Here is a 72,089-nt window from a genome sequence, read left to right as displayed (position 1 = left end):
CTAGCCCAAATCAATGATAGATAACGTGAGGACGACCACATACAAATAATTAAGGTAGAGTTTGAAAATCTATGTGCTAAGCTGAACGTACTGCTGTATAGGTTTTGTTAGGCAACATAAATTAACATATTCATTTGTGAAAGAAGAAACGGGAAGTTCTCCATTACCTGTGAAAAATGCCCATCTGCATTCATGTAATGACAACACTCAGTAGCCTATAACTCCTTCTCCTACTTTTTGGTCTTTTTACTGTCTTAATTGTAGGCCTATATTGATTTAAATTGTAAAATATATGCAACATGGCCTGCAGACAGTGGAGGGTAAACAGAAGTTAACTGAAGGACATGACTGTATATAGTTAATATTGGATATGAATTATATCAGTTGGCTGTGTGACTTTTGTCCATTGAAAACTCACGTTTAGAGAATGTTACAAATAAAAGTCAAATTTCATTCAACATGTGCTTGTAGTTTTTTTTATTTGCGCTAAAAAGTGCCCTTCAAATCCCCCCCCCGAGCACTTGCCCCCCCAAAATGTCTGTGCACGCCACTGGCTGGGGAAATGGACACTGTGGGATTAAGAGACTTGGTTCAAAAGGAAGAAGGAGCCGGTGAGCTAGAAATTGTTTTAAAAGCCTTTTGATTAATTTTGATAAGTGCTGTTTCAATCAGATTAAATGTCTACGACTAAAATCATGATATTTAAAATAATGTATGGTGTAATTGAGATATTTATTGATTGATTAAGATGAGTACTGTGTGTTTTAAAAATTGCTGATGAATAAACTTGCTAAATGGGAATTTATAAAATGCTAGAAATGTAAGGTTAAAAAATAACGTTGGACAGCATTTTAAATATATTTGATTTGGGTATTTAATTTTGGTCATAGTTAATTTCGGGTTATTGTGTTATGTTTAAATTTCGGTTTGTGCTTTCTTGTTTGTGCTTAAGGTTTTTCACCTGCTACTATTGTGATCTTGACAACCTTCAAATAAAAGAGGAAAGGAAAGAGTTAATTCTTGGTCATTGAGTGAAGTCCAGTTCAAATTCTTCTGAAGCAAGTCGCCCTTTCAAGTGGGGGAAACCTGCAGTTTAAACCTAAAAAATAGGAAGCACTTGGCAGGTAAAGAAGCCCCCACCCTATGAGAAAGAAGTGAGGTTTAAGGAAATCTATCCTCAGCTCCCAGTGATCAGTCAAGAAGGCGTCTATCATGTCAGAGATGAAGATGATAATATAATAGAAACTGGACAAGCGGAGACAACAACTATCAAGATCAAGTTCTAAAAGTAAGAAGAAAATGGTAAGTCTGGAAACTAAGGGTAAACTGAAGATTAAGAAGATGGAATCTGAAAATGATGAAAGTGACCTGGAGGAAATCAGGGGTGGATATGACCTTGAGGTCAGAAGAATGCTGGAAAGAGTGGAAAGGAAGAGAAACAGAACGTGGAGGAAAGAAGATTCAGAAGATGAAAGTTCAAGTGAAAGTGAGAATGGAGACCGTGGCAGTGGAGATCTTGAGTGCAAGAATTCTTCATCTTCAAGAAGATCTTGTCCGGGCAGCATTTAGTTCTGGGACGAAAGAAGACAAGAGGAGAGCCTCAAGGGAGGTTGAGAGACAAGGCTCCCTAAAATCACAAGTGAGATATGCATTACGCTCAAGAAAAGTGAAGCGACCTGACGAGATGTGTCCAGTCATCATTAAAGGGCAGGGTATGGAGTACAAGCCTTGGCAGAATACTGATATGTCAGATATATTTGAGAAGTTGCCTACTCTAAGATGGAGCACATCCATGGATTTCAAAGTTGGAAGAGATCATGGTGGGGATGCAGCCTGCCATAGCAGACATTAAGAGACTTTTGGCTAATCTCCTAGGGGTTCCCGAGTTGTTTTCTGCAAATAAAGGACGAGTGTGGGGAGTGCTGAGAGATACATACCCGACAAATATACATCCTGATAATATTCTCATTGAGCCACTGGGACAGGAAGAGAACCCAAGGGCCTATGTGTCAAGAGCACATCAGGGGTGGAGGAATGCCACAGGACATGATCCAGATTTGAATCAAATGGGGCAGTCAATCGTGAGACCAAAAATACAGAAGGGGCTGCCATTACCAGTAAGAAGCAAACTAGTAGAAGTAGTTGGTCTTGGAAGCATGACTAATGCTGTTTATACAGATCATATAGCCCATCAAGTGGAGCTATACAAGAAGAAAGACCATGACCAGAAAGAACAAGATCAACTTTATCAAATACAACTGGTGGATAACAACAAGAAGGAGAAGAAGCAGGCTCTGGTTATACAAAGTCAGCCTCCAATTAATCAACCACAGTCACAGCAGCAACCAAACCAGGTTCAAACTCAAGTGCTCCAGCCATCACCAGGGGGGTTTCTGTTGTTTCATACCCTCAGCCAGGGTACAGTCAAGTGCAGGCCTGGAGAGGAAGAGGTCAAGGAAACTTTGGAAGAGGAGGAAGGTTTAATCTGAATTCTCAACAGTCTTCAGACGTATGCTATAATTGTGGGCAGTTTGGCCACTTTGCCCGTGAGTGCAACAGACCAGGAGGAAACTTCAGAGGAAATTTTAGAGGAGGATTCAGGGGCGAGTCAAGGCCATTTAGGGGACCAGTGAACCCTTATAGGGGTCCAGAATTAGGATTCTAGAGGTGCCCAGAGAATCTGAAAGGGGGGGTGCCAGCTGGTAGCATCAGGGCTGGAGAGAGATCCAACAAAAGAAGTGAAAGTAAATAATTGACCATTGGAAATGATGGTGGATATCGGAGGTGCTTTCACCTGTATTCAACCTGAAGATGCTATACATCTCCCCATGTCTGGTCAATGGATTAGGACAATCGGGTTTGAGGGAATGAAACAGCTGATTCCTCTCACGGAACTAATTGAGCTTTGCTATAAAAATTTGAAGACAAAAATACCTATACTGGTTTCGGATCATATGCCTATTGCACTCCTGGGAAGAGATGCTTTGTGTAGATTGAACTGCACAATAAAGTGTACTCCAGACTTCTTCAGTATTTTGGATTACAAACCTTAGTGCAGATTTTTTAGAGCCTGCTAATCTGTGGGAAAAGTTTATTGTAGCCAACATGCCTGATGCAAAGCTTCAAGAATATCCATTTCACTGTACGCTCAAGTATTTCAAGAATGCTGCTCAATCAAACTCAGAAGAATGGTTGAGTCGTTTGTGCTGCATCATTTAGGGACCACAAGGAGCAGCGATGAAAATAGATAAAGATGAATATTTGCAGGAAGAATTTGAAGTAGAGAAGAGTGTGCCACATGTAACACTGTTGGTGTCTGAAGAATATGAGCAGAAGCATGTAGGAGAAATGATGGCAGAAGCAGAGAAAGCTGTCTTTGTACCCCTCAAGAAAATCCTGTTATCTGGAGGAGTGAGGATCAGTGATTTATTAAGATTATCATCACTGCTCAAGGACACGGACAGCCACAAGCTGGACAGATGACACATGAGTCAATTTGTAGTGCTCAATTGGACTCAAACTCCAAAAGAGAGGAAATGCTGCAACAGGTTCCATAGTGTCTGTGGTCTCAGCATAGTACTGATATTGGATTTGTGAAGTCAGCCCAACCAGTGAAAGTTGAGCTCTGATCAGGAGCGAGACCTCCTTGGAAGAATCAGTATCCACTGAAAGAAGAGGCAATTCTAGGAATTGGACCACAAATTGAAGAACTTTTGAAAGCAGGAGTTTTGAAGATAACACAGAACCCTCAGAATAATACGCCTTTGCTGCCTGTGAAGAAGCCGGATGGTTCTAACCCTAGCTGATTATCCAGCAGAAGTGCCAGATCCACATACTTTGTTAGCTCCCTCCAGATGCTAGGTGTTTTACAGTTTTAGATCTATGTGGTGCATTTTTTAGTGTTCCACTTAGTGGAGAGAGTCTAGGTTTGTTTGGGTTCACATATAATGGGCAGTTCTATGAGTATAAGAGATTACCACAGGGTTTTAAACATAGTCCTCTATTAAAAATATAAGTGTTAAAGCAGTGGTTCCCAAAGTGGGGGGCGCGCCCCCTAGGTGGGGCGCGGAGCTTGAAAGTAAAACGTGCACATGTGTCAATTTAGGGATGCACCGATTCCGATATTAATATCTGAAAAAATTCTAGATCGGGTATCGGGGACAATGTGACCGATCCATAAAAACAGATCTATTCAGTCTAATTCTATGCTTGTATTGCTTGCTTTTTGGTGTTAGTTCAACCTTAATACTCGCGCTGGTGGTATTCCACTTAGTCCGTTTATTTGCTGGTTTACCAAAATAAACCTGGGCTCCAGCCAGGGGCGATTTTAGGATCTGGTCTTTAGGGGTGCTCAGCCCCCAGTGCTCACAGAGGCACAATACCAAAGTATTGCGCAGGTGCAGAGCAAGTTTTTTGCATAATATAATATTTAAAAAATGTGTTGAGCCAGGGGGTGCTAAGCAACTTCACGGTGGTGCTCTAGCACCACTAAAAATACCCTAGCCTCGCCCCTGGCTCCAGCAATACTTCATTGTTCATACATGAACTGGTGAGTTGTCCAAAGCTCATTTAATGCATTACTTACAGAAATAAAATAAAGAGCAGTGGTCTGACTCGGTCTACGGCAGAAAGCTAAATAAAACAACAATATTCCATACGCGCGCTCAACTCGCTCCCTTAAAGAGACAGTACACATATTTCTGGCCGTTACATGCTTTGTGCTCTGCGTGATGTCTGCGCTTGCAAACTAGCTGCATATGCACGGACGTAATTTGGGGGGGGGGGGGGGGGGGGGACGGGGGGCACATGTCCCCCCCACTTTTTCAAAAGCCGGCTTTGGTCCCCCCCAGTTTTTACAGTTAAAACCAAATATTTAAATAGCGACGAATCTATGTCCCCCCACTTTTGAAATCAAAATTACGTCCATGTGCATATGTATTGCTGTTTCTCTTATTTCATCTCCTTATTTATTTTAAATTATATTTAGAATTTAGAATATTTTTTTCATGTTTGACCGAAGTTGTGAACCTATTGTTTTTGTAAGTTTTCAACACATCCCTAGGGGCGCAAAAATATTCTCATCTACTAAAGGGGGGCACGGCAGAAAAAGTTTGGGAACCACTGTGTTAACACTAGAAGTCCCTGAAATTTCAACCACCCCCCTGAAGTCCCAAAAGAGGGTCCAAAGAACCTTAGTCCAAACTGACACCTCTGGTGGCTCCAATTAACATCCATTCATTTGCAAAAGTGCCCATTGCCTGAGGAATCAGCAGGGGGGAGAAGAGCTGAACTTGCCTCCAGTGTTATGTAAATGAGGCGTGTGTCAGGTATGGGTGGTTGCTGCTGAAAGCTTGCACCTCCTTGGCTGCCATATGAGACTGTGCAAGATCTCTTGCAAGAAGTCTCCTCATCTACAGAACCATATGTTTGAGATTTGATTTGTGAAAGGTTGAAATAATGTGAAATTGACACAAACATAATATTTGAATTATAATGGCATATAAGTGGCATATTGATTAGTCAAAATGGCTCTGATATTTTTAACCTTATTTTAAGTAGTTTTGTCTTTTGAAAAACTGCTAATAGGTAAAAACGTTTTTACATAAATGTATACAAAAAACCCTCAGCTACTTGAAATAGAATAATATTATTGAGCAATTTTAACTTCAAGATCAAGATTTCGCATGTGTGTCTCTTCCAAATACAGCCATAACCTGCAAACAAAAATAGGAAATTTAGGAAATCTTACCAAAAGAGATATCACTACTACAGATTTTCACTACTCTCTGAAAACTAACAATGTGTTGTGTGTGACGTTTGTGACCCTAGGCTTGAAAATTGCTTCATATGGGCTTTTCAAACTTTTTTTTTGGCCCACCTCCACCCTTTCACCTTTGGAGGACAACTTTGTTTTCATGTAAGGATCAAAAGAAAACAATTCTGTATAATACAGTACAATAGTGATAAAAACAATTGGGGTTAGGTGAACCATACAGGACAGGAGAGAAAAGAGGGGGAGAGAAACTAAAAAGGGAAAAGACAGAAGAGCAGAAAAAACAGCTCAAATGATTCACCAACTGCTGCTAATAAATGAAGAGCAGAAAGTAAGACATACAGCACAAATGACTGATGTATGTGTGTGTGAGTGTGTGTGTTTATGTAAGTGCAACATAGGATAAATGTACAGAATGTACTTATTAGCAAGGCCCCAGAGGCCAGAGGCAGGCAGAGAAAGACCAGGGAACCCCACCCGCCCACGGCCCCTCCAGGATCATGTCCAAAGCCTGCTGTGTACTGGAAACCTTTGCTATCCTTGCTTCTCAGTCAACAGAGTAAGTGAAATGTGTGGTGACATGAATTTTCATCCACATGTAGGTGGCTACAGTCATCTTTCTCTTTATTATAAAACTGACAGACATTATTTGAACTATAATTCCAAAACATCTCAAGTCTGCCTCCTTTGTACTAATTTTGGATTTTTTTCTCACTGCAAAAGGTGACATGATTATTGGTCAAAATAGCTAAAGTTCAGATTTCTCTGAAAGGGTCTTTTCTTCTCCGTCTGAGTCAATGGATCAACATAGCTCACACTATCACCCATCCCCCCGTCTACCTAGAAGTGGCTGCATGACAAAGGATGGCCTCATGGCCTCATGATCCAAAATACCTCAGCACTGGCTTTTGGCAGGCTCAGGTAGAAATGTAGTAATGTTAGTAATGTTTTTCTTCTAAAAAAGATAAGTGGGTTCAAAATAACAATTTTGAAAAAAATTACCAAATTAATTGTGTTGATCCACCTCAAAAAAGGTCATGCAAAAGTCTGTAAGCTAGTCCTGAGTGTGTCTGCCCATCCCCCAGCTGCATTGTTGTGCAGGGGACATGCATAAGGTGAGAGAGGCAGTCAGAGGGCCTGGCTGAGAGCAGAAGCTACAGAGGACATGATGTAAGTTTAGAAATATATACAATAAAGTTGAAATGTTCTCAACAGAGCACTCACATACAATTATCCACTCAGTCTGCCACTCCCTCATTTGGGGAGAAACCTACACTATTGTGGCTATTCCCAACTTTAGACAATTTAGACAATTTTTAATCATGGAGGGGTCTGAAATTTTAGTCTTAGGTGCATGTCCTCACTGTATTGGAATATTTTATTGTCTGAGTGAAAGAGAAACAAAATGGGGTCACTAAAGTGGGAATAGCCACAATACTGTAGCTTTCTCCCCAAATGAGGGACTGGCAGACTGGGTAGATAGTTGTATGTGAATGCTCTGATGAGAACACTCATGAACAATTGTGCAAATGTGAGATGTGTGGACTGCTACAGATACACGTGTGGCAAATGTACCAGGGAGATACCCTGGCAGTGCCAGACATGTTCTGACAGACTGCTGAGTGACTGCTAAAGTGCTAGTCACACAAGAAGGACATGCCACTCACACACACACACACACACACACACACACACAGCCCTGCACTGCAGCCTATTGTAAATATGTGTGGAATTGTTTTATTCCTTGTATTTTTTGTATAATTTTATGGCAATAATAAAAAGCATGGAACATAAAAAAGCATGGAAACATAACAGTTGTTCTTTTGTATGTTTCTCATGCTGAAATTTCAGTCCTCCTGACTTAGACACAAATGCTTCTGGTCATTACTCACATGTACCTGGCTATAAAATTTCTAATTTTCTATTTAAAATATAAAAAAATAATTTATTGTTTGTGCTTTGTTGCTCAGATAAAACTAAACTAAATACAATATATATAACCTTTATATTATAAAATACAATATACTGAATAGAACTAACTAAATGGCCAAACTCAATGAAAAACAACAATTAGTTGTGAGCTGAAGCATGTCCCCTCCTGTGGTGCGCCAGTAATGGCCTTATTTACAGAACAAAAGTGCCTGCTTACAGCTGATAATAGGGTGTTAGCTAAAATCCTTCAGTTCTCTCGACCCTTCTCTGGGTTCCGATAGTAGAAGTGTTGAAAGACCCTTCTCTGGGACTTCTAGTGTTAAAGGATGATTTGACTGGGATAGATAGTTATATAGTGTCGCGGTGGGGAGGCCGGGTCGCTGCCAGAGGGCGCGTGTAGCCTCTCACACTACTTCTTTTGTTTGCTTTATTATAGAGAATAAAGATCATTCGTTGCAACCCTCGCCTTCAGCTGGCTCTGCCCCCGCGTCACAGATAGTTATTCAGTATATGGACGACATTGTCATTTGTTCACCAGATGAGGAGACGTCATAAGGACTCAATTAGTTTGTTACAGATATTGGCAGAAAAAGGCCACAAGGCTTCTCAGAAGAAGCTGCAGTATTGTCAGGAGCAAGTAGTCTATTTGGGACAGACAATAACACAGGGACATAGAAGTATTTCAGATAATCAGTTAGAAGCTATTCGTAAGGCTCCTAAGCCCAGAATAGTCAGAAAGATGATGACTTTTCTTGGTATTGCTGGCTATTCCTCAGCATGGTTGGAGGATTATGCTAGTCTAACAGGGCCTTTGAGAGCTATTATTAAAGATACTGGGAATGCTCAACTTCATTGTAACCTTACCTGGACACAGGATGGCCTTTTGGCTTTTGAGACAATTAAACGGAGGTTACAAGAGGCTCCAGTGCTAGCGCTTCCAAATTACTCTAAGAACTTTTTGTTGTGTGTGTCCACTTCTACTGGGGGCAAGTTTGCCTGTGCAGTTCTTTGTCAGCCAACAGGTATAGGAACAAACCCGCAGCCTATTGCTTACTATTCCACTGGTTTTTCAGAAGTAGAGTTGGGGCTACCACTATGGCATCATCTGTCACATAGGGGTATCTAGTGACTATTCTTACCCACCATAGCATTAGAAATCTTTTGAATTATGGCAAATATACATTGACTATGACTAGACTTAGAGACTATCTTAGGCTTTTAGAGCAAGAAGATATCACACTAGCAAGGTGTGTCATGGTTAATCCAGCAGAAAACTTGCCGACTCCTGAAGATGGTGAGCCACATGATTGTGTTCATGAAGCAGAGAAATACTCAAAACTTAGATCAGATCTGCAAGCCCTCCCATTGCATGAGGCAGATCTAGAGTATTGGAGATAAATTGAGGGACTGGTTTTGTTGTTGAAAAGGCTGGAATAGTTCCACAGCCTGCATCTGCACAGCTTGCTGATCTTGTGGGGTTAACTTGTTAGCAGAAGGTAAGCGAGTGATAATATATACTGACTCTGCCTATGCACATAATGTGTGTCACTTGTTTGGATCCATGTGGAAGAACAGAGAGTTTAAGAAAACAGATGGTTCTCCAATACATCATCATACTCAAATTATAAAGTTGTTGCATGCTATGATGAAGCCTAAAGAATTAGCAATAGCTAAATGTGCAGTACATAGAATAGATGCGTCTAAGATCACACAAGGGAATAAGGCAGCCGATGAAGCTGCAAAGGCAATTACAGGAGCAGATAAATGGGGCAAAGTTTTTCTAGTCACTCATGAGGTAGACTTGGAGGAGAACATTACACTTAAGGATGTGATTTTAATGCAGGAAGCTGTTCCTACAATAGACAAGCAGTTGTGGCTAGATCAAGGAGCCACACAAGACTCTACTGGTCTTTGGAGAAACCATGAGGGCCTGATAAGAGCACTTCCAGATTTGTTGGGTTTGATGATTCAAGGGGCACATGGGTTAGCCCATGTTGCAAGGGGGGGGGGTACGATTCTGCGTACGTTTCTGACAGACAAAGGAAAGAGGAGGTGCAAGAGGCTTGATGAGCAAAAGAGGAGTACAGTGCAACCTGGAGACAAGGTATTTGTGAAAGTGTTCAGAAGAAAGTGGTATAACGAACGGCGTGAAAGTCCATTTGAAGTTGTTCGTAGTACTGGAACTGTCGTCCAAGTGAAGGGGTCTCCAACTTGGTATCATTTGTCGCATTGTGTTAAAGCGCCAAGTGAAGAGGTGCCACACTCACAGAATGGAGATGTTGAAGGCTCAAGAGAGTCAGCAGAAAATGTGGAAGAAATTCCAGAAGAGATTGTCCCTAGCATGGACAATGTTGGTGATGGACAAGAAAGGTTTAGTCATGTCGATTTCCAATATGTCCCAGAAGCAGCAGAGCCAACTTCAGCAAAATCAGTTAAATCAATTAGGCAGTTGAAATGTCCATGTGATAAAAGTGCCAACACCAAGCACATGGCCTTCAATTTTAGAGACAGTACCGGAACCACTACTTGCTATGTGTCAATTATCTGCGCTATCATGGTTATTAGTTCATCAACAGCGGTCATCTTCAGTTAGTATGCATGACTTGTCTAAGTATATGTTTAGGCCTAGGTATGATTGCTCTTGGCTGGAAGGGTTGTCATATGTAAATTGGTTTGGACAGGATGATAGTGTGATGACAGCGGTTCCTGATGCAATGGATGTACAACAGGTAACGGCTGTAGACTGTTAACACCAAACGTCAACTCAAAACCCACAAAGGGCCACAAGACTCAAACCCCCTTTGTGGTTGTGACACTCAAAATGAAACGATGACGTAGCCCACTAAATCCGAGGCCTTGTTTGTCATCAGTCACATGATTTTTATGGTATCGACATGCGCTGCTAACCGGGGCTTCATCTGGCACGTCCCTTTTTGCTCGACACAGGCTCCGAGGCATCACTTCAAATGTTACATTCAGAAGATCCTTGCCTTAATGCCATTACATCAATGATGAAAACAAGCTTTCACCACTCTATTGGGGGTGTCCAAATTTCTTGGAACACACACAGCAGAGCGCTAGGGTTAGGGTTAGAGACCCCTAACCCTCAGAGAACCAGATGGAGCAGCTCTGGCCTCTCTAATGACCCAAATAACCCCACCAACATCCGAGTGTGCCACCATCAAAGAGACAACTCAGGTTCTCTGTGCATTTCAGCAGGCTACTGTAGAGCTTTCAGGGGAGAAATGGGTGGGTACATCTAAGGTTATACCTATGCTGAAGATGCTAATCCACACAGTTTAAGACTGACAGCTTAATTACAAACATGGCAGGACAACTTGGTGCCAATTTGGTATGCTGGGCTATAGACCGTTCATTGAAAGCAGAGGCAGTAACTGATGACTATGCCCACTTTACTGGACCCAAGATAAAAAAAAACTGGGTTTCTTGAGCTCCGCAAAATTAGGCAAAATTAGGCAGGAGTATTTTTTTATACACAGACATTGCAGGATTCTCTCACTCAGGATTGAGTGTCATATATCCTTTGAACAGTAGGTGTCACTAGTGAGAACGAGTCAACGAGGCTTCGGCCAATGAACGTTTTGGTGAACCTCTGAGCTGCAAAGCCCCATTGGTTCATGAAGCCTCGTTTTCCCATCAATATACATGTGTATATAATTTATACACAGCAGTAAATTAAAGTGCTTTACACAGGAAAAGAAGCTTATGTAACGTAGCATAAGCTGCGGAGCGAGGGGACGGACACAAACGCTGAGAAGAGTGAGATTTATTACAGGGCATTCCATAATCAGAGTCGTAGTAGCTGGCAGGGGTCACAACAGGAGAGCCATCCAGATTAGACAGGTAAAGGGGCAGGATCGAAAACAGACACGAAACAGAGTAGGTGTGGAGGCTACCCTGTAAGCCTCGGCTTGGACTGAAGGTGTTCTCAAACTCAAAGCCATAAAAGAAAGGTGAAGTTCCAGCCAAAAATATCCTTCGAGGTTTTTCCTTCTTTATTGCAACAAAAAATATGGTTAATACAAAAACTAGTTCACCTCAGTGCTGTTGAGTGCATTAAAAATGTGCTGTCTTGGCTGGTTCCCCACGGATACGGTAAGAACCGTGTGTTCCCCAGTCCAAACCGTCCTAATTACTCATCACAGGCACCTGCCTTTATACCTGTGACCTAAAGTGCTCCCCCAAGTGAGTAAATAAAAAATTACACTAAAAACCTACCTATACGTGCAGATAAGAAATGGCTCCTACAGTAGGGATACACAGAACAAAGAGCAACAGGCGAAGAGCAGACAACACTAGAACATACACGATAACCAAGCGAGAACAAAACAACCAAACATCCAGGACAAGGGACACTCAGGGACTATATATACAGGACTTTAAACAGGGAACAGGTGAGGGCAATGACACGGGGGTGTGGTAACAAACGAGGAATCACGGAGACAAACGAGCGGGGCGGGATAAACAGGCACGGAACACAGACACAAGGGAACCCAGAGTGACAGCTAGGAGAGGGGGCGTAGCCCTACGTGACAGTACCCCCCCTCAAAGCGTGCCACTCTGGGGCACGCAAGGGCAGACAGGACAGAGAACCACGGTACATGGCGAGGGACAGGGACAGCAGACACAGGACAGACCGGAGGAACAGACAAGGGGAAAGCAGGGCACGGAGACCAGGGCACGGCAGGGACAGGGGAACCAGAGACGGGCCAGGAGCCGGGCCGGGGCATAGCGTCACAGGCAGGGACAGGGCGAGGCACCGGAGCAGGACTGGGAACAGACACGGGAGTCGGACCAGGGGACAGGGCAGAGGAGAACACGGAGGTAAAGACAGCATTGACAACAGAGACAGGCACGGGTACAAAGTGGGTAATAATCCGGGGAACAGACATGGGGACAGGGACAGAGAAGACACCACCGGACACAGGAACACGGATCTGAACAGACACAACTACTGGGACAGGAACCAACACAAAACCAGGGACAGGACATGGGAGCAAGGGGAACACGGGCAACGAAACATAGGAGGCACAGGGTCCATGCCCACTGGAGGGCAGCATAGTCTCCGGGGTAACAGTCGGGGTCCGCTGGTGGGCAGCGGGAACAGGCAAGGTCTGCTGGCGGGCAGCGGGAACAGGTACAGGCATTGACGACCCCTCCTGGGTCGTGGGGACAGGAACCGGCGTGGACGACCCCTCCTGGGTCGCGGGGACAGGAACCGGCGTGGACGCCCCCTCCTGGGTCGCGGGGACAGGAACCGGCGTGGACTGCCGACGGGCAGCGGGGACAGGAACCGGCGTGGACTGCTGACGGGCAGCGGGGACAGGAACCGGCGTGGACTGCCGATGGGCAGCGGGGACAGGAACCGACGTGGACGACCTCTCCTGGGTCGCGGGAACAGGAACCTGCATGGATGAGATGCCCTTGGGGAGCGGAGCCACCGGGCTGACGTCCTCGGGGAGCGGAGCCACCGGGCTGACGTCCTCGGGGGGCGGAGCCACCGGGCTGACGTCCTCGGGGGGCGGAACCACCGGGCTGACGTCCTCGGGGGGCTGAGTCGGCCACTCTCGCAGCGAGTGTCCACTACTTCCTCGGCGTCTCTAGGGAAGAGGCTGACAGGATCAGAGGAGGGAGGAGCTCCTCAGGGAAGGTGACTTCTTCAGGCGCTGTGGCGGCGGGGCTCTGAATCGGGGGCGTGGTCTTCCTCCTTCCCCTGTCTGGTCTGTGCCTGGAAGAACATACAGACACAACTGCTTCTCGGTGGCTTTCATGGTGACTCCGCCTCGTCGGAGGAATCGGGAGCTCACAATGACTTTTGAAAGCCAACTGAGAGCCAAGCCAACTGAGAGCCAAGCCAACGCTCGTCTGCACATTCATTCCATCTGCCCGAATCTCGCGCTACAGGTTGCTCCTCCCTGCAGCGTGTATCGAGTCGGGCAGACACGTAGCGCTTATTAGGGAGCCAAACGAGGAATCACGGAGACAAACGAGCGGGGCGGGATAAACAGGCACGGAACACAGACACAAGGGAACCCAGAGTGACAGCTAGGAGAGGGGGCGTAGCCCTACGTGACAGCTTATTACAACCCAAGATCTATCCTTGGGAATATCATTGCTAAAAAATATAATGAACAAAAAAATAAAATAGAAATCAAATCAACAAAAGGTTTAAAATAAAAAAGTAGACAGAGAAATAAGATAAGAATTAAAGAGTATACAATAATCAGAAAAGAGTAATACAGGAATTAATGTACAAATGTTTCAGTACCTACAAAATATCTACAATATCTGTAACGACGGTGGATCGCGAACGCGAGATACACCGCGATGTATTTAACAGTAGGCGAACCCAAGTGCAGGGTTGCCAACTTTTGATGTTCGCTTGGAGTGAGATTTTAACCTGGAGGAGGTGGCGAGTGTAAATTGTTGAGTGGGGGTGACGAACGTAAGTTGTTGACCGGGGGGGGGTTGGCCGAGCGTAAGTTGTTGACCGGCAGGGGGGTGGCGATCGTAAAATCGAGACAAATTAAGTGTTATATCGTGATCTGTCGCCGGTTGTTGGCGCCAGAGCGAACTAGTAAATAAACTGAACTAGTAGGTAAATAAACTGGATTTTTTTTTCAGCGTGAGATATTGGAAGTGTGGCGTGAGAGCGTGTGAAAACGGACAAATGCGTGTGTCTCACGCTCAATGCGTGAGAGTTGGCAACCCTGCAAGTGCCAGACCATGTAATATTGAGAACAGAAACCAGTTAGCGAACACATAAATAAGGGCAGGTAAATAACTGCCGTACAAGGCAGAAACGAGAAAACCAGAAGTCGCGGTGGGAGAACGAACTAAGGACGCCAGGGGTAGTAACTGGCTCTCTCACTAACGAGGTAAGTAACAAAACGGGAATTTCCCAACCCAACTGATAAAAGCCGATAGAGAAGGTAAAAGAACGGGAAAACTTGAGGTAAGCCAGAGAGCGGGGCAGGAGTGGAATCACTCGAACAGGCAGGGTAAATTGTACAATAAACACACGGAGATGGAGACGGGGTGGCGAGACACACTGGCTGAAAGTTTAGCAGCAACGACTACAAACAACTCAGCAGCGAGACTCGCCCTCTGTCTTCCTTAAGAAGAAAGGAAGACAGGTGCAGTCATCATGACACCGCTGATTGGGTTGAGTTCTGGCTCGTGGGCTCCCCTGGTATTGGCAGAACAGCCCTGACAAGGGGGTACTCAAATTTCTCAAATGTGAGAAATGGCCTATTGTGTCTTTAGCCAATGTTAGGAACCTTGGCTAAAATGGTAGGGACTTGGATATTTCCGCATGATAATGATTGAGCCGCGGCCATTTTTCTCCGGTCGTGCTGTCTAAGCGAAATCAGTCATCGCAAGCACGCGGTAAAAAAAAAACGCTGTTTTCATCGGTTTGTAAGAGGTTCTTCCCAGAGTTTTTGTAATATGACATAATTGAATGTTCACTTTCTCTCATCCCGTTAGAAGAATTCGCATTTTGCGCTTTTGTTTCTTTTTGAGCTTGAATTTTATCTTAGCGTTTGAACCCTTCAAAAACATTGTGGCACTGTTCAAAAGATATTAATAGATACGTGGACTGTTACATTATATTCTTGTTTATTGTTTCCTGAAGGTTTATCCCAGTCTGTACAGTTTAAGGTAGTTTTTTAAGGCCTTCAAGACAACGTGTTGGTCCGATGAACCATGATAAGGGCGGGCACGGACTAGCCACATGCTAAAACTAGCCAGGATTGCCAGGTCCTGTAAAAATATCCCGCCCTTCAGCAGCCTAAGCTAGCCCAAATTTGATGACAGGGGGTGGCCAGTGTGTAAATGGAGACAAATTAAGTATTATATCGCGATCGATTCTTAGTGTTGACTTGTAACTCCCGCGGTAGTAGTGTTGCTACCTGTCTCGGTTTTCCCGGGACTGTCCCGGTTTTCACGTGCCTGTCTCGGTTTTACCCGGTTTTTCTTCTTTTTAATATTCGGTCCCGGCAAAAAACCTAGGTTAGTTCAAACCACGATTCAGACGGTGTCTGCACACTTTAAATCTGTTTTTTTTCTTGCTGTGTCCATTTTAAACCCCTCCGGTAACATTTTACGTTCACCCCCCCCCCCCCCCCCCCCCCCACGCTCAACAAATTATGTTCGCCACCCCCCGTCAACAGATTACACTCGCCACCCTGTGTCAGTATGACAGTGTCCTTGTTTTTTGTCAGACCTAGGTGGCAACCCTACGCGGTAGCCCCACTCAAAAGTAGCCCAAAAAACCGCACCCCGCGACCCCAGAATTTTTATCCGCGGCTGGATTTTCAAACAAGCCCAATTTGGCGTGAAAACCGCGAACCTGGCAACTATGGCCACATGCTAAAACTAGCGCACATTTCTTGATCACAAGATTTAGGTTAATTGCATTAAAAAAATAGGGCCGATTTACATGTGAATATCTTGGACTGGCTTGATCAAATTTGACAATTGAGGCATCTTTTTTTAGTTATATTGTGCTGCATCTAATAAAACTATTTTAAATGTGATTAAATAATTTTGAAAAAAATGTCCAAGTCCCTAGAAATGGTGTGATTGCCAGGCAGACACACTGATGCTAATTTGTGAGTCGACTGCGATACTGATTTGATGTTCATGGTTGAGAATGCAGTTTCACAGTGGTAGGTTGTGTAAGAAAAAATAAATTTAAAGGCTAATAACTTGATGTATCAATTTAATGTTTTTCTAGGGAGACTGTGGGAAAGCAGGAGTAAGGAGGCCTCAGTGGCCTTGAGGAGAACAGAAGGGGCCTATTCAGTGCAGGATGTGTAGCAAGCAGTTTTTAGATAACCAGGCAGGCAGGCTGGGAGAAGAGGAGCAGTTGATTTTCCATGGAGAGCAGCCAGGATTGGGGAGTTATCGAAACTTAACAAATCGAAACTTATGGACAGAGAGTATGAAAGAGGGGACATCGCCCAGCACAGGAGGCTTTTTCGCTTGGACACTGCTGAGATCCACTTGGGTTAGGTAAATTCGTAGGCAAACTAGCACCAGTGCACTGAAGAGTTTGTACCACGTATACTTCTATTATATTGCATTCAATTATATTCTATATAAATCATTTTAAAAGAACTTTTGTTGTCAAGACTTTGCTTGGACCACTCAGTCAAGAACCAGTCGGTTCATCGGGGCGGTGTTGGGGCCCGTCTGGGTCGGAGAAGAAAATTCCCAACAGTTGACCCGAACATTGTCAGGATGTGAATTGCCATCTTCTGCAGCAGTTGTTTTGTCAAAGAAGTGTGGAGGATTCGGTTGGATGTTTTCAAAGAGTATTTAATTTTGTTCTGATCTGAGTTATATATGTATTTATATGTATTTATACATATACTCGAAATGATTCGAAATAATTCGCTTTTTATCACATTATTTAATGGTTGTTTATTTTCAAAATGCCCAATCTTAACGTCTTCACGAGAACTGTTCAGTCAGACAGCTATTTGTTGTGAAACGAAGTAGTTACAATTTCAAGCATTTTCAAGTACTTTAGCCTAAATGCCAGCACTTTTCAAACCTGGAACACAATGCAACTTTAAAATTCGTCAGGTAAATGTTTTTCCTTTCTTTTCTGCACTACAGATTCCTGTTTACTTTAACTATCCACCACTGTATTTCCCGCTGTTGGGCGGGTACCAGTCGGTTACGGTCGGTGCTGGATCAAACCATTTTTCAGAGGGAGGCAGGGGTGTATGCACTTAATGGAAAATATGCAGATAGGTAAAAAACATATATATTTTAGACATTGAGCTTATTATGAGTACAGAATTTTATATTAATGAAAGATTCAAGATTATAAAAAAATTATAGACTTTAAAAAAATAATAAATTGCTGGGCTCTTTGATGGGCCCCCCTGGCCCTAGGGCCCGGGACAACAGACCCGGTTGTCCCCCCCTGTCGACGGGGCTGCACATTTGTTTCTTGACATATTAAGTACATAGGGCGAGTACTAGACGGTGGTAGAAAGAACACAAACCTGTCTGTCCATTCTGGCTGGAACTGGCGGTTTTCGCTGTCCAGTTTTCTTTTTGGGGCAAATTTCGGGCATGTCATTATTGCTCCTGTCAATAGACGTGTTGCTGCTCCGGAGCGAGAGAGTGACTGTCTCGTTTCCGAGGGCTTTACTGCTATCTGTTTATTGTTGCCATGAAGGCAATCCCCAGCCTCGTCTTGAGATCGCGGTGTGCGATTTCAAAATAAGAGCAGACAGCGCGATTGGGGAAAATCATAATAATAATAAAAAAAAAACTTTCCAAAACAACTCGCGGGCCAGAAATAGATCCACAATGGCGCAGGCCGCTATTTTAGTATTGCAGGTTTCATTCCAAAGTGCAAATGGTTAAAGTGTAAAATTTGCATGTTGGAATAGAATTATAACATTTAAATTACGCGATTGAACCCTACAAAACAGATTATACCAGTTAGTTCCAACCCTACAATGTGATTCTAGGAGTGCCAATATTACACGTTATAGCACTGTAACCGAAGCTCTCCGTGTATAGACCCTTTCAAAGTTTGTATACAAAGATGACGTCATGAAGATGCGCGCACATATTGGCAACGGAAGTGTAGCATTTCATCATTGACTTGCGTTAGCATCAGCGCTGTTTTTTAAAATATGTAGTGTTGTTCAAAATAGAGATGTCTGGTTGTTGTGTATACGGCTGTTCGAACCGTTATTCGTCGAGTAGTGATGGGACATCTGAAGCTACGCTTCGAAGCGTGTACCGAGTAAAAAGGGGCGTGTCCGATGAAGCCCCGCTTCAGAGCTTGTGTTAGATTGAGCAAAATCACGTGATCAGCAACAAACGAGGCCTCGCATTACATCGGCCACGTCATTGCTTCATTTTGCGTATCGTTTTTCAAAATAAAAGCGCTATGAACCCTGTTGCTTCGTGTTGTAGAAGGTGGTTAAATTTAAAATCTGGAACGTTCTAAATTCTTTTTGTTTGATCAGGATGTACATCAGATTCACACATCAAAAACAGACTAAAAACCATTGGAAGAGGCAAACCTTATTTGTAATGTTAAAAACATTTTACATTTGGCAGACGCCCTTATCCAGAGCGACTTACATTTTATCTCATTTTTATATAAGTGAACAATTGAGGGTTAAGGGGCGCCTCAGTCATGGCCTCAGGTCTGAGAATCGAACCCACAACCCTCCGGTTACAAGACCAGTTCCATAACCACTTCCCTTCCCTAACCACCAGGCCATGACTACCAAACCAGATCTAGAACCCCCAAGAAGCAATTATTTAAAACACATTTTGTTTTTTTTTAATCAGTTTCTAACTCAAAATATTCAGTCTACCTCAACAACCACTCAATTCCCAATATAGTAAAGTACAACATATCTTCATTGTCAAATACGTTCATGACATACAAGAAAACCCAACACAACCACTAATGGTCAAGGATTAGATTGGCTACAAATCATTTTAATAATTAAAACATGACAATTAAGTATGATTTAATTGATTCTCCTGTTACTAAACATGAGTTTGATAGAAACTTTGTGACAATATTGCATTTACAAATTTTTGAAAGTATGATCCAACTGAATGACGAGGCTGTTACAGTTTCACCAGCAGATGTCACTAGTGAGTGATGAATGAAGCCTCGAGTAATGAACCTTTTTGCAAAGCAAAGGGTTGGAAAGCTTCATTGCTTCAAGAGGCTTCATTTGCCCATCACTATCGTCGAGTAAAGGTTTAAAGTTTTATAGAATACCATGAATGTGATACTGAGTTTTCCTGACTTTGAAGCTGCTGAAAAGTCTGTCCCTGGTCTCTTTGGTTTGTCAAAGCTGATTTCCCTGAGTGGACATGGCTTTACTTTTCTCCTGCACATGTCTTGCCATAGACATGGTCCCGAAGTAACTGCTGCCTTCTCAGTCCTGCCCATCCTAACACAAATCTCAACCTTAAATAATATTGCAGCTGCATGACTACAGCACGAACCCAGTCTGAAACAAGAAGTGGGAGTTAACAGCACATATTAGCATATAGTCTTTCTTTCTTTCTCTTTCAAATAACACATGTAATACTAATGTCTGTTTTATTTTTGCATAGTAAAATCATTTATTTATACTTTGTAGGGACAGTTATACATGCTAAGTTATATTATTGTTGTTATTACTAGTAGGAGCATCTCACTTCTATTTTAGTGAGTATTTTGATAATTTTTCCTTTAAGGTGTATAAGGACATTTTGTTGTTATTACTGATATTATAATATTAATTAAAATATTTTTATGCAGTGCTACTTACCCTGCCATGCATGTGCAGTTTCCTGTCAGGATATAGTTATTTTGCTTATGTATGATCACCCAAGCCTCATACATTTTAGTCCTCTGTCCTTGTCTTTGACTGGGTAGAACTTGTGACTTTAAGGGCGTACTCACACTAGGCTCTGCGATCCGGGCCCGGTTGCCTGCCGAAGCACGGTTCGTTTGGCTAGTGTGAGCGCTCCAACCGTGCTCGGGCCCACTTTGAAGAGGTGGGCCAGGGCACGATTCATGTGGACTCGGGCACGGTTCGCTTCTAGTGTGAGTGCTATCCGTGCCCGGGCCCGCTTAGTGCCTCGTCTGATTGGTTCATTTCGCTGGAACTCAAACATGACATCAGTGATGCGACGCTCACGTTAAACAGTCATAGCGGCAAAGCGATTAGCAGACAATCGTTGTGTTAAATGATCGATAAATCTGTGCTTGCACCGTGTTTCTGCACTCCCAAAACGACTCCAAAAATACAATAAAAAGAGAATCGTGAACTCTATAGTGTTGTGCGAGCGCGCTTTTTTTCCAAATAAAGCGGCGTTGTGATGACGTAAGCGTGCTCGGGCCGGGTTGCTGAAGCGAGTGTGAGTGCAGGCCAGAGGGGGAGTGGGGAGGGGGGATAACCGGGCCCCAGCACGCATCCAGCAAACCGTGCCTAGTGTGAGTACGCCCTAAGATGCAAAATTCTGGATGTATGTCATGATACTGTATAGGGCTGGGTATCGATTCAAATTCCAAGAATCGATCCGATTCTGAAGATTAAGAATCGATTTATTTCAATTTAATCCGATTTAATCGATTCGATCCGATTCGATCCAATTCGGGGTTTAGTGTTATTAAAAATGAATTTGAGCTGTTTCCTGACTATGTACAAAAGCAACTGTAACGTTTTCGACGGGTAGGCATGACGCAATTGCAAGATAGTATATTTATTCACAATATAAACACAACGTAAGTACACAGAATCTAGGGAGAATACAAGAACTAAGAGACGCCAAGAGAAAGGAACAATTACACCCTGCCAGACAATACACGTAGGGTAAACACTAAAAAAGAACCAATCTTGATAGACAAATGACGGGACTGAAAACAGCGCATACACGTAACTAGGAGGCTAACTAAACGCAGGGAAAAGGACAACTAAAACGGGTAAGATAAACAACCGAGAAACATGAACACATGCGAACACAACAACCAACAAACCATGTACACAAGATAAGCAAATGTGAAATGGGTGACAAGATATCAAACAAAGGCATAATCGGAGGACCAACAGACAACGGGGAAACTAACAATGAACATACAACCGTTAACCACAGGAACGTGAAAACACCGCGAGGACAAAGAGAGAAACCGAACGAGAGAGAATAGGAAAGGGCTAGGAGGAAGCGGGACAGGGAATGGACGAGGGACTCACGCACAAGGAATGACCGACACCGGGGTAAAACACGAGGGGGTTTTTATACACGGAAACACGACGGTGGAACAAGACTCAGGTGTACGAGACTGACGACGGGGGCGTGACAGACAGAGGGAGGAACGAATGGGAGCGGGGAGCTAGGCGGGACCAGGGAGGAGGGAGGGGCTGGACGTGACATAACCCCCCCTCAAGGCGTGCAACTCCGGGGCACGCCAACCAGGGAGGGCCGGACAGACGCTGGGGACATAGACACCACGACATAGAGGGAGACGAGCGGGTGAGACCGGGGCAGGGACAACAGACATGGGGCAGGACGGATACAACAGCCCGGACACAGGACGTACGGGAGGACCAGGGCAAGGAACGGGCGGTGACGTGGGAACGGGGCCAGACGGGATAGAACGGGGAGCTGGCACAGGGGGTGGAGCTAAAGGGGCCGGGCAAGACGGGGCCAAAGGAACAGGACTGGACACTCGGGAAGACTGGGACACAGAGGTAAACAGACGGAGGACGACGGAGACAGGGACGGGAACAAAATGGGTGATGATTTGGGGAACAGAGACAGGAACAGGGACATGGAGGACACCACCACGGATGGACACAGGGACAGGTACGCGGACGCGGACAGAGATGCGCATGGGAACAGGGACCAATAGGAAGCCAGGGAGGGGACAGGGCAAAAGGGGGAACACAGGCGAGCACAAAACAGGGTGAACAAGAGTCTCAGTGTCCGGACAGGTCAGCCCCGAACCAGCCCCAGGCCCACAGGCAGGCAAGGCAGTCACTGTGGGAGCTGGCGTGGGCTGAGGAGCGTCCTGGGGAACCGGCAGAGCCGGAGGAGGGTCCAGGGGAGCCGGGGAGGGGTCCATAGGTACCGGCAGGTCCGGCTGAGGGACAGCGGAGACCGGGGAGGCCGGCGGAGGGGCCGCGGGAACCGGCGGGGGCCGCGGGCGGGCAGCGGGAACCGGCGGGGGCCGCGGGCGGGCAACTGGAACAGGCGGGGGCCGCTGGCGGGCAGCGGGAACCGGCGGGGGCCGCTGGAGTGCAGCGGGAACCGGCGGGGGCCGCTGGCGGGCAGCGGGAACCGGCGGGGGCCGCTGGCGGGCAGCGGGAACAGGCGACGTCGCCGTGCAGACGTCATCGGGGGGCGTGACCATCGGGCTGACGTCATCGGAGGGCGTGGTCGCCGAGCTGACGTCATCGGAGGGCGTGGTCGCCGAGCTGACGTCATCGGAGGGCGTGGTCGCCGGGCTGACGTCATCGGAGGGCGTGGTCGCCGGGCTGACGTCATCGGAGGGCGTGGTCGCCGGGCTGACGTCATCGGAGGGCGTGGTCGCCGGGCTGACGTCATCGGAGGGCGTGGTCGCCGGGCTGACGTCATCGGAGGGCGTGGTCGCCGGAGCGACGTCATCGTGGGGCGTGGCAGCCGGAGCGACGTCATCGTGGGGCGTGGCAGCCGGAGCGACGTCATCGTGGGGCGTGGCAGCCGGAGCGACGTCATCGTGGGGCGTGGCAGCCGGAGCGACGTCATCGTGGGCTGGAGCTGCAGTGCAGACGTCGTCAGGAGGCAGAGCCGAAGTAACCCCCTTTTCAGGAGGCGGAGCCACCGGAACAACGTTGTTGGAAGGCGGAGCCGAAGTGCTGCCCCCTCCAGGAGGTGGATCTGCCAGGCAGACGCCATCAGGAGTCGCTAAACTGCTTGGCTGCGGTGTGGAGACCTGGGCTGTGCCGGCGGGCGTTGTGCCCGTTGATGGCTTGAGTCTCTGGCCTCTGATCCCCCTCACACGGGGAATAGGATCAAAGGAGTGGGCCAGGGGGAACCGTCGCACTGGGGCACAGCTTTTCTCCAAACCCTTCGTGGGGGACCCCTCTGCTTTGTAATCCGGCCCTTGGGGCGATCTGAACTGGAGCACACCCGATGCAAAACTAAGACGCATCAGGTTTCCGAACCCCTCTACTGACCAGGCTTCCTCTCCTCGGGTCGTTAAGATCAAATCCGCACACTCGAGCGCCTTGTCGGATAGTAGAGATCTCATAAATAATACCAATACGTTCTCAGGTGGTGTGGGGCAGGTAAGCAACCGAATGTAAGAATTACATTGGAGGATAAAATAGTCTGCAGAAGCATACAGGCCGTTGTATGTGTCCGGGCAACGGGCCAGTGAAGGAAGGGAAATGGGGTTACCGCGAGGACAAAGAGAGAAACCGAACGAGAGAGAATAGGAAAGGGCTAGGAGGAAGCGGGACAGGGAATGGACGAGGGACTCACGCACAAGGAATGACCGACACCGGGGTAAAACACGAGGGGGTTTTTATACACGGAAACACGACGGTGGAACAAGACTCAGGTGTACGAGACTGACGACGGGGGCGTGACAGACAGAGGGAGGAACGAATGGGAGCGGGGAGCTAGGCGGGACCAGGGAGGAGGGAGGGGCTGGACGTGACAGCAACATGTTAAAACTAGTATTATATCGATATTAATCAGCAAATAGTTACTGGTAGTTGGTAGTTACTGATGGCTGGAAGACTGGTGAAAAGGGTCATCATAAATCTACCTTCAAGATAATCCAGGACAATAAACAGAGGACATCTTTGAGGTGTCTATATCTGCAACAGTGGACTCCTACTGGGACACTAACCAGTGCATTATTATTATGATTGAAATAATTAAGAAGTCACCCAAAAGCTGTTGCTACCAAATGCATTTTTATTTTAAAAGTGCTCACACTTAATAAACTGAAAGTATAAAATGTAAACGTGTATTTTTCTTTAAAGTGCGAATATAAGAACAGAACTGTCATGTTACGGTCCCCGACCCTTCCCTGTTGGGCGTGTGTTAACGTTGTCTGCGTCTACTCGTCTGCGTCTGTAGATCTCCGTGGGTGCGTCTTGTGATAATCCGTCTCACCCAGAGACCGTATATACCAGGGGTACTCAACTAAATTTGTCCGCGGTCCAATTTTGGCATATAGCCTACCTGTGACCTGAGGTCTGGTGCGGCGGGGGTGGCGAACGTAAGTTGTTGAGCGGGAGGGGGGGGGGTGGCAAACGTAAGTTGTTGATCGGGGGGGGCGAACGTAAGTTGTTGAGCGGGGGTGGCAAACGTAACACTCGTGACGGAGTGTTTTTTCAATAGCCCTGAAATAAATGCTCCGTTTTTTTTTTGTCCATATCCAGTTAATCAGGATTGAGATTGGGTCCGGACAGGACTGCGTTCGGGACCGCGGTCCGCCAGTTGAGTACCCCTGGTATATACAGTCACTGGTCTCACCTGTGGCTCGTCTCGTCATCACGTGGGGTTTGTGTGGTTTGTCTATTTAATGTGCGTTCGCGCAGCGTCCTGTGCTCGTCGTTGTTTGAGTCACACATGTTCTATGTAAACGTGTTTTATGTGCGCTGTCTGCGCTTCGGTAAATGTAATAAATGTAACGATTTGGAAAGTGCAAAGGATTCTGTCTCGTCCATCGCCTTGCGCCCAACGTTACAAGAACATTTTAAAACTTTTTTTAAACTGTAAAAACACTGGGTAAACTGTCAGTGACACGGACTAACTGTAAATAGTCACTGACACTGGATAAACTGTCCTTCTGCTTTTAGATTGCCGATTTGACTATCGTCGTTACTGTCACTGTCCGACGCCATGTTGTTTTACAGTTAGTTAGACCAGGCACGCCTGCGTGAATTCAGTGACGAGGCGGGGGTAAAAGTTCACTAAAAAATCGATCTTTGGAAGTACGAATCGATTCTGAATCGGAAAATCGATTTTTTCAACACAGGCCTAATACTGTACATTTTGTACATGACCACAGAGCACGTAGTTGTACGCATCCAGTGACTTGTAGGCGCGCAGTTTCTCTTTAGTGTAAACGCTAGGTTTCTCAATCAAATAAGTAAAGATATCTGGCCACTGAACTGGAGGCCATTTTGACAAATCATCCTCCCATAGGCCCTTTTCACACTTTCGCATTTTTTCTTCCGGAAGCTCTCGTCGCGGTAAAGTTACTTCCGTTACACACTAAATAATGGCAGAGTCCAATAACAAGAGCTTTTTCAGTGCACCAGGGTGCTCGATCTCGAAGCAAAAACAGCCGTATCTCAGTTTCCACGGTTTTCCGGATGACGACGAGCAAAAAAGAAAATGGGTTTGTGCAATTAGGAGGGATGAAGGGGAAAACTTTGTGATACGGAGCATATGTGTGTAGCCAGCATTTCACTGCTGTAGACTACATAGTAGGAAGCTTGCAGCTAAAAGTTGGTGCTGTTCCCTGTTACTGTCCCCGGTACTGGTACTGTTCCCAGCCGGGTTCAGTGGAACAGTTGCTGTCCGCGTTTGAAAGATCAAGCTCTCGGCTGGGAGTACACGTACGTCCGCTAGCATCTAGCCGTGATCCGCTAGCATCTAGCCGTGATCCGCTAGCATCTAGCCCCGGTCCGCTAGCATCTAGCTCCGGTCCGCTAGCATCTAGCCCCGGCCCGTTAGCATCTAGCTCTGGTCCGATAGCATCTAACCGTGATCCGCTAGCATCTAGCTCCGGTCCGCTAGCATCTAGCCCCGGTCCGTTAGCATCTAGCTCCGGTCCATTAGCATCTAGCTCCGGTCCGCTAGCATCTAGCCCCGGTCCGTTAGCATCTAGCTCCGGTCCGATAGCATCTAGCTCCGGTCCGATAGCATCTAGCTCCGGTCCGATAGCATCTAGCTCCGGTCCGTTAGCATCTAGCCGTGATCCGATAGCATCTAGCCGTGATCCGATAGCATCTAGCCCCGGTCCGTTAGCATCTAGCTCTGGTCCGTTAGCATCTAGCTCCGGTCTGATAGCATCTAGCTCCGGTCCGATAGCATCTAGCCGTGATCCGATAGCATCTAGCTCTGGTCCGTTAGCATCTAGCTCCGGTCCGTTAGCATCTAGCTCTGGTCCGATAGCATCTACCTAGAAAAGAGCAAGCTCTCGGCTGGGAGTATGCCACGAACATCTACTCCCAGCCGAGAGTTTGCTCTTTCAAATGTTTGAAATTCAAACACGTTTGATATTCTTGCGACGCTGCGATTTCTGATCGGGAGTTGGTCGTGAGGTGTGAATCGCTCCTTGTTTACCTGTGTAAACTATACGATGCACGACACGCGATTGAGCCGAAACTCGGCCCGATTGCAAAAATAGTCGCACGAGTGAAAAATTGGCTGAAAATGGGCCAAAAATCGCAGTGTACGCCCAGCTTAACCTAGCTAGATATTGTTAACTAAAGCTGTCTATCATTTGTAATATTATAATATATATCATAATAATATAGACTGTTTTACCACTCCGTATGATGACTAATGGAACTAGCTATATGTTAAATAATAGTTAGTTAGTTACCTCGCTAGTGCTAGCTTACCCTGGTATGAGTGAATAAATTCTTCTACAAACAATTTTTAGCCTCTATTCAACTTGGAACCCTTCGTTGTTGAATGTTCTCCAAACTGTACTGCAAACATATTTAAAATTCAGTCTCGGCAGCGACGACAGGGATGAAGTAAATACACGCTCCATGCTGAGGTGAATTGACAACAACTATCTTCTGTGAGTACCGGAACTTGTTTTACCCGGCGGTGACGTATTTCCGCTTTGTTGTGAAAAGGGCCTATTCTAATATTTTGTAAGGATCTGGAAGAATTTCGCTTGTCGGCAGGGTGAGTTTGCTCATATAATTGATACGATCTTGATTATTAAGCTGACTGATGTAGAGACTTACAGTAGATTCCGCCATTATTGAGAGACTTTTATTTTGAAAGATCGAATTAAATCTAAATCCCTGAGTATATGAATCATCATTGTGTGAGGATAATAGTGCAATAATGTCTTGCTACACATACATACAGTGCTTGAAAATAGTACCGTTTATTATCTTGTTTATGTAAAGAATTTGGATCTGCACTGTGGTCCCATGGGACAAATCTCCACTTCTGTTGCCAAAATGCGCGCGCATCTTTTTGGTGACTTTGCTCATGAAACCGTCTATTACTCCGACATATACAGGTAACCTAGCAACGAAGCAGCATTTACAAGCCAAACAGCGCAACTACAAACAAGCAGCAACATTATCAAAATGAATTACAGGGAGTTCGTTAAATCTATTGCCTTCGAAAGCATTTGTTTCGATCTGAAACTGGAGGATGAAGCTATAAATGACCAGCCTGATTCCTCCAATGAGCCAAGGTTTGTCACGCTTACAAACAATGATTTGGATGAGCTGGAAATGCAGAGAAACGAAGTTAATACCGTAAAACAAACGTCCTGAGCTCTTAATGTATTTACATCCTGGTTAAAAATCCATTATCAATAATTGTTGTACTTTATTTTTTAATAAATACAATTTTATCAACAGTTGTTTTTGTGTATATTTACCTCTATAATATTTATTGGGTAAGGCTGTTCCAGTGTTGTGTAAGTTTAGCAGCGAGCCATTGAATGTAACTATTTTAACTGGCAGAGTGTTTTTAACCAAACAGGTCGTATTTTCTCGTCCTCTTTAACTCAAAATCTTTCAATAAACAGCGATAATGGAACTGTGGTATAATCGCAATTATACACTCGAGGTTCGTGCTATAGGCTAACGTGTAATATCGGCACTGCAGTGCCATACTTTATGTACTACATACAGTGCCAATATTACACGTTATTACTACATACAGTGCCAATATTACACGTTATAGCACTCCCTCTCGTGTATTATTGCGTATATCAAGAATGTTCAGTTTATTTCCTTTCAATCATCGTTTTTCAGAAAACATGCACGTTGTGATTTGTGATTAGTGATTTGAAAATAAATAGTACCTTCTACAGGCGAGCTATGCTCTCTGCAGTGTTATTTATGGTGGACATGACGCAACGTCAGCCTCGTACATCGTCGTTCTTCCTTCCGTTTGTAAAACGAAAGTAATTGTTTCGGTTATATACGTGTCCCCGGATATGACTACTAACACGAAGTTATTGGATAATCGGACAAAAAAACAATGTTGTGTAAGTATTTTCGTAAATTGCAAGTGTTCTTATAATAACACAGGGATAGGCAGACTCTTCCGGTTTGAGGAATAGTTTGGCAAATCCAAAATCGTATTCCAGAGATAGGCATGGACGAAACTCCAAAAGTGCGCAATTCCAGCAACAGTACAAAGGGCAGTCGAAAAATGATTAGCAAGGTCAAAACCGGAAAATACAATGTTCACTAGAAAAAGGCTTGGTATGCTAGGGATGAACAGTGGTAAAACGTTGCAATAAGATATTCCTAGGTATGCGTTAATAATGAATGCCGAGCCAGTAGAGTCATAGTCATACGTCAACGCAGGTGTGTGACCTTCAAGATATATAAAAATTTTGCCTATATAAATTAAAATAAGTAAGGTAAATGTTTTGTTAACTAAAATAAACATAAAAACACACATGCATTTGCATTTTCAATATATTCATATTCGCATCCGTTGCTTAAAGTGTTTGGAACGAATACCTATGACAGAAAATACTTTACAAATGGATTGGTCTTAATAATAATACATTGGATTTATAACGCACTTTCCATTATAGTAAATCCCGAAGTGCTTACAGAGTAAAACATAAATTAAAAGATAATAGAGAAAACAATTAAAAAAATAATAATACTAATAAAATATAATACTTATTGACCATAGGTCCTCAAAAAGATATGTCTTTAGTCCCTTTTTAAAAGAATCAGTTGTCTGAGGCTTCCTCAGATGGTCAGGCAGGGCATTCCAAAGGCTTGGAGCTGCAGAACAAAAGGCACGGTCACCATGGTACAAAGTTTTGTTCTGGTCTTCACTTGTAATTCACTGCAATTACTTTGTTAAGCTCTAGTGAAGTTAGACCTGAAGTTAGATTAACATGGCCTATTCAGAAATTAGTTAATGTTTTACTAAATATGTAGCAAAAGTATAAATAGGGAAACTTAGGAGAAGATTATAACTTTATTTAATGTTTGTAGCTTAACTTTTTTTTTGAAAACTTACATCATGTTAATATGAAAACGAAATGAAATGCCAACATGAAATCTAACATAAAGGTCTATGCTGATACTACACCTGAGGCTACACCAGAAACAATGGTAGATTCAGAATGGGATTCACCAATACAAAATGGCCATACTGTATCTTGTTTATCACTGGAAAGTCTGCTTAGAATTAAATCACATTTATTTAAACCTTTAAACTTTTAACTGGTCCATTTTATAGTAGATATATATATATGTAGAAATTTTCAGAAGATTACAAACTGCTGTTCACAGTACCTGTTATTTAATCGGCAACACTTTACATTAAATGTTGACTAATGTGAAGTAATGCATTAGTTAACATGAACAATAATTAACTAATGTTAAAGTAAACGTAACAGTTGCAGCTCCTGTTTCTGGCCTTTTTTTGTATGACCTTAATGGAATATATTACATAGTGATTTACATACATAAGTAATGGGTAACTTGGAAATATCCAAAATCTATCAGCATAGGAACTGAAGTGTCTATACTGTTTTTAGCTCTTTAGTCCCTTTTGCTCCAAACTAAAACAATAGAGCTCTAAAAACACAATTTTAGGAGCTTCCAATGCTTACTATTAAAAACTGGTTAAACAACAATTTAAACAATTAGCTATAATGTTAAGATTCAACCATTCACATTCGTTCATTACTGATGTTCAAAATAGGCCTATCCAGTAAGTGCCAATATTTTATTCACAATATGCATCTGTGATAGTGCAAATTGACAATAATAACTTTAGAATAAAACAATAGTTGTCACTGTAGCAAAAATAAGTTTGTGAAATGATGAAAAAAGTAATATGCCAAAGTGAAATTATGAGGATCTTATTTAAATATTCTAGTTTTGTTCTTAAACAGAGACCCCAGACTCTCCATCATCATGTTATATCAACCCAGTGGAAAAAACTGGAGACACATTTGCAAGCTGGTAACCATTAACATCACAGATTCAGACATTGACTGAAAATATGTTCCTGAAACCTGTGACGGGCAGGGTGTGCGTAATAAAATGGAAGCGATCACGCCATGTCAAGGGAAAAAGGATGGTTTAATATGAAAAGTACACAAACCAAAACCCGTGAACTGATCCAAATTAAGGATATAATAACCAGTGGTCAACTGGTACAATGACAAAACATATATAGACAAACAATTGACCCTCACAGGCATGAAAATCTGTCACCTTTCGGCGAAATTCGCTGTTTTGAAGTTGAAAAGGGCGACCTGCGTGAATCGTGTAGATCCGATGAGTTTTTTGTTTGGGGGGGGGGGGGGGGATTATATTTTAATTATTATATTGACTTAATTACCAAACAGAGCACTTCCGAAATTGGCTATTTCAATGACAGTGGCCAGCAGTTTCCGCCCAGAACCTTCATAGAGGCCAAATAGCATTTCAATCTTACCAACGTTCTTCATTCATGTTATTCATTTACTGCTAAGCGGGACGAGAAGCAGGACCTAGTGCTACACCGCGGACAAGTCAGAAGAGCGTACATTTACCACTACATTTACCAGATCGTACATTTACCACTACATTTACCACATCGTACATTTACCACTACATTTACCAGATCGTACATTTACCACTACATTTACTAGATCGTACATTTTTAATTGGGTGGATTTAATTGGGTTATTAATGTTTTCAATCGTTTTCATATTTTGCGGTAAAACAAAGTTACTGCCGTTCGCTACAGCGTTGAACACTGTCAGATCTAACCACAAGCTCTTGTGATAATAGGCCCATCTATCTACCTATTTAAGTTCGCGTCAACCCCGTGTAGTTAACGGTGACATAAAATAAGAAACAAGATTTTTTTCTAGTGTGTCTGTAGTTGTAACTGGTGAATCCAGGGACGTGTGAGGATCACATTCGCACCAGGGCTGAAAAGGTTGAAGATGAAGTTGTAAACTCTTGTCGTTTGAGTCTACCCTGTGTTTTAGCTCATGTTAGAAAATAAAAACACGTAAACCTGGTATTTTTACAATAGTTTTCGCCGCTGATGTATGTATTGGTTCATTAAGACGTAATGGTTTTGACTGAGCCATGGCAGTCAAAATGGCGAAAGCGGCTTCTTGCATTTAGGGATTGCGTTTACATTGAATCCATTGACATGACAGTCAAAAAAACATTTTTTTATGGATTTTACTATATTTTACGGAGCCCGTAAGGTGACATCATGTAAAAAATAAATAAATAACGCGTGGCCACGACTTATTAACGCCGTCGCCTTACGAGCTCCATAATATTTGGCATCACCTGTCGCTGTATCCCCGTACACCAGCAGCCAGTAGGGGGCCTGCCGTACCGTGACAGGTCCCCCCTCCAAGCCGCACTCCCCTCCACCAGCTGTGCGGCACACAGCGGCAGCACACAAAACAAAGGGGCAGGAAGGCAGGGACGCACCCCCTGCAGTCCAGGAGCTGTAACACAGAACACAAAACATGCATCAGCTCACCTCCCTGGGCGGGACCCTCGACCGACTGGGCCGTTAACAACACAAAACCACTTCCCGGTCGGTCACAGGGCCCTCACGCCCTAACAGGCACTCAGCCGCTTAGCCCCAAGGTGTGAGGACGAGGAGCTACAGCTTCTTATTTGTCCGAGGTGTGTGTGTGCAGGTTACCTCCCCGGGGCGTGGCTACGTCAACCCCCGGACCCTGTGGAAGGATCTCCCTCTTGAGCAGAAGCTCTTCAGACCGGAGCCCTATAGTCCCCAAACATCCGGGGGCCCCAGCCCACTAGGGAGGGGCTCTTTAAGACCGGGCTCCGGTCACCCCACAACATAAGGGGGCTCCTGCTAGGTGGAGACCCCCACAAGGCCCAGGAACACTAAGATCCACCGCCAGGGAGAAGCACCTGCACAGAAAACGCACACCCACACCCACCAACAAAAAACATGCACGCGCACTACCCTGATCCCCCCTCCATGGGGGAGGGGTCTCCATCCTAACTCAGGAGAACCCCCCACTTACCTGGTCAGGGCCTCCCTCGGGAGCGACGCCCTCCGTGCCACACTCCGTAGCACGGGACCACAGCCGGTCCCCCCCCAAACACACATTTAAGGGGAGGAGCATGCGTGGAATTACACTCACCAATTCACAAGCACGCGAGGACAAAACACACGCAAAGACTAGACAAACAAAACAGTGTACAAACAACGAACGGACGAGACCCACACATGCGCGCTCGGTTCAAACACATAACAGTGACGCGCCGCTCATGTTCGCAGTCGCTCCCCACATGAAACAAGACAAAACGGGGAGCGAGGCGACAGTGAGGAGCGGCATTCGCATCACACACAAAACATGAAATATTTAACACCACGAGCACGCACACTGATCCAGACGCCCGTTCACATGTACACACTTTACACTCACACAACATGAAGAGTTTTCCCAGGGAAGACGCCCTGGTCCTCGCCATGCCACACAACACAAACGCACGGCAAAACTCTTCAGATGAACAGACAACGGACATGATGAGCTTTCCTTGCCACACACACACACACACACACACACACAACACATAAGCACGGCAGAGCTCTTCAAACAAAACACCATGCAGGCAAACACTTACCACGAGACATGACCACGAACGAAGGAGAAAGTAAAGGAGACTGGTGGCTTCCGAAAGTGGCTGGTTATTCTGTGACGGGCAGGGTGTGCGAAATGAAATGGAAGCGATCACGCCAAGTCTCAGGGAAAAAGGATGGTTTAATATGAAAAGTGCCCGTGGAAAAAAAAAAAACCCGTGAACTGATCCAAATTAAGGATATAATAACCAGCGGTCAACTGGTACAATGACAAAACATATATAGACAAACGACCCTCAGGTGAGACGGATCACGGGCTCCGCCCACCCAAGGGACGAACACAACACAACGATTGACAGGACAGCTGCCACTGTAGACGGGGGCGACCAGTAGGGGGCCCGCCGTACCGTGAGAACATTTACATTTATGGCATTTGGCAGACGCCCTTATCCAGAGCGACTTACATTTTTATCTCATTTTTATACAAGTGAGCAATTGAGGGTTAAGGGCCTTGCTCAGGGGCACCTCAGTCATGGCCTCAGGTCTGGGAATCGAACCCATGACCCTCCGGTCACAAGACCAGTTCCCTAACCACTAGGCCATGACTGCCCTATTCAGGGTGACAAAACCCTTACTATTGTTTCGTTTAGACTTATTTGTTGTAAAGTGATTAACTCATAATGATAAAGCAAATCTGGCAACGAGGATAAAAAATTTACTTTTTTTTTGCTGGCCAACAAAATAGAAGCTGGCACAGTAATGGCCACTTTCATCAACATAATGGATGGCAAAACATGCTGTGTATCACAGTTTGTTACAGTTCTTTAACGTTTTTCAGAGCATTGTGAGGTTGGATCATCTCTGAATGAAACCATAAGGGACCATTCAGAAGCATCTTTTAACAGAGCTCAACTTGATGTTAAAGAGGGTGATAAAACTGAGCACATATACTATATAAGTGGCAGCTCATGGAGGCACAACATGTAAGTGTATCTGCCTGTACAAAGTACACAAAGAATTAAAACAGTCTAAACTAAACAAACCATGCTATCACTATGGTTAATACACATCACACAAAATAATGCTGGTGTAAAGTAAACTAGAAATTGTGGAAAGAGTCCATATATGTTATAGTGTCAGTTCTTTCACCCATTTGTAGAGTACTTATGTAACTGACAGTACTGGTCTTCACAAGGCACCTTCAAAAGGTCAAAGCAGTTATGATATGATCCTAGTTATTATTGATGCTTTATTGTGAGAAAGCACACAGGTGTCTTGCGTAGTGTCACTTGACAGTAGGCACAAGCAAACATTCAAAATGACAATCAGCAAAGGAGTAGTAGTGTCGATCCAGGTCAGCAAAAGGAAAGCAGAGCTTGGCTTGTATAGAAGGGATGGATCTGGAGAGATTGAACAGGTTGGTAACTGAGGAGGCAGCAATGAGAGATAAACACTCAGTAGTCCACATCAAGAGGCAATACTTCACAAAGAGGGAGGAAGTTAGTGCTATATAAAAGGGAGGGGAGGGCGTGAGAGATGGTAGAACAGGTAAATGATATCAACTGATTTTCTGGAGAAACATCTCTGGAGAGTGATGCTGTGCTCCCCTAGTGGTGGGAATAGAGGTAGTATGTGTGGCAGATGTGATGCCCTAGGAAAGTTTTCCTTTCCTCTGAAGTTGAATTAACATTTATGTGTATTGCCGGGTACATGGCACAGAGAGAGACGTATGCAGATTAATGATGAAAGGATTTATTATAACACACTCCGAGATATGTCTTAAGTATCCTCTGCTTAATGAGCTACAGGTGTCCTAATATTCAGGTGAGTGGAAACGGCATCTAGGTGGCTGGGCATGCTGGGAATTGTTGTCTCCTTGGTCACAGAGCATGACATTTTGTTTTTGAGAACTTTGCTTGCTTCTCAGTCACTCTACAGACTCTCTGTACAACTTATTAATATAAGGCTGCTTTGTAAAAACAAAAACCTGTATGTTTTGTTTAATTCTGCCATATTAACAGAATTAAGAGATGGTTTTAAACATGCCCTGTCTTTCTTGGTTATAGGTCCTTGAGGAGTTGGAAACATTGTCCCTGATTGAACAAACATTGAACAATGTAGACAGAGACGAATTTGTGAATTACTTGTGTCGCAATTACCCTGAATGCTTTGACACTCCTTTGGAGACTACTGAAGTCCACAAATTATCGAAATTCATTGTGGAGAGATTTGGTTCAGAAGGTGCCCTGAAGTTAGCGTTACAAAACATACTGGAGAAAGGTAAGCAAATTAGTATGTTTCCTTGTGATTGTCTTAATCAAATATATCCATTTTGTAATGCGGTGCCTCCCGGTAGGGAGAAAAATATACGAGGGTTTTTAAATTAAACGGACGAACCCAAGCACCAAAACAACAGATAACCTAGACCTCTGCCAAAAGACAATGTGGGAAAAGATACAAAAGAAAACACTGTACACAGTACAGGAAAAAAATGGGAAAAAACCTCAATGCGAAAAACAAAACCATAGAAGACAAACTCAGGACGCAAGGGGAAGTAGCTGGCTCACAGGCAAGAGAAAAAGCTCAAACAAAAAAAACCTTCCCAAAATATCCAAGTGAAATACACAGAGAAATGAACAGCGAAGGAAAACTTGAAAACTTGAGCAGGAGTGGCCAACCCGCGGCTGTCGAGCCGCATGCGGCTCTTAGGGCACACTCACACTAGAGCCATTCAAACCGTGCTGTGCCCAGGTACGATTGGGGAGAGGTCTGAGTCCCCAGCCAGCCCGTGCTTTCACCTGCACAAACGATCTGTGCCGTGACCCGGTTATGTCATCAGCTCTGAGGGCAACAGACTGCTACATCTTCGTGGTGCGCGGTTCGTTTACAAGCCTAGCGAGCTGCTAACACTTTTAAAACTGCCGTAGTGGAAAACGTGAGACTAGTGGCATGAAGTATCTATGCTATTGTGATTCTGCTTTGAGTCTCGTTGGTGAAATGCGGTCTTCTGTCACACGTTTTGGAATAAACAACATACGAGGTGCAGCAAAGGCACCGCAGATGACTGAGGGAGGCTTCAAAACTACTGACACTGTCTGTTCTCTTCTTCCTAAAGGTGAGCGCAGGTCAGTGGCATTGTGTTACCACCACACAAGTCTTGATATAACATAACACAAGTCTTGATATCGGAGTTTATCCACTTTTTACCTAGAAAACAACAGTTGCGTACATAGCTCGTAACTGAAAAAAGAGCTTGTGGTGTGCGTGCACGCTTGCATGAGCAACCTCGCCGTGCCGTGGCCCACCTCCTCCAATCGTGACAAAGTCCTGAAACACTCACATTAGACAACCCTGCCCTGCTTTAGGGGTGTTCCAGAACCTTGCGTTTATATCGAAGTTTGTGTTTTTTTTTTTTTATGTGCTGTTCGCTTAGCTTGAGTTCACCCTGGTATTTTCATCAGTGTGCCCATGTGTATAATGTGGCTCTTTGCTGTAACACAGTAAAAATAGTGGCTCTTGGTCTCTGAGGGGTGGCCACCCCTGGGCTGGAGAGAGAGTGGCGGTGAGACATTGTATCTGTCTTCCTTAAGTAGGGAGATTGACAGGTCCAGGTCATCACTGCTGATTGCGCTCGTGAGCTCCCCTCGTGGTGGTTGATGGCACAACCCTGGAGTCAGTCCTGAGATATAAATCAAAATATTGTGTTGAGTATATTGAGTATATTCAATGTTTTAATTTCTAGCACATTAATCACTGTTTTTTTTTGTAGAAAAACATGCTATGACTGTGGAGGATTACATTAAATCTAAGTTACAGGATCATCTTAAATTGAAATTTGAATGTATACATGAGGGAAATGTTCAGCAAGGCAATCAGATTCTTTTAAACGACATCTTCACTGAGCTTCTCATCACAGAAGGAGGAAGTGGAAGTGTTAATAATGAACATGAGGTCAGATTGATTGAGGAAGTGTCAAAGAACAAGCCCATGCCAGAAAACACTATAAAATACAATGATATCTTTCAGCCTTTACCAGGACAGAGAAAACGGATCAGAACTGTGCTAACAAAGGGCATTGCTGGGATTGGGAAAACTGTATCTGTACATAAGTTCATCTTAGACTGGGCAGAAGGAAAGGCAAATCAGGATATTCATTTTGTATTCCCACTTCCTTTCCGTGATCTGAATATGAAGGGAAATGGAGAGTATAGTTTAATGCAACTTCTTCATCAGTACTTCCCAGAACTTAAAGATCTAAAAACTATCAGGAGTGAAAAAGTAAAAACAGTTTTTGTCTTTGATGGTCTGGATGAATGCCGACTTCCTCTTGATTTCAAGAACAATGAAATGTGTTGTGACTTGTCAAAGAAGATTTCTGTGGATGTGCTGTTAACAAACCTCATAAGGGGAAATATAATTCCCTCTGCTCTGCTCTGGATAACCTCTCGACCAGCAGCAGCTAACCAGATCCCTCCTGAGTGTGTTGACCAGGTGACGGAGGTCAGAGGATTCAACGACTTGGAGAAGGAACAGTACTTCAGGAAGAAGTTCAGTCAACCAGGTCTTGCTGACAGAATTGTTGCACACATAAAGTCTTCAAGGAGCCTCCACATTATGTGCCATATACCGGTTTTTTGCTGGATATCAGCCACTGTTCTACAGAAGATGCTAAGCAGATCAGGCAGCACAGAAGCTCCCAAAACTCTGACCCAGATGTACACTCACTTTCTCCTCATTCAAACGCACCTGAAGAACAAGAAGTACCATGGGATGATTCAGGATGAACTAGACCTGACACAACCCGATAAAGAGATGATAACCAAACTGGGAAAACTAGCATTTCTGCAGTTGGAGAAGGGAAACATGATTTTCTATGTAAAAGATCTGATAGAATGTGGAATTGATGTCAGCAAAGCTTGTGAGTACTCTGCAATTTGCACTGAAATATTCAGAGAGGAGTTTGGATTGTACAAGGAAAAGGTCTTCTGCTTTGTGCATCTGAGTATTCAGGAGCATCTTGCTGCAGTGTATGTACAACTTCAGTTTGCAAACAGTAACATGAACATACTCAGAAAAGATGCAGACAACCAGAGCAAAATTGTAAAGATGTCAGATTTGCACAAGAGTGCTGTGGACAGAGCATTGCACACTGAGAACGGACACTTTGACCTTTTCCTTCGTTTTCTCTTGGGACTGTCACTTGACTCTAATCAGTTCCTATTGAGGGGTCTGCTGTCAAAAAGCAGGGTGGAAAGCCTTGAAGAAACAGTAGATTACATTAAAGAGAAGATCAGGAATGAGTTCTCAGCAGAAAGAACAATCAACCTGTTTCATTGTCTGAATGAATTGAATTACAACTCTCTAGTGGATGAAATCCATAGTTTCCTGAAATCAGGCAGGCATTCTGAAACAGAGCTTAAACCTGACCAGTGCTCAGCTTTGGCATATGTGCTGCTAACGTCAGAGGATGTAATGAATGAATTTGATATGAAGATGTACAACACATCATTGGAGGGATATCGAAGGTTGTTGCCGGTTGTCAGGACCTCCAGAAGAGCCATGTAAGTCTACATGTCACGTAGGGCTACACCCCCCTCTCCCCACTGTCACTCCAATGTCTCTGTTCCTCGTGGTTCTGTTGTTCCTTGCCAATTAGCCCCGCCCTGCTTGTCTGTCTGCCTGGTTTCTGTCTGTCTGCCACGCCCGTGTCATTATCGTCTTCACCTGTGCCTTGTTATGTTCCTTGTATATCAGTCCTTGTTTCGCCCATGTCCGTATCGGTGGTTTTGTTCATCCTGTCGGGTTGTACTTTCGTGAGTTTACGCTTTGTGTTTCTGTTTTCCGTGTTTATTCTGCCTGTTCTGTATTTCCCCGTCATGTTTGGTTCCCTGTCTTATAATGCCTGTTTACCTTGTTTGTTCTGGCTGCTCTGCTGGTTTGACCCACGCCTGTCCATTTGACCACGGTTTTGGTATTCCCTTGAATAAATCTCGCTCTCCTCAGCGTTTGTGTCCGTCTCCTCGCTCCGCAGCGCGAGCTGCGTTACACTACAGCTGAGTATTTTCAAATAAATTGGTTGTCTCACAAACAATAAAATTAATCATCATTCAGCTGGTATACTAACGTCAGGCTATGCATTATTCAGTAGACATTTGAAATCACACAGTTTCATGTTAAATGTGTAAGTAATGAATTCTGTCTTCCCCACAGCCTTGCTGGTGTCAACATGACAGATGAATCTTGTGAAACTCTGTCTTCAATTCTGCAGTCGGCAAACTCACACCTGACAGAACTGGACTTAAGCTTCAACACTTTGGGAGATTTAGGAGTCAAACTACTCTGTGCGGGGCTCTCCAGTCCACACTGTAAACTAGAGAAACTGAATCTCAGCCATAATGAACTGGAACATATAGGATTGAAGCTGCTTTGTGATTGTCTGATGGGTCCCACTTGTAAACTAAAGATACTTGGGTTTGTATTTAAAAGTGTTGCAAGTCACATTTCCAAAATACGCTGGTGTCATAAAATTGCATTCAAACAAAAAAACAAAATACATAATCATTTATTTAAAAAAAAACCTGGTTATATGTTTGTTCTGTGCTGAATAATTCATTAATTTAGCTAGCTTGCTAGCCAGATGTCAATTGAATGAGGAAAGAAAGATTCCTTCCTTCCTTCCATGAGGTGCGAATCCTCATTTTGACCACGCAAGGTGCGCTTTAAGTAGATGAAAACAACATAGTGCTAGTAGTAGGTGGTGAAAGCGGTCAGATGACCGGCCCTCGGCACCTATCGGTATAAGTATGTAAAGTAGGTACAGTGCTTCTAGTGTTAATAATGTCATGAATATGTTTTGGTCAGATTCATACAAATAACACATAAATCTCCCAATCACATTAGGTAAGTGACGGATGTAAATCCTTAGCGACACATGAACTGATGAACCACATGTAGGCATGTCCTTTAACCTCATAACCCATGCACTAAACGTAAAGGACAGACGCTACAGATTTTTATATTGTTAAAATTTTTGTCTAAAGAACAATTTGTAAATAGTACAAGACGAGTTTCAGGTGCAGCTAAATTAAATCATTTAATTCTAACTATATGTATTCAGGGAGGGCAGTAATAAAAAAAGCAAAATATGTGATTTCAGTTTTTCATGTGTGCAGTCTGGCTGGTACCAAATTTTCAGAACGATCTTGTGAACTGATGGCCTCAGTTTTCAAGTCTGCTAACTCACAACTGAAGGAACTGGACCTTGGTTGTAACAAAATGACAGACTCTGGAGTGAAGCTTCTCTCTACTGGACTTATAAGTTCACAGTGCAATCTGCAGAAACTTGGGTACGTTTAACAATGTTAATTTTCATTGTTGTCACATAGTCAAATAAAATGTGTAATAACAAAATGTATATTATAATAACTATATTTAATTCTGTGTAATTATTAGCATTATAATATTTTTGTTTAGGGTTTATATTATCCCATTGTAAATTTGCTCCATCATTGAGCCTGTTTGATATATAAAGGTTAAATGTAAACTGTTTGATATTTAAAATATTACGATTAAGATAATGTAAAGTATTTGTGTTACTTTATAGGTTGGACAAATGTGATCTCACAAATGAATCTTGTGAAACCATTAAAATTGCTCTGCAGTCACCCAGCTCATGTCTGAGAGAGCTGAATCTCAGTTACAATAAGCTGGACGACACAGGAGTGATGCAACTCTGTGATGGACTAACACATCCAAACAGCAAACTTGAAAAGCTTGATCTCAGCTACAACAATCTTGGTGATTCTGGAGTAAAACTTCTCTGTGTTGGGCTGAGAAATCCGGACTGTAAACTCAAGAGCATAAGGTTTTTGTTTGTATTTAATCTATTGTACAAATGGTTTTCTATACAATATTACATATTAACCTAACCACAGTTCTTGATATTTAAATTTTAGTGAAAAGCCAATATAAATATTCAGTGTAATATAATTAATGTAAAAAGTTTTTTGTTTCTTTCTTTTATTTTCACATTTGCAGACTTGTTGAAGTTGGCATTCCAGACAGAACATGCGAAACTCTGGCCTCAGTTCTACAGTCAGAAAACCCATACCTGAATGAACTGGATCTAAGTAACAATAACATAGGAGATTCAGGAGTGTCATGTCTCAGTGCTGGACTGAATAGTCAAACCTGTACACTAGAGAAACTGAGGTGAATCTTGTGTTATTAGAATATTTCTAAACTGGACTGTCACGTCCAGCTCCACCCTCCTTCCCAATCTCGTATCGTCTACCCTAGCCCTGCCTTGTTTTCATGTTTCCCTGGTTTCCCTCCTGTCTGTCACGCCCTGTTCTCAGTGTTTGCACCTGTGTCTTGTTTCACTTCCCTGGTACTGTGTATTTAGTTGCCCCTGCCCGGTCTATCATTGTCAGTCGTTGTTTGTAAGTTATACATGATTCCTTACTCGTTTTCGCTCTCTCCCTGTATCCCCTTTAATTGTATTCGCGTGTTCCCCTGTAGTTCGCTTAATTCCCTTTGTACCTTGTCGTCAGTGTTTCTGGTTCTCCGTATTGTAGTTGAGCGTTTTCTTTAGTTTTGTATATGTGTTTCCCGTTAGCCTGGTTTCTTTCATTCAGGGTACCCGCGGGTCCTTAAAAAGTCCTAAAATGTCTTAAATTTAGTTTTCCATATTCAAGGCCTAAAAATGTCTTTAAATGTCTGGAATTTTATGAGGGGAGGCATTAAATTATTATAAGTGTGTGTTCAGTTGTTCTGGTGCGATGTGAACTTTGCCGAATCTAGCGCTGACCATGCAGAAAATAACCGCTCCAGGGTCCTAGTGCTAGATTTCTAGCGTTGGAGTATACGGCCTCAACAACGTCAACGATTCTCGTTATTGTATTTCCTTGTGTGTAGTGTTTCCCTGTGCATAGTTTACCCATGTCTTGTATTCTATTTTACGATATCCTACATTTGCGTCATGCCTGCTTGTAGAAAATGTAACATTATATTTATATAATAATTTATTAAACTAATAAAACACCAATAATTAAAAATAAAAAACCCACCACTTGCTGTAATAGAACTGTCAAATCTCCAATGAATATGGAAGCAAATTTTTTTGTTTTTGTAGGAGTAATAATCTGTATATTAATTATTTAATTTCTCTACTTTAGTCTCTGCTGGTGTAATCTCACTGATCGGTGCTGTTCATGTCTTGCATCAATTTTGAGTTCCAACACTGACTTGAAAGAATTGGAGCTGGGAGACAATTACCTACAGGATTCAGGTGTGAAGATGCTTTGTGTTGGTCTTCAGGATCCACAGTGCACATTGCAGAGGCTGGGGTAAGGGAAGATGAGCAGCGACATGGGTTCAGCAGTTATTTGCTTTTTATGATATTGTTGAATTATTTGAAAATAATTTTCAAATTATTTTATTTGAAACTAATGTTTGGTGAGTTTGTGTTTGCCATTAGCATTTGAAATGTTTTGGCATAAGTATTTTAAAGATGAATTCTCTTTAAATCATTAAAGAACCATTTGGTTTTTACCTATCGGAAGAGAAAGGAAAATGTCATGTGTATGTGTGTTTGTTAGTCTGTGTCAACGTGCATGTGTGTTTGTTAGTGGGTGTGGGTGTTTGTCTCTGTTATTCTTATGACCTCTTTTGTCTTGTCAGCGTTGTGTTGCACGTTTCTTCTTGAAGTTCTTGTATTTAAGTGTGCATGTTGTCTAGCGTCCTTGTCTTGTTACGCCTCGCCGCCGCTCTCGGCGGTGACGCGTTGGTTTAAACGTGGTGAGGACTCAAACGCGACCCGATAAAACAAACGGCAAAAAACAGCCAAATGAAACCTCCGCGAATGCGGGAAATAATGAAAACAAAAACCCCAGAGGGAAACAACAGAAAGACAACACGGAGAAGCTCGACGTGTGTAAAGACCAGGTAAGTAAAAACAAACAAAAAACACGCGGAAAGAAATACAACGCGTCCAAAAAAGAAAATGGGAAAAACGAAAAGTACACGGAGGCAAACTCGACGTGTCAGAGGGGAAGGGAAAAAATAAGAAACAAAAGAGGAAGCTATGGTAACAAGACCAATAGCTTCTACCTGGTTACCTGCCAGTCTGTTAACCAGAACACTGGAGAACAAACCAACAAAGAACAAAGAGGGAAAAGACAGAAGGAAACAAAAAACAACCTGAGAACACTCAGGGTAGAAACAGGAGAACTGGAGAAACGAGAGATAGTCCGGAGACGAGAGAAAACTGGCTTGGGCTGTGTGTGCATAGAACAACAAACAACTTCAGCAATGAGTTGCTGAAGTCGTTTGTCTTAAAAAGGCTGTAGAACAGGTGCAACCTATCGGGCTTGATTGCCCCTGGTTACAGCTCGCGGGCTCCGCCTAGTGGCAGCAGGAGTCACGTGCCTGGGTCGAACCCTGACAGAACCCCCCCCTCTGGGCCCGAGTCCCCGCGGGCCCAGGGCCACAGCCCTGTCGCGATAGAAGGAGGTGATCAGGGAACGATCCAGGATGCGCGCCCTGGGGACCCAAGACCTCTCTTCAGGCCCATAACCCTCCCAATCCACCAGAAACTGGTCCCGCCCCCTAACCCGACGGACGTCCAAAAGACATCGCACAGTGTAAACCGGACCCCCACCAACCATACGCGGCGCAGGAGGAGCCGGGGCGGGAGAAGAACCACACAAGTACGGACGGAGGTGGGACACGTGGAACACCGGGTGGACACGCATGGACGGAGGGAGAACCAGACGGTAGGTAACCGGGTTGATGCGACGGTCTATCTTAAATGGACCCAGGAAGCGAGGAGCCAGTTTCTTAGTACCACCCCGAACCGGTAAGTTTCCAGCCGCCAACCACACACGCTGCCCAGGACGGAAGGACAGCGCAGGGAGACGGTGCTTGTTGGCGCTGCGGCAATAGGCGGAGGAGGCCTTCAACAAGGCCGAGCGGGCCCTTGACCATGCCTTGCGGCAGCGCCGAAACTGAGCCCTAGCGGAAGGCACAGCCACGGCTTGTTCGTGGTCTGCAAACAGCGGAGGGGCGTATCCGAACAAGCACTCGAAGGGTGACATGCCCAGAGCCGAATGCCACAGCGTGTTGTGGGCGTACTCGGCCCACAACAAGTGGTCAGCCCAGGACGCAGGGTTAGAGGAAGCCAGGCACCTGAGGGTCTGTTCCAGGTCCTGGTTTACGCTCTCAGTCTGGCCATTGGACTGGGGATGGAAACCCGAAGACAGGCTAGCGGAGGCGCCGAGAAGGGACAGGAACGCCTTCCAAAAGCTGCTGGCGAACTGGGGCCCTCTATCGGACACCACGTCCTGAGGGAACCCGTAATTGCGGACAACATGGATGAGCAAGAGAGACGCGGTCTCCCGGGCGGAGGGCAGTTTGGGCAGGCCGATAAACTTACTAAACTTGGAAAACCTGTCCACGACCACGAGAATGGTGGTAAGTCCTTTAGAGGACGGAAGCCCGGTGACGAAGTCAAGGGAGATATGAGACCACGGTCTGGAGGGTGTGGGTAACGGGTGCAACAACCCCCTAGGCTTGTTGCGTGGCGCCTTACTTCGGTTACACACCTCGCAGGAGGCTACAAAGTCGCGGATCTCCTGATCCATAGCTGGCCACCAAAACCTTCGTCTTATGAGCTCGGCGGTCCGCCTAGCTCCAGGGTGCGCTGCGTAACGTTCAGTGTGTCCCCACAAGAGGACCTTGCGCCGGACGGTCGAGGGGACGTACAGACAGCCAGGAGGAACACTACTAGGCCCGGGTTCATTGGCGAGTTCGTCCTGCACGGTTTTTTCTATACCCCACCTGATGGGTGCCACTACAACCCCCGGGGGAAGCACGGTTTCCGGGGAACTGTCAACATGAGGAGGTTCCCACTGCCGAGACAAAGCGTCGGGCTTAGTGTTTTTAGAACCCGGATGATATGACAACGTGAAATTGAAACGGCTAAAAAACAGGGCCCACCTAGCCTGTCTAGCGTTGAGACGCTTGGCCTGCTGGAGGTACGTCAGGTTCTTATGGTCAGACCAGACCAGAAAAGGGTGACGAGCTCCCTCCAGCCAGTGCCGCCACTCCTCTAAGGCCATTTTAACGGCCAGGAGTTCTTTGTCCCCTACGTCATACCGCCTTTCCGTGGGGGTGAACCGGTGCGAAAAGTAGGCGCAGGGGTACAGCTTAGGTGGTTTCCCGACTCTCTGAGAGAGAACCGCCCCAACGCCCAAATCAGAGGCATCAGTTTCAACAATGAAAGGGAGTTCGGGGTCCGGAACCCGCAACACCGGAGCACTGGTAAAAAGACCCTTAAGCGTCTCGAACGCCTTCTGGGCTTCAGGGGTCCACGTGAATTTCCCCAACTTCTTACTAGTAAGGGCAGAGAGCGGAGCAGCAAGGGAACCAAAATTTCTGATAAACCGTCTATAGAAGTTTGCAAAACCCAGAAAGCGTTGAACCAAACGAACGGACGTGGGCACGGGCCACTGAGTAACGGCTTTGATTTTGGCGGGGTCCATAGCCAGGTGACCCTTAGCGACTATGAACCCCAAGAAGGCCACCTCGGAGACGTGGAACAATGATTTCTCCAGCTTAATGTAGAGGTGATTCTCTAATAACAACTGGAGAACGCGGCGAACATGTTGCTGATGCTCGGTGATGGTACGGCTATATATCAGGATGTCGTCGAGATAAACATAGGCGTATTCATCCAGAGCCTCCCTAAGAACACCATTAACGAACCTCTGAAAAGCCGCGGGTGCGTTCATAAGTCCAAACGGCATGACTAAATATTCGTAATGACCAGAGGGAGTATTGAAGGCGGTTTTCCACTCGTCGCCTTCTCTGACTCTCAACAGATTATACGCGCTCCTGAGATCTAACTTAGTATAAACCGTTGCCCGTTGAAGGGCCTCGAAGGCGGAAGACATAAGAGGCAAAGGGTGACGGTCTTTGATGGTGATCTTGTTAAGTCCCCTGTAGTCGATACAAGGACGGAGACCCCCATCTTTTTTTCCTACAAAGAAGAAACCTGCACCAGCGGGAGAGGTAGAGGGACGGATAGTACCCGCAGCGAGCGCTTCCTGAATGTAGGTTTCCATAGCCTTGCGTTCAGGTAGTGCCAAAGAAAATAAACGCCCCCTAGGAGGAGTAGTGCCAGGTAAGAGATTGATAGCTATGTCGCAGGCCCTATGCGGGGGTAGGAAACCCGCCTTGCGTTTGCTAAATACGTCTTTTAAGTCGTGGTAAACAGCAGGGACTTTTTCTAACCCCGCTATTTCCTCTGGTCTCTCCCCGGGTTTACTGCAGCGTGGCACCAAGCATGATTGTTCGCATACTTTACTCCATCGGTTGATAGAAAGGTTGAGCCAGTCAACATCAGGGTTGTGGTGTTGAAGCCAGGGAAACCCCAAAATCAGCTGCAGTTTAGGAGCAGCGATGACATAAGGGGTGAGTGTTTCGTGATGGTTCCCTATAGTAACCGTTAGAGGAACAGTCTGGTGGGTAACATCACCTGAAGTGAGCATCTTGCCGTCTACGGCGGACACTGAGAGAGGCTTCTCTAAGGGAACCAGAGGTATGGAGAGGGAAGCTACTAGGTTGGAGTCGATGAAATTACCAGTGGCCCCCGAGTCTACGAGAGCCACAACCCGGTGTTCGTCAGAACCCCTCCATGAGACTACTACGTGGGGCATCAGACCGCAGTTGGGGACATAAGCACCATGACCCGTCGGTGCAACCCCATTAACTTGCCGAGTCTGCCCTTTTCCCTGAAGTTCGGGGCATTCGGCGATCCTATGACCAGCCCGGCCGCAATAGAGACACTTGCCCTCTCGTAAGCGAGTTTGTCTTTCCTGAAGAGAGAGACGAGTGTGCCCTAACTGCACGGGCTGTTCTGAAGTTTCGCCGTTCCCCTGAGCAGTCTTGAGTACAGGAGACACTGGTTTAATACCGGACGGAGCGAACAAACGGCGGTGTTTGCGCTCCCGTAACCGATTGTCCAACCGAACTGTGAGTTCTATAGCGTCATCTAAATCGCTGGGTGGCTCTCTGAGGGACAGTTCGTCCTTTATCTCTTCGCTTAGACCTTCTGTGTATATAGCCCCCAGTGCTTCTGAACCCCAGTTGCTCTCTGCCGCCAGAGTGCGGAACTCTAATGAGTATTCTGCCACAGTAGATCTGCCCTGTCGTAAACGCAACAGTTTCGACGCGACAATACCTCCAGAAGCCGGATGAAAAAACGCCTGCCGCATAGCCCTAGAAAACCGTTCGAAAGAGGAACAGAGTTCGGGTTGATTCTCCCACACGGGTGTAGCCCACCGTAGTGCTCTCCCTGAAAGCAACGCCACCACATAAGCCACTTTTGCACGCTCGGTGAGAAAACGGGATGGCTGCTGCTCGAAAATCAGAGAGCACTGTAATAAAAACCCCCTACACTCGTTGGGATCACCACTATAACGTGCCGGAGCGGGCAATGCGGGTTCTGTACGGGAATCGGCAAGCAACCCCACAGCTCCGGAGAAAACCGGAGGACTGGCAGCTGTCACGGGCGGATCTGGCTTTTGAACCGCGAGAGAGATAGCCTGGAGCTGGGTAAGTACTTCCCGAAGAGATTGCTCGTGCCTGCCAATAGCCTGCCCTTGCATAGCGAGGGCATTCCGCACCACGTCGGCTGACGGGTCAGCTGAGTCCATAACGGGCTGAAGTTGTTCTGTTACGCCTCGCCGCCGCTCTCGGCGGTGACGCGTTGGTTTAAACGTGGTGAGGACTCAAACGCGACCCGATAAAACAAACGGCAAAAAACAGCCAAATGAAACCTCCGCGAATGCGGGAAATAATGAAAACAAAAACCCCAGAGGGAAACAACAGAAAGACAACACGGAGAAGCTCGACGTGTGTAAAGACCAGGTAAGTAAAAACAAACAAAAAACACGCGGAAAGAAATACAACGCGTCCAAAAAAGAAAATGGGAAAAACGAAAAGTACACGGAGGCAAACTCGACGTGTCAGAGGGGAAGGGAAAAAATAAGAAACAAAAGAGGAAGCTATGGTAACAAGACCAATAGCTTCTACCTGGTTACCTGCCAGTCTGTTAATCAGAACACTGGAGAACAAACCAACAAAGAACAAAGAGGGAAAAGACAGAAGGAAACAAAAAACAACCTGAGAACACTCAGGGTAGAAACAGGAGAACTGGAGAAACAAGAGATAGTCCGGAGACGAGAGAAAACTGGCTTGGGCTGTGTGTGCATAGAACAACAAACAACTTCAGCAATGAGTTGCTGAAGTCGTTTGTCTTAAAAAGGCTGTAGAACAGGTGCAACCTATCGGGCTTGATTGCCCCTGGTTACAGCTCGCGGGCTCCGCCTAGTGGCAGCAGGAGTCACGTGCCTGGGTCGAACCCTGACATGTCTGTTCTTGTCTGCCTTATGTCCCTGTTGTTTTGTGTGGTTTGTTGTTTATCTGTTGTTTGTGTTGTTTTTAAAAATGCTATTTATAATAAAACAGTGTTATTCACGCTGCTCTAATCTATGCTACATTACAGAAAATTAACTTCGGATAACCTTAATGTTAATTAACCTTAATGTTAATGTAATGTTATTGAGGTGTATTTCTTTGTTAGCAATGCTGTGATAATGAATGAAGAAGTCTCCGCCGAGACTGTTTTAGTTGTCAATAATAAGTTTATTACAAATAAGAACAGCATCTTATCAAGCACCGTGGCCTTGCTTGAGAGAGGTCTCAAGCCAATGTGAATCTCCACTCTCGAATGCTGCATCTCTACACATATTTATATACGAGTTGTTCAAAGAAGTCTAGGGCCCCTCACATCTGCATAGCATATCATACATATTGATAAAGAAAGACGAGTAGGAGAGAAAGGGGGCCTCAATATTTAGTTTAGACAAAGACAGGAAAGGGGCCCACCAGTCCTTTGACCCCTGGATAAGGGCTTCTTTCACCTAAGCTAAAACCTATATGTAAGCCACATGTTTTAGTACTCTTTGTCTAGCTCAATCACCATCATAGAAGAGAGATGAATTTTAGACACAGTTTAAAATTAATCACTACATAAAGTATTACATAGGCTCAGACAATACATTATATTTCTAGATGTCAGAGGACATATAATGTTGATCGTAGATTTTTGAATATTTGAAATTTGTATAAATGTATAATCTGTAGCGCTGTCAATTCCAGGTGCCGCGATTAAAAGTCCTCACCAGGATTTTGCTCAGGCTTCCTGGATTGTGTTGATTCCACTCATTTTACCTGGATTGCTAATTAGAAAATCTAGCAAGCTTGAGCAAAATCCTGGCGAGGACTTTTAATCGCGGCACCTGGAATTGACAGCACTAGTAATATCATGCTCCAAATATCTATATATTATATTCCCATTGATAAAGCTATTAGAAGCCCATACATTATAGCAAAATTCAAAGAATTTTGAGATTTCATGTCTTTTGTATATTTTGTTTTCAAATCTATTTAGAAAGAACCATATTTTTAAAACACAATCCATTTTAGATTTGATATTAATATGTTTGTCAAGCATATTGTGCATATGAATTCAGTGTGAAATAAAGGTAATCGTTTTTTTTTTCTAGTCTTTCAGGATGCTGTGTTACTGAAGAAGGATGTATTGCTTTGGCATTAGCTTTGGGTTCAAATCACTCACTGTTGAGAGAACTTGACCTCAGTTACAATCACCCAGGGACGTCAGGGGTCAAACAGCTGTATGCAAGACTTGATGATCCAAACTGTGAACTGGAGAAACTCAGGTGAGCACTAGGTTAAGGGGTTTTATGTATGAACCTTAAATAAAACTAACAGTATTTTTCCTGTTGAAATTCCTCCCATGACCTGCTTATATGTATTTATGCACTGATGTCAATACATATAATTAAAAATAATTGTGTGGATGAATCTTGTTTCTTGTTTTCTTTTTTAAAAACAGAAAATGGTATGCATCTACTGATTTATTTATTTATTCAAATGATATACCTGAGAAATTGAAAAAAGCCAAGTAGTTAAATGCTCAGAGAACAATTCAAAGTTTAAAGAGAATGTGAAGATTACCTCCCACTCATGATTTGCTTTATGCTCTTTGGAAACTATACATTAAAAAAGTTAATCAACTCTAAACACTGAACTGTTTGGTTTTTTCTACAAGTGTGGAACATGGTGGTGAGAACAGGAACAAGCCTGGCCTGAAGAAATGTAAGTTCCCAGCCTGTTTAGATAGAAAACACATTCATTGAAAACTGAATTTTAAACTTGCATAATCACGAGTGCACAGATGTAATTCCTGTATACTAACATGAAAGCAGTAATTTATTTTCATCTTCATGTACTTGAGATCTTCCCATTTTGTCCTTCCCATGGTCTGAGTTGATTTGTATACTATAACACTTGTACACTGAGGAATTACCTCTCAGTCACTTGTCCTAGTATGCTAATGATTTACTGTGATTTTTTTAAGATTCTTGTGAGATCACATGGGACCCAAACACAGCACACAGAACCCTCTCACTGACAGGGAGCAAAAAGGTGACGAAGACAAAAGGGGAGCAGCCATACCCAGACCATCCAGGTCGATTTGAATATTATGCTCAGGTTTTGTGTAAAGAGTCCTTGAGTGGGGCTCGATTCTACTGGGAGCTTGAGTGGACTGGGAATGTTGTTTACGTAGGGGTCACTTACAAAGGGATCAACAGGAAGGGCCGCAGCACAGATGGCAAACTGGGAATGAATAACAAATCTTGGATTCTGTTCTGTTCTGATGACTATGGGTGCTATGTAAGTTTCAATGAAAAGCAGAAAATCCTGCCTTCTCTGTACCCATCTAAAAAAATGGGAGTCTATCTGGACTGGCAAGCTGGCATGCTCTCCTTTTACATCATCTCCCCTGACAGGTTATATCACATATTCACCTTCCATGCAATATTTACAGAGCCCCTGTATCCAGGCATTAGTATTTATGGTGACAATGATACAGTCACATTGTGTGATTAGGAAAGAAATGTATTATTTCAGGAAAAAGTCAACTCAATATTTGGAGGACTGCAGCATAATCATTGTCAGGCAAATTTCATGTTTGTGTTTGAGTTCTTTTCATCTGTTTCATCAGTCCTCAAAGCTGAAAGTTCAGAACACCTCATTTTTATTCCGGCATGCTGGAATTCAACAATAGTGTTGACTGAATGAAGTGGCCCAAAAACACTGTCTGAGTGGTGATGAAACAGGGGGTTATATTGTATTGACAGATTCAGATACAGTTTTGACTGTACAAACTTTGAATACTATATATATATATACACGCTTATACATGTTGTGGAAACAAAAGCTTATAACCTGACATTAAATACATCGATTGTGTCAGGAATAACACCTGATAGCCATTAGGAATCAGCTGTTCCTCATCACCACGCCCACATTCCAGGCATTCATATACACCGCCGTCACAACACCTAGTCGCGAAGTATTGCCAACTATGTTGCTTACTGAGCGTTATTCTACTCTGCTGTTTCTCCTGTGTATCGACCTCTGCCTGTTCCCTGGACCCCGTCTCCTGCCTAGCCCTCAGGTACCGTACGGACTCTGCCTTCTCGTTATGACCCCGGACTGGATTGACCACTCCCAGCAAACGGCACTAAATAAACTCTGTTTATGCATTAACATCTCGCATTCTCTGGTTATATCTATCTGCCAAATAAAGAGCACGGCGCTTTTGCACAAGGATCCCTCTCTGTCTCCTCCATTCGTTACAGATTGGTTTTAGAAATTACTCATATGAAAGCTGAAAATAAATTTGCTTCACTGCAGAAATATTGATCATTTAATGAACACAGAAAGGTCAGATTTTGGCAAGACAAAAGTTGTGTCGCCCACAGAAAGTAAGGTGAAAATCAAACAAATAATTCACTTCATATACAAATATATGCTTCATAACTGGTGAATGACGTTGTGGTGCTATTAGAGCCATTTTTTATATTTTGTGTAACTTCCACAAGCTTGAAGGACCGCATCCATGCGGTTCGACAATGATTCATACAATTTATTGATGAAGTCATCAGGAATAGCAAAGAATGCAGTCTTACATGCCTCCCAGAGTTCATCAAAATTCTTTGGTTTTGTCTTCCAAGCTTCCTCTTTCATCCTACCCCAAACATGCTCAATGATGTTCATGTCTGGTGACTGGGCTGGCCAGTCCTGGAGCACCTTGATCTTCTTCGACTTGAGGAACTTTGATGTAGAGATAGATGTACGAGATGCAGCAGCATCATCATGCTGCAAAATCTGACCCCTTTTATGATTGGGAATGTAAGATGTAGCTAATACAACAAAGTGTGTGTGTTATCTAGGTTGTTATTGTTGTTCGTCGCACCTGTCTCATCTTGTTAGTGTTGTGTAGCATTTGTTTCTGGTTAGCATCAGTGTATTTAAGTGTAGGTTTTGTCAGTATTTATTTGACTTCACGTGTGTGTATACATTGTATGCTTAATAAACATTGCGTGAGTGTGCAAAGAATGCTCTCCGCCTTGCATCCTGTTTTCCCCTCCTCACGTTACAAAAACTATACTCTTAACAATGAAGAAACGGACTGACCTCTGACTTCAGTACAATGATTAAGAACAATTCATAGATCTTATTTTTCATATAGCTACAAAAAAATCATGTCATCAATCAAATGGTAATATGATACCTAGCAAAGAGAAAAGGTAACACGTGAAGTAATGCATTAGTTAACATGGACAACACAAAGTAACACATTAACAATAACTTGTGACGGGCAGGGAGTGCGAAATAAAATTTAAGCGATCATGCCATGTCTCAGGGAAAAAGGAGGTTTTAATGAATAAAGTACACAAAACAAAAACCCGTGACACGATCCAAATTAAGGATATAATGACCAGCAGTCAACTGGTACAAAGACAAGACATATATAGACAAACAAACGACCCTCAGATGAGACGGATCACGGACCCCGTCCACCTGAGGGACGAACACAACGCAACAACAACCAGACAACCGTGACCAGCTTCTAGCCTTTAGCATAGCAAGGCTACATCCAGGTGAACGACCCGAGATCCCCCGTGAGCTTCGGAGGAAGCGCCGGGGGTGCTGCGCGGGTGTTCAGCGCCGGGCAAGGAGGAGGCGCTGACCTGGCACCAGAGGGAATAACATGAATGTAGCCTGATGATGTTTACAGAGACATTGCTAACAGCGCTAACTCTGGACACGGTCGTCTCTCTGGATGGATTCCACCTCATACGGGCGGACAGGACAGTGGAGAGCGGTAAGAGGAAGGGAGGAGGACTGGCAGTGTTTGTGAATGATAGATGGTGTAACTCTGGGCACATCACTATTAAAGAGCAAACCTGCTGCAAAGATATTGAACTGTTAGCCGTTGGCATGAGGGCTTACTATCTCCCTCGGGAGTTCTCGCATACTATCGCGATAGTAGAATATGTACCCCCATCTGCTGACGCTGCCTGTGAGATCCTGCATGCAGCAGTGAGCAGGATCCGGACCCGTTCTATGCCAGTAAAGAGGGGGCATATAACTCTTCACCCCTCCCTCCCCTGGGAAGATCAGATCACAACCTGGTTCATCTCCCGCCTATGTACAAACCCGTCGTACACAGAGAGCCAGCTGTCACTCGCACAGTGAAGAAATGGACTACAGAGGCTGAAGAGGCTCTGAAGGACTGTTTTAGCACAACACTGTGGGAGGAACTGTGTGATCCTCACGGGGACGATATTGAGGGCCTCACACACTGCATAACGAACTATGTCAATTTCTGTGTGGAAAACACTGTACCCACCAGGACTGTGCAGTGTTTCTCCAACAACAAACCCTGGATTAACCCTGATATAAAGGCTCTACAGAAGAAGAAGAGGGTTTTTAGATCAGGTGACAAGGAGGAGATTACGTCTGTGCAGAAGGAGCTGAGGAGGAAGATCAGAGAGGGTAAAACCACCTACAGGAGGAAGATGGAGGACCAACTGCAGCAGAACAACGTCAGCAGAGTCTGGAATAGTCTCAAAACTACTTCAGGTCACAAGAAGTCTGACTCCCAGGCAGTGGGGGACCAGAAGTGGGTGAATTAACTCAATCTCTTCTTCAATAGGTTTGATCATTCTCCTGCTCCCCCACTACACAAACACCGCTGCTTGATTCTCCCTGTCTGGCACTACCAGCACGCTGCCCTCCCACACCCACCCTGCTCTCTCCCAACTCTCAGCCACCTCCTGCTGACACAGACTCCAGCACTCAGTCCCCCCACTCCAGTCTGACACTGACAACATCCCAGGTGAGATGTGCACTGAAGAAGATAAAGGTCAGGAAAGCTGCAGGTCCAGATGGCATCAGCTCAAGGCTCCTGAAGACCTGTGCTGATGAGCTGTGCAGAGTGACCCGGTACCCAGTGCTTAATTTGTAAATCAAACGATGCCAGAATACAAACAGCGGCATGAGACATGGGGTCACTGTCACTGGATCGCACACAAAACGCAACGCTTAGGCACACAAATGTCAAAATAACAAGCCAATTCATTTTTATAAATTACTTTTAAATGATTTATGTGTGTTTTATAAGTGTTTTAAGTGCAGAATCGTTTCTTACCTTATTAGTTGTTTAGTATATAGCTTGGGACTCAACCACACTCGCACCTGCCTCAATAACATCTCCACTGCCGCTGCCTTCATTTGCTTCAATTCTCGGTTGTTTAGTAGTACAATCAGATGTTTTTTTTGTAAAAAAGGAAAGCAAGTTTGACTGTCTTTTTGACATATTGATTGCTGTTATTTTGACAAATTGGCGCCTTTGACTGATATCTACGTAACACAAAATATTTCCCATCAACCATTTCTATTTTTTATTGTAAAATGTAATAAATAATTTTATTTTTTTATTAGTGACCCACATAAACCGTAAAACTGATTTGCAATTTATTTGTGTTGTTTTATTATATTTTTGTGTATAATGATAAAAATGCCCATGACTTTGGACTAGGGCCGTGTGAGGAGTGGGCGGATTTCGCGAGTGACCATAGCGTGAGACTCCGCCCACCTCGCGCAAACCTCCGCAAATGGCGGAGGTGTTTATACATTCTTTGCAGTGTTGTCCGAAACAATATTGTCACGTCCAGCCCCTCCCTCCTCCCTGGTCCCGCCTAGCTCCCCGCTCCCATTTGTTCCTCCCTCTGTCTGTCACGCCCTCGTCATTTGGTCACACACACCTGAGTCTCGTTTCACCGTCTTGTTTCCAGTATATATTCCCCTCAGTTTTACTCCCCTGTGTCGGTCTTTGTGTTTCCCATGTGTCTGTTCTCCCCGTGCTGGCTTATTCCTCTCGCTCAGTAATCCTGTACCTTTCTGTCACTGATTGCACGAGCTGACCTGGTCTGTCCCGTTCATCTTCCTGGTTTTGGGTTTGTGCTTCTCTTTGTTTGTTCATTCGGTTAGTCTATTGTCCGTGTTACCCCTAGTTAGTTTGGTTTCGCCCTTGTAGTTCCCTCTCTGTCTCCTCGGTGCGTGTCTCTCTGCCCGTGGGTACGTAGTTCATAGTCTATCGTTGTTCTGTCCCGTTTTTTCTGTCTGGTGTTCTGTGGTTCTGGATATTGTGCTACTGCTAGTGTGAGTTGTCTGTATGTTTGTATGGTGCTCCCTGTGTTACTGATGTCTTAGCCCTTATGCTCGTGTGTAGTCTGATCCTGTTAGTATGGTGTTCACGTTATCCCAAGCGTTTGTGTAGTATGCTTATATTCTGTTCCGGCATGTTTAGTTTGTTGTTTTCCTGTCTAGTCCTTGCATGTTCTCCCCAGTCTACTCATCCCCTTACTTGGTTGCTCTCATTTGTTTAGTGTTTGTGTCCTTTATTTAATAAATTATTTGAATAACTTGCGTTTGCGTCACCCGCCCCCCTTGAATCGTTACAAATATGTGGTAGTATAAAGAAACACCCCTCAAAAACAGGGGAATGAACATTTACCTGACAAATTTTAATGTTGCTTTGTGTTTCAGGTTTGAAAAGTGCTGGAATTTAGGCTAAAGTACTAGAAAATGCTTGAAATTTTAACTATTTAGTTTCACAACAAATAGCTATCTGACTGAACAGTTCTCTTGTATTACGTTAAAAAATACAAGCCTCTTGTAATTCCAGGACGAAACATGAGAGAACTTGAAGACCTTAAGATTGGGCATTTTGAAAATAAACAACCATTAAATAATGTGATAAAAAGCGAATTATTTCAAATTATTTCGAGTATATGTATAAATATTTAACATAATTAAGTTTAATGTGCATTGAAAGTGACGTATAAGTGCTTCAATTCCACCTTGTTAAGGTGTATGAACCCTGCAAACACGACTTTGTTCATTGCGCTGAGGCGCGGCGCAAAGTTACAAAGTTCGAGAGGTGCCAGGCTTTGTGGGGGAGACGCGGAAAGGCATCGCTAAAAGGGAGAGCTCTTATGTGATTTAGGAAGCCTAAATGTGGATCTTGTGTTTAAAAATGTCTTTTATAGAATTATTTGTTCAGTTAATTGGTTCAACGCAGACAGATTTCTTCATAACTTATAATTAGTAGGCTTGAAAGTTACCGGATCGAGGCAGACAGTTCCCGGAACGCACCCTTCAAAATGAAAGACTTCCCGGATCCTGTTCCGGCAGGATCCGGCTCAAATTAAGCCCTGCCGATTCCTTTTTAATCTCAGCCTGAGGTTAGAGAGAGTCCCACAGCTGTGGAAAACTTCCTGCGTGGTACCGGTGCCAAAGACCCCTCACCCCAAAGACCTCAACAGCTACAGGCCAGTAGCACTAACATCTCACCTGATGAAGACCCTGGAGAGACCACATGGATTCTGGACTACCTCACTAACCAACCGCAGTACGTGAGGACAAAGGGCTGTCAGTGTGACACTGTTGTCTGCAGCACGGGGGCTCCACAGGGAACAGTTCTTGCTCCCTTCTTGTTCACCCTCTACACTGCTGATTTCAAGTACAGTTCTGCACCTGCAAAAATTTCTCTGATGACTCTGCGATCGTTGGCCTCATCAGTGATGGCAATGATGAGTAGTACAGAGGACTGACGCAGGACTTTGTGACATGGTGCCAGACGAACTGCCTGCAGATCAATGCAGGCAAAACTAAAGAACTGGTGGTGGATTTACCTGCCAGGCGCAAAAAGATACCCCACTGTGTCCTGTTTTCCAGGTGCTCGTGTCCTGGACGTGGCCAGGCGGCTTCCCTCTGCGCTGAAGCAGCGAGACGACTTCGGCACCGTCGTCCTTCACGTGGGGGTTCTCGACACCTTCGCCCGACGCAGCGAGATCCTCAAGGAGAACTACCGCTCGCTTCTGGACACCGCAAGGAAGAAGACGTCGGCCAGACTCGTCATCTTCGGGCCGCTTCCAACGTTCCGGCGAGGTTGCGAGTTATACAGTCGTCTTTTCTGTCTCCACAGCTGGCTCCGGGACACCTGTGGCAGCATTGGCGTGGACTACGTCGACAACTGGGAGAGTTTCCGAAAGTGTCCATCACTCTACCGCCGAGATGGACTTCACCCCAGTCGCCTAGGCTTGGCAGTCCTCTCCAGGAACATCGAGGACGTGCTACGCCGGGCCTGACCAGCCACAATAAACCACACAAATCAGCCAAGTAGAACTTACTTCCCTACCCAGCTAAGTAGAACTTACTTCCCTAACTACCAAACCATTGAGACTGTGTCTGTTAGCCGTGGCAGGTATAGGAATAACAGGGCGATATGCAGGGGCGGACTGGGACAAAAAATCGGCCCTGGCATTTTTGGACCAGACCGGCCCACTCACACTCGATAACGCTTTTCACACTTTTCAGTTTTTTGAATGTGTATACCAACAGTTTACACTCTTTAAAACCATGTACCCTAAGCCATGCCATGAGTTTACAGGAATTAGTGAGAGTGAAATTAAATAATTTTTAAATCATTAAATACTTTCAAAAAGTTTTGTTTATTAACAGTATGAAAATGCATATTGAACCACTCCATCACAGTAATGAATGCAGCATTCATCCAACTGGGTGTGCCTATGTCATGGGTTAAAGCAAGAAATTTTCATTTGACTGAAAATTTTTCCTGGCAAAAGACAATGCTAGCAATTACTGAAAATGTGGTGTAGTTGGGACACAACCTCTTTTGCCTAATTCTACGCAATAAACACATTTATAAAGTATATTTATCTAAACAGCCTGTGTAAGGAGAGAAGAGAGAATCTATGAAGCGACAAAATGCAACACCTGAGCAATAAATGTACATAAATCTGGGGGTCCTCTTCAGAAAACTATTTAAAGATCAAGTCAAATTTAGTGAATCCTGGTGAGTTTTAAAAGGTATGAAGCTCTCTTGTTTTTATCAAATTCACTATTCACAAAAACATAAGCCGTAAGATTACCTGCTTTAAGTAGGTATGTTACAAAAAAATTACACTGGATAGAGCTTTTAAATACAAACAGAACAAAACCATCCATGTTAAGCCTGGTTTAAGCCATTATATTTGACGCGGCGCGTGCGGGCGGCGCGGGCGGTGCGTGCGCCGAAAATGACGTAATCGCGGTGGCTCCACCCGTGCGCGAGAGCCTCGCGCGCTGGTGATTCGCAAGGTCGTGCACCTCGAATTTTGTAACTTCGCACGCGCCGCGCCTCAGCACAATGAACAAAGTCATGTTTGCAGGGTTCATACACCTTTATAAGGTGGAATTAAAGCACTTGCACGTCACTTTCAAGGTCCATTTCAACACGTTTTCAATGTTACATTTAATTAAGTTAAATATTTATACATATACTCGAAATGATTCGAAATAATTCGCTTTTTATCACATTTTTTAATGGTTGTTTATTTTCAAAACACCCAATCTTAATGTCTTCACGTTCTCTCATGTTTCCTGGAATTACAAGAGGCTCGTATTTGTTAACGTAATGCAAGAAAACTGTTCAGTCAGACAGATATTTGTTGTGAAACGAAGTAGTTACAATTTCAACATTTTAAAGTACTTTAGCCTAAATTCCAGCACTTTTCAAACCTGGAACACATAGCAACATTAAAATTCTCCTGTTTTTGAGCGGTGTTTCTTTATACTACCACATATCGTTTCGGACAAGACTGCAAAAAGAATGTGACGCGTCAACTAGCCTCCGCCGTTCGCGCAAGTTTGCACGAGGTGTACAGAGTCGCGAGCTACGGTCACGCCAGGCAGGAGGGAGGTCACTTTTCTACATAATGTCCGTAAATCTGAAGGCGGAATGACCCGCAAGTCAATCAAATGACATCGCCGTCATCCATCCAGCGCTGATGAGCGCCAGTGAGAATCATATTTCGGCCACAAAAGATAGCACGCACGCGCGTGTGGTTTATTATGATTTGACGGATTTTTTCCCCAAAAAAATCAAATGACGGAAATCCGTCGTAGTGACGGAGAACTTTAACCCATGGCCTATGTGTTTCAGGGAGGAAGACAAGAGAAAGAAAGAATAGAGATGAAAAATAAAGGATCAGATGCTAACTCTTCCAATAGTAGTACTCAATAAATTGTGAACTTACCCAGTCAAAAGAATGAATGTATGTTTTTTTTTTTTATCTCAACATAAGGAATTAATTATTGTTGTTTTATCAGAAAAACAGACACACAGCTGCATTGGCATAATACTGGCAAAAAAAATTGTCATTGTAAAAAATAAGATTTTCTTTAATTAGAGCCTACATTTTCTTTAGCCAGCTAGGCTAAATGCCCCCAAACACATCCAGGCGAAAAAGTAGCTAAACCTAGGCTTACAAGTTAAACAATCAATGGCCTAATAACAAAATCAGAAAACTGCCCAGTAACTCAGTTTAATTGAATGGTGGCTTTAAAAATACACCTAGAAATACTGGATTTATGAAGATTTGTGAAGAGGCACACAGCAGCATTGGCATATGGCACAGGCAATAAACAAAATTACCATTTTAAAAAGTGTAATTTCCTTTCATTTCTGTACATTGTCCCTAAACACCTCCATAAAAGCTACCAAACATTTCCCCTTCCTACCAAGCATAGCCTTAGCCTAGCCTACTACTCACCCCACAAATATTAATAGCATAATAATGAAAATAGAATGCTGCCTGCTGAGTGACTTAGTACTGTTTTTGTTGGTGAATGGAGGTTTTAAAAGTGTTCTCACATTTAAGACTATTTAGTTCAGAATGGAAGACATAAAAGTACTAAAATAGGCTTATTTTCTCATACAGTGTACACAAAGTCTTATAATAGAGGTAAGGACGTTATTCACTTATTTTACCTTTTGCATTTACAATACAAACTAACTCGGCCATAGAACATTAGCCAAAATGATTTTATTGATGTTTTATCAATTTATCAGATTTGGCAAAGGGTTTGGTTGCTTAACCCTACTCATTTTATAGCTGCTCTGAAAGGAGTCAGGCTTACCGCACGTTCAGTACATGTTTCTGTCCACTGGCCACCGCCACCACTGTCATCAGCCACGGGAGCTGATGAAGGCCCTGCTGTGGCAAACATTTGAGTAATTTTTATACATTTGGCAGCGTTTACTTGAAGTTCAAGCTTCTTTTTGTCGTAGTTTCTCTGCACCTCCTTTGCGCTTTTTCTCCATCTCAGATACTCACATACGTTATGTTAATCAACGTTAGATTGCACTACGCACCGGCGCATGGAGGAGGGGGTGTTTGATGATATGATTGGTACAGCTCTGTGTCAGTAAAGAAAATAACCAATGGGCTGCATACCAGCGTGTTTAAGGACCGGTAAACTCTCGCGCTGACTTTTTTTTGCCAAATGCATTATGCAGGCAGCAGGAGCATTGCGAAAGGTGTGTTAATGTGATTCGCCAGACAAGTGTCAATCAGCCAGCCTCCATCTGAATCGGCCCACTGATCTACTTGTTTTATGGGCCGGTCAGACCAATATATAAATAGATAAAAAAAGTGTCAGGACTGTCGGCCCAAATAGCACGTCGGCCCACCGGGAAAATGCCCGGTATGCCCGATGGCCAGTCCGTCCCTGGCGATATGTTTTAAAAATCTAATTAAAATTAAATTAAATAATCAACATGAAGTCAGCAGCAATATTAAGCTAAGGCTAGGACTTCTAAACATTAGATCGCTTGCATCAAAAGCTGTGATAGTAAGCGAAATAATCTCAGATAACAGACTAAATGCACTCTGTTTAACAGAGACATGGGCTAGAGTAGACGAATATGTAAGTTTTAATGAAGCAGCTCCTCCTGGATACAGTTATGTACATCAGCCCCGTATCACAGGGCGTGGAGGTGGAGTAGCCACAATATATGACACAGATATAGGTCATACTGTAAATCCAACCACCTCTATTAACTCATTCGAGGCTTTGATAGGTGAAATAGGCAATAAAACAAAGCTTAAATTAGTGACCATCGACCGCCGGGTCCCTACTCAGAATTTCTTCAGGAATTTCCTTTCGGAACTAGTCTTAACCATCGAGAGATTTGTAATTGAATGAATCAGACCCACTGAAAATCGCGTTTGACTCCATCCTAGATTCAGTAGGTATAGCCCAAAATGTGACAGGGCCTACCCACTGCTGTAAAACACACTTTAGACTTAATACGTAGTTACGGATTAAACATAGAACATTTGTCAGTCATCCCCCAAAATGACGCCATTTCAGATCACTCCTTACTAATATATGAACTAGCTTACGATGTACATCGGATGCGCCATACAAAAACCACACGCACCATCACATCTGACACCGCAGCAACATTTATAAACTTACTGCCAGAGCTACCAAACACTATGCCACTGCAGCCCAATGAATTGGAACAGGCAACACAACAGTTTTATTCCACACTCAGCAATACCTTAGACAGTGTAGCTTCAGTTAAAACAAAATTAATTAGGGAGAAAAAGTTTGCACCGTGGTATGACGACCACACTCGTCTTCTAAAACAGGCAGCTCGAACAGCGGAGCGCAAATGGACCTCACTAGAAGTGTTTAGAATCACATGGAAAGACGCCATAGTCAATTATAAACATGCCCTAATAAAAGCTAGAGCCTCATATTATTCGACACTAATAGAAAGCAACAAAAATAACCCTAGATTTCTCTTCGCGATGGTATCTAAACTAACAAGAAATATCAACGACACTAGTTCTAATACAGCACTTACACACACTAGTGATAAATTTTTAAACTTTTTTAATAATAAAACTGATAATATCCGACTACAGAGTCATAATACATCACAGCCTAACCTCCAATCCAACACCAGTAGTTTAGTTATTAGTAATTGCATCCAAAAATATTACTGAGCTAAATGGCTTCAATCCTATATCGCAAAAAGAGCTCACAACACTGAATAATTCGTCTAAGCCTACATCATGTATATTTGACCCAGTTCCGACCCGTCTATTTAAAGACCTACTCCCAGCCATTGCAGGGCCCTTATTTAATATTATTAACTCTTCCCTTAACCTAGGGTATGTGCCCAAACAATTAAAATGCGCCGTAATTAGACCCTTGATTAAAAAACAGAATCTCGATCCGCAGATTAGCCAATTATAGACCCATTTCTAATCTCCCATTTATCTCTAAAATTCTAGCAAAATCAGTTTCCAATCAGTTAAACCACTATCTCCAATCAACAGTGTTGTGAATAACGCCGTTAAAAATAACGGCGTTAGGTAATGGCGTCATTTTGTCAGTAAGGGGATAATATAATTAGTTACTTTTCCTGTCGTTACAACGCCGTTTACGTTACTGGTCAATAAAAGCGGTGCGTTAATATACTAATGGGAGCGGACCGCTGCCCAGGCTAGTGAGGAGTAACAGATCTCGATAGGTCACAGTTCTCGGTGTAACACCTGTTTACTGTTGCGCTTTAACCTTTTCTTACCTTAGCGCGTTCGTTGATTGCAAAAGAAAACATTACCAGTCTTGTCTTTAGCCTTTTATTAAAAAATACACATAGGCCTATTAATTAATACAGAGATCTCTGGAGAGCTCACATTACCTAATCATGTCACCCCTTGTGCAGCTCTGAAGCTGTCTGCTCTCTTCACCATTATATATGCTTTCCTTCCTAAACATAGGAACTGCACATTCCATAGTTCAACCTACAGCTGTCTCTATTCTGGAAGCGAGGTCTTACTACCTGGCCTTACCACATAAGGTCACAGTGGGCCTCCTCTTACACATCCCATTTTTAGCCTACTGCAGACGCATGGAGTATTGGAAGTGTCACACAAGCGCTTACACCGTCATTCTTACTAACAAACAACTTGATCAATAATATAATGTAAGCAAAACATATAGTGATTAATATTAGAGATTTGATTAATACTTTGACTATTCAAAATATATAAATTATGATAAGCTGTTGATTCTATACTGTAATGTAAACAAACTATGAAGGGATGAAGATGAAAATCACAACATTACCTTAACAAGTCAGTAAGCGATTGGCTAAGGCAGCGTTATGATAGCCAATCAGAGCCAGTGTTTTTACACGCGCGCCGAAGCACGCGAGTGACACGACACAAACGGAGAAGAGGCCGAAATGGCGTCAGGTGCAAGCCGAAGAAAATTTAGCATTTTCAAGGCGATATAAACATTATTTAAGAAAATACGTGAACAGGGCCGGCCCTTCCATTAGGCAATATAGGCAAATGCTAGGGGCGCCGGCTGTCCAGGGGGGCGCTCGCGTGCATGCGGTTTTTTTTTTTTTTTTTTTAACAAATGAACAATTAATAAATGTGAAAACAAGCAAAGTCCACATAGTCATAATTTCATTGTTTAATAATATTAGTCAAATTAATAATTCTTATAATAACAACACACGACACCTATCCCCCGCGCGCTCTGCGCACCTCGTTATTGTTTCTCTGTGGGGAAAAAGACACCACAGAGTGAGTGACATCTCCCTGTAAAGACGTCAAAAAGGCAGAAGTCCTCTGGTGCCCAGGGTAGAAAAATGAGAAACGTGGAGGAGGAAAGGCGGCAAAAAACAGGTAATATAATGGTAATATGTGGTGAATTAACACTATACCATTGGCGAAGCGTCAGGGACTTCAACGCCTTCTCTGAAGGTTAATTGATCTTAAAAAGGATGCTTTATCTATTATATGTAATATATGTTAATAACGCTTCACCAATAATTTGTATTTTTCCTATAAATCGGCTTTCAAATCCACTTTTCGTACTTGTGCTTGAAAAAAACCTCAGCGGTGAAATAAAAAATCTACCAATCAGAATATTTCACACTGTTGTTTCTAGGTAAAAGAGAGAAAGGCCCTTTTACATTGAGAGCTTTTATTATAGATTGGCAGTTTTATCAACCAATCATATTATCGAATTAGAATCATGTGGGCGTGCTCCAATGGTCTCATTTTTATTTGAAACAAATCCAAAATGTTGCCAATCTGTAGCTGTTGTGTTTTTCTTTGAAACCAGCTCGCTTGACTCACAATTAACACTCAATCGTCATTGTGGCTTTTTCCCCTCTGTATGATCTTAGTGAAAACCGCCACTGTCGTCATATTGCCCAATCCTAGTAGGTGCTATGATTATCTTAGCTTAAAATAAATATATACTAAAACCTCTGTTCATTGCGGATGCACTTTTGAAATAATAATGTTGCAGTAGGCAAATTGCCCTGATTTGTACTGGTGGTAGTTGTTGTTTTTAATTTATTTTTTTTAATTTATTATTAATATTTAAAAGTTGTTCTCTGCACTACGTTATGTAAAATAGTTTTAAAATATTTTTTGTGCAACACCTTTATATTTATTGCTTGTTATATGGTAATATTTAAGTCATTTGCTTTTTATTTGTTTCTTTAATAGTGACACAATCAACCCGATGATTGATGATACAGGGGGCACCAACCAAAATCTCGCCTAGGGCACCACATTGGTCAGGGCCGGCTCTGTACGTGAAGTTCCTGAATGTCTACCAGACTGGGTATTTGATTTATTTAATTAAGAATAGAGGTTTTATTGTTAAGTTTACTTCTGTTGTGAACAAACCAGTTGTCTCAGGTTGAGATTAGGGATGCAAATGATTAATCGACTTTCGATTAATTGTCAATTAAGACGTTACTCGATCAAAATGTATTAATCACGATTAATCATTAGAGAGCGCTCCTGTATTAACTTGAACAGAGCGTAAGAACGAGAGGCGAACACGTGTCGTGAAAGACCAGAGTGGAAAACAAAATGAAGCGGGCGAAAAGACGTGCGGTGTGGGACCATTTTGAAGCGTGTTCGGGAAACGAGGCAGAAACTGCGTAATCCAGAAAATCCGAAGGAGGGAAACTTTATTTTCCACGCAACTCAAACAATAGCACTGTTCTCTTCCCCTCCCCTGGTGCGCGCAGGCGCCGCTCTCCCAGTGTCACTTAAAGGGCCAAGTGGGCGCCACGACATGTCCGCGAGAAAAAAAAATTGAGGGGGGGGGAAATCCGTCAAATCATAATGATAAACCACACGCGCGCGCATGCTTTCTGTTTTGAGGCCGAAGTATGATCCTTATGATCCTTACGAGGTTCCCAAGTTACGATTTTTCGTGGTTACTACACATCTCCCATTTACTGTATAAAGCCTCGTTTGGACCTTAATGGTTCTGCGTCGTAAACGGAACTTGGTGTTTGGTGTGCGCAGCGTCAGGATTAGTTAAACGCAGCTATGGATAAAGGTATTTGCCAAAAGGTTAGCTTTAGTATAGGGTAACTGCGTATAGTACGTTATTTACGTACAGTATGTACGTATGTTCCGATTTACGTCGTAACCCAGGGACCGCCTGTATTTCAGACATCGGAAGAGCTTCAGAGGTAGATACAAGATAAATTCAGTATTTTATCTTTATTCTGATTAAGTTAAATTTTTATCAGCATTTTCTTATATTAATAGAAATTAGTTTTTTATTTCACTATAATGATTACCTGACTTATTTATTATTAATTAATTTAAAGATTAATTATTAAATATTCTAAATATGGTAATATGGTACACTAACACCCCCCACCCCCCCCCCTCAGAAAAAGTTCAGGCTCAGGAGTTTTTCCCACTATCACCCCTGCTGTTAGGGAATTCGCTGCGAGGAGTAGTAGTCGCTACAATTTCAACATTGTTAATTTAGGCAAAGAAGTCAAATGTTCTGTGTGTAATGCAGTATTGAAGTACAACAGTTCCACTAGCTCACTCAATTATCATTTGAACACCATGCATGCAGCTGTCCTGCATATCACCAGTGCACCTGGTCAACCTAAAATCACAGCTACACTGGGAAGGCGAGCGTTTTCGAAGCTCGCTACAAAAAAATACGAGTGAGCTAAAAACAAAGCTATCTACTGCTACTACTGTAGCCCTTACAACAGATTGTTGGACGGCTCTAACAACAGAAAGTTACATTACTGTGACGTGCCACTACACTGACGAGAACTGGCAGCTAAAATCTGCAGTGCTGATTACGACGAACATGTCGGATAGACACACCGCTGACAGTTTAACTGACAAGCTCAATGATGTTGTGGAAACTTGGGCACTCTCCGGTCGCGTTACAGCATGTGTTCACTACAAAGCTAGAAACATTGTCCAAACATGGGCTCAATAATATTCTGTTTGGCTCTCTATTTAATTTCTTCTTTTTTTTAAACATTTTTTTTTATGTCTAATGTTTCAAATTGAACTGAGCCAGTCCTTAATTTATTCCTTTTTTAAAATGAAAGAATGTATTTTGTTATACCATAAAAATTTCCTCATGCATAATTACTTGAGCAATATATAATATAATACAATATAATTATCATAATATAATATATACTTTTTATATATTTTTTTTTATATAAAAAAACTACACTGCTCAAAAAAATAAAGGGAACACTTAAACAACACAATGTAACTCCAAGTCATCCACACTTTGTGTTCAGATAGGAAGCAACACTGATTGTGAATCAATTTCAAGTGCTCTTGTGCAAATGGAACAGACAACAGGTAGAAATGAGAGATTTTCAACTGATTTCAAAGATTTTTATTAATTGAGATCTAGGATGTGTTATTTTAGTGTTCCCTTAATTTTTTTGAGCAGTATATTTAGCTGATATTTTTAAAAGCCCTATTGAAACACTGAAATTCAGGTGAAAAACGCCGCTTATCGATTAATCGAAAGTCGACCGATAAGATCAGTCAACTAACGATTAATGAATTAATTGATAATTTGCATCCCTAGTGTAATGTTCTACGTAGCGCAGAACAGGGAGGTGGACACAATCGCTGAGGAGAGCGAGATTTATTCAAGGAAATTCCTTGGACAGAGTCGAAATAGCAGGCATGAGTCACAACGGGCAGGCAGTCCAGACATGAAACATGAATAGACATATTCGGACAGAGTACTAACACTATGGGGGAAACACGGAACAGGCAGGAATACTGGCAGCGGAAACAATACTCACGATGAACAGGTTACACAAAGCACAAGGCACGAAGTAGACAAAATCACGGATGACGCGACTGGGGAATGACGGGACTTATATACATAGAACCGAAACAAGGAACAGGTGATAATGACACTGGGGCGTGGCAACAAACAAGCAGGGCGGGACAAACAGGCAGGGAACACGGACATGAGGGAACCCAGAGTGACAGCTACGAGAGGGGGCGTTGCCCTACGTGACACCTAGTTGAGATAATTTAATTTAATTTCATAGATGTAAATGCACTATATATAGTGTAACTGTTTACTTTTGTTTTTTTTTTTTTTGTTTTTTTTTTTTTTACAAAGATTTGGGATTTTAAAGGATTTTATCCTGCACTGGTCTGTGGATGTGCAATAAATATCAAAAGTTAAACAACTTTCTGATCTACTCATTTCAACTGACTGTGAAAACTGCTTAAAAAAAACTTAATTAATTGGCATATAACCTTTTTTTAACTGTAACGCAAATTGTTACTTTCCCTGGTAACAAGTTACTTTTATTATAGAGTAATTCAGTTACTAACTCACTTTTTTTGAAGAAGTAAGTAACTATACTAATTACTTTTTTAAAGTAACGCTTTAAAAAAGCTTTAAAGCTTTACTCAGGGTAGTGAATGATTTACTAATATCGGCCGATAATGGGCTCGTCTCGTTCCTTATACTGTTAGATCTTAGTGCAGCTTTTGATACTGTAGACCACAACATTTTGCTGGATTGACTAGAAAACATGGTAGGTATTAAAGGAGTCGCACACTCCTGGTTTAGATCATATTTGACCGACCGCTTCCAATGTGTAAGTGATAATAATAAAACCTCTAAATCTGTGCAGGTTAAATATGGTGTCCCACAAGGGACAGTCCTAGTTCCACTTCTATTCACACTACATGTTACCCTTAGGCGAGATTATGCATAAGCACAACATCAGTTTCCACTCCTATGCAGACGACACCAGGGTTGCCAACTTTTGAAGATCGCTTTGCGTGAGATTTGAACCCGGAGGAGGTGGCGAGCGTAAGTTTTTGAGGGGGGGGGGGGGGGTGGCGAGCATAAGTTCTTGACGGGGGGGTGTAAAATGGACACAAGTGTCATATCGCGATCTATCGATCGTGGGTGGTTGGCGCGCGATGTAACGATGTAAGAATCAGGAGATACAGCCATACAAACTAAGACAAATGTACTGTATGCACAGTAGCCTACATTATCGCCTGACATGCCAAGTTCACAGGTCAATTAAAAAAAATTTATAGTAAAAAACCTTCTTCTTCTGGATTTATACAGTCACTTATGTGGTCAACTAAACCTGCTTGTCAGATCTCTGAGACGATGTAAGAATCAGAAGATACAGCCATAGAAACTAAGACCAATGCACTGTATGCACAGTACATTATCGCCAGACATGCCAACTTCACAGGACGATTATAAAAATATTCTACAGTAAAAAACCTTCTTCTTCTGGATTTATACAGTCACTTATATGGTCAATCAAACCTGCTCGTCAGATTTCTGAGACGATGTAAGAATCAGGAGATACAGCCATAGAAGCGTACAAGACATTCTATCACGGCGACATAATGAAACTACCGCATTATTTTTTTAAGGTGGAACAGAAAGTGCGAATAATGCTGCATTCAAGTGGAAGTCGGGCAGTAGATTTCTCCGAGGTGAAACTCGTTCACGCGACTTGCTCGCGTTCATGTGGTTTGTGTGTGTGAAATGAAAGTAAAATGGAGGCTGTCGAACGTTTGTTCGTCGTTTGGCTAATCATCAGTATTTACAAATTGCATACACGTCAATTCATCATGTAATGTACACGATACTTAACAGTAGCTGCCACTATTCATAACTGTTTATATGTATGTGAACAAAATTTTAAAAAATGATATTCTGTCAGCAAAACATTAGCTGTTGGTTTTAGTTTTTGAACACAAATGCAGCAAAACTATGTGTTGATAATAGAGGTTTAAAAATAACGTTACTATTGGAATTAGCGTACGAATTGTACATCATTATTTAGCATCTTACTGTTAATGTATTGATCAGCCATTTTGGAAATAGCGTTTACGTCACAACTCGGCCAGTTCGTGCTGCATCGAAAATCTCCATGTGTCCGACTTCAGCTTCCGACATCAGAGGGTGTAATCCTGTACCTGTCCTGTAGACCTGTTCGCAATTTGGTGTTGGGGGAATTTCTCACTTGAACTGAGTTAGTGGGTCCCTAGACATGAAAAATCACTGAGGTGCTCCTCCGCCATAGTGCCACGAATTCCGCAATGGTCAAATTGATTATGGCCGCCATCGGCTATGATAAAAATCCAACTTTTTTGTTTCTGAATGTATATAGACATATAATACCTCCATTTAGACTAATTATGGTATGGGGAATTCATTTCTGATATTGTTATGACCATACTGGATGATTTTAACCTTGAATGGTCATGGTCAAGGTTCTTTTCCTATTCTGAAGACCATACCCACAACTTGTCCATTATAAAGAATAAAAACCAGATGCAAGTCTAAGTCTAATAAATCTGACATTTAATATTTTTTTCAATAATACAAATATATACAAGTCATGAAGAGAAAAAACATTTTAAACATCCCCTTTGAACTATTGATATAAAATAAAACAGCTGGGTGCAAATAAAACTATGTAGCAAAAAAGTGATACAAATTACATTAAATTAACTAAAAGTGCACCATGTAGTGTGATTTCTGTATGCGTGCATGCATATTAGTGGGATGGGTTTTTACAAAATGATTTTTCCATTTTTCCATGGCAGAATACGGTGCATCAAACTCCAGTATGTATCGTAAAATACATGCACATGTAAAGTGGACATGTAAACTGGAACTTACACGTGGCTACTATAGAGGATTCTATGCCAATCTTTGCAGAATGTGACTGCATAAACTACCTTCGTCATGGCTCATGGTATCTTGAACAAATCAAGGTGCTGGTTCACACATCCTGAGCTCTACTGTAACGTATAGAACACGCTGAGAGGGATCCTGATGCGGAATAACACAATCTTTATTTGGATAACTCTGTACAACTAGCCACACGATGAGCACAGTGACGTATGGCAGGTGCAGAGCAGTAGCGTGGGAGCGGTGGTCAGTGCGGTCCAGGGTCGAGAGGCGAGGGCAGAGTCCGTGAGGTACCCAGTCAACATGTCCATGCGGGCCCCACATGGGTTTGAAATGGGCTGGCACATGGGCCCTTTTTGGGCAACCCAGCTGGGGCCCACAAAGATTTGTCCATCGGCTCCACATGGGCCCCATGTGTGTAAGCCCATGTGGGCCAATATTGGGGTCAATGTGGGCCTCAGGTGGGCCCCGTATGAGCAATGATTCACTGGCCCTACATGGGCCCCTTGTTTGTGTGGGATAATGATGGGGCCAGTGTGGGCAACAAGTAGGGCCCTTATGGTTAACTGCAGACACCCGCTTGGGGCCCATGGGCAAATCTTTATAGGCCCCATATGGGTTATGCAAAGGGGGCCCAAATATCAGCCCATCACTCACTAGAATGTCAACTTGCTTCACACATTTGGAGCACAATTACTATAATGCTAACTTGTGTCATCCAATGTGGGTCCATATGGAGTCATGGAGGGCTTCAGGTGAGGTCTCTGCTGTACATACCTAATGTAACATTCAGTTGCTTTTCTTACTTTGCAAAACTGTTGTATAAGAGCACAGCACTAACGACTGTATTATCATAAGTAATTTCAATCAGAGATGAGCTGTTTATAATAATACTTACATTTAAATGATGACAAATGCTTGATCAATCCTAATAAAAATGTTTTATTGAAAACGACAACTCATTAACAATTTTAACCATAAATGTCCATAAAACATATGTTAAGAGTCTTTAGAATCCTTTACTGTGTGTTGCTGAGTTGTGTAGTTTCACATCTTGTAGAGAGAGAGAGAGAGAGAAGAGGGGAGGGAGAGACAGACAACAGTATTAATTAAAGCACACAACAGTAACACTGCAGATTATCTAAACCACTTTTAGCAATGATAAACATTCTTCTCTGTGAATCTAAAACATGGTAAAGCATAAATATCCTGTTTGTACTATTGAATTAGCACACTAGGCCTGTTTAATGGGCATGCATTTTCTGCACCACCTGGGTCCTGACCATAATACACTGTACAGAACTCTATGAAGGCTCTTGCCAGCTTCTAGTTTGCACAGTATAATAAAATCCTGACCAGTACTCCTTCAAATATACTATACAATTCATTAATTTGAGCTGCTGCAGTTACTCAAAATTTCCAAAGACACTGATGTCTAACACTTTAATCACCTCTTGGGGGAGATTTTACAAAGACCATGTGATGTGTTTACAAGTTAGGTGTACATAAAACATTTAAAAACTCCAATATAGGAGCTGTCAGGGTTTTGGAAAGTAAAAATGACAATGATTTTCACATGCCTTCATAGTCACATTATCACAAACGTGTAACTCACTATTGATTACTTACATCTGTTCTGCGTTCCTTTTTTGAA

The 72,089-nt window shown here is 43.4% G+C and overlaps 1 protein-coding gene across 4 annotated transcripts; it reads left to right on the top strand.

Annotated features, from left to right (window-relative positions):
* Positions 1-28,363: 28,363 nt before the first annotated feature.
* Positions 28,364-51,800, top strand: LOC143521952 (NLR family CARD domain-containing protein 3-like). Of its 4 annotated transcripts, none has more exons than XM_077015497.1 (11): positions 28,364-28,472; positions 35,104-35,317; positions 36,807-38,598; positions 39,248-39,508; positions 40,210-40,383; positions 40,641-40,901; positions 41,075-41,248; positions 42,214-42,384; positions 49,669-49,842; positions 50,235-50,281; positions 50,544-51,800. In XM_077015497.1, exons 1-11 carry the CDS (start codon positions 28,422-28,424, stop codon positions 51,074-51,076), a joined length of 3,852 nt encoding a protein of 1,283 aa, XP_076871612.1. In that variant the 5' UTR covers positions 28,364-28,421; the 3' UTR covers positions 51,077-51,800. The 4 variants fall into 4 exon arrangements, with proteins under 4 accessions (XP_076871612.1, XP_076871613.1, XP_076871616.1 ...); XM_077015500.1 differs by lacking the exon at positions 28,364-28,472 and adding an exon at positions 35,394-36,152 and having other exon boundaries at positions 35,192-35,317; XM_077015498.1 differs by lacking the exon at positions 28,364-28,472 and having other exon boundaries at positions 35,179-36,152.
* The last annotated feature ends 20,289 nt before the right edge of the window (positions 51,801-72,089 follow it).

The sequence above is a fragment of the Brachyhypopomus gauderio genome, chromosome 8 (assembly GCF_052324685.1).
Source record: "Brachyhypopomus gauderio isolate BG-103 chromosome 8, BGAUD_0.2, whole genome shotgun sequence".
Taxonomy (NCBI): Eukaryota; Metazoa; Chordata; class Actinopteri; order Gymnotiformes; family Hypopomidae; genus Brachyhypopomus; species Brachyhypopomus gauderio.
Note: the sequence above shows the minus strand (reverse complement) of the source record. Positions and strands in the feature narration are given on the sequence as shown.

What these genes read in the sequence shown, in the direction of transcription:
- LOC143521952 (XM_077015497.1), top strand. Translation starts at nt 28,422, where the DNA reads ATGACTACTAACACGAAGTTATTGGATAATCGGACAAAAAAACAATGT. An exon ending in TGTAAACTAAAGATACTTGG is followed by an intron (nt 39,509 to 40,209) that starts GTTTGTATTTAA and finishes TCATGTGTGCAG; the next exon opens with TCTGGCTGGTACCAAATTTT. An exon ending in TGCACATTGCAGAGGCTGGG is followed by an intron (nt 42,385 to 49,668) that starts GTAAGGGAAGAT and finishes TTTTTTTTCTAG; the next exon opens with TCTTTCAGGATGCTGTGTTA.